Raw genomic sequence first — 72,089 nt, 5'->3', positions numbered from 1 at the left:
CATTTTGTGCACAGAAAAATGATTTACATCACGTAATTTCTACTGTGTATTTTGTGCGTACATTATTTCTGCAGCGTTTATTGCATGTACATTTTATTGTGCTGTTTGCTCTGTTTGCATTTTGTGCTGTGGGTTTACAATGTTTTGTGCAGTTTCTATTGTCTTGAATTATACTCAATGGCCCAAGAAATAACCTAATGACTGCATAGAATTTACAGGCAAAGAGAGCAGAGCGGTGCCAGGTTCAGTCCCCGTGTGGTGTTCTCATTGCTGCAATTAAAGGTGTTGGCATGATCTTCAGAGGAGAAAAAAATCAGAGAAGTTTCCTGTTTCTGGTGAAGTAACATTATATGGAATGTGTTGAACTGAAGCAAAACACAGATAGTTGTGCAAATAGGTTACTGTCACTAGCTTGCAGGTAAGGAAGACTGACCTGAAGTCTGTCAGGGTAAATGGCAAGGGGTAAGCCCCTTTGGAGTTAAAGCTAGCAGCCATCATTTGTGAGGATCTGCAGCGATTTACTTAATTAGAGGTGCAGTACAGTAACAGGTCCCTCCAGCCCAACGAGCCTGTTCTGCCCAATTATATACATGTGACCAATTAACCTGCTAACATGCATGTCTTTGCACTGTGGGAGGAAACCAGAGGACCTGGAGGAAACCCACGCGGTCACAAGTGAACCTACAAACTTCTTACAGACGTGGTGAAATTGAACCAGTCCGTGGCGCTGTGGTAGTGTTATGCTAACTGCTATGCTCCAGTGTCGCCCAAGTTTCTTCTAGCTTCATCCTGCCCTTAAAGACTAACTTTATTTGTTACGTGTTCATCTAAATGTACAGTGAAATGCGTCAGTTGTGTCGAAGATTGTGCTGGACAGCCCACAAGTATCACCACACTTGCAGCACCAATATAGCATGCCCTCAACTTACTAAACCTAACCCTTTGGAATATGGGAGGGAACTGTAGCGCATGGAGAAAACACACATAGTCACGGGGAAAATGTGTAAACTCCTTACAGGCAGCGGCTGGATTTGAACCTCTGGGTCAGTCTCCAGAACACTGCTGTGAGTATCCTGAAGAAAGAGAAAAAGACATGCCTCGGAGAATCTGACTGTTTGATTTGTGGGAGAGTGAGGGAAATATAGCAAGCAGAAAGTTTTAATAGACACTTTTCTCTGCCTTGCTGAGCGAGGCGCAGGGTGAAAGTAGTCAGATCATTGGTGCCAAGGTAAATACAGGGAATTGTGGGACATTTGGGGGAGGAATAAAGAAATGACAGAGTCATCTGGAAATGCCCACAGGCTCCCCATATTATTAAGAACCTTACCCCACCAAAGCTCAAAGTTCAAAGCAAATTTATTATCAAATTGCGTTTGTCACCATATATTCTAGCCAGGGATTCATTTTCTGGCAGGCATTCACAGTAGATAGAAAGAACCACAACACAATCATTGAAGAACTATCCACAAAGACTGACAAAGAACCAATGTGCAAAAGAAGACAAAATATGCAAATACAAATAAATAATAAATGTATTTACATTTAAGACTTGAAAATGAGTCCATAGACTGAAGTCCGTTCAGAATTTAGGCTATTCATCCTGTTTGGGAGCCTGATGGTTGAAGGGGAATGACTGTTCCTAAAACTGCTGGTGTGGAATTCAGGGCTCCTGTACCTCCTTCCTGATGGCAGCAGTGAGAAAGCAGCATGGCGTGGAAGGTTAGTGCTCTTAATGATAGATGTTGCTTTCTACTAGCAGCTTTCAATGGTGAAGAAGGTTTTGCCTGAGAGGGACTGAGATGTATCCAACACTTTTTATAGGCTTTTCTGTTCTTGGGCATTGCTGTTCCCATACCAGGTCGCTCTGCACCCAGTCAGGATACTCTCCACTGTTCATCTATAGAAGTTTGTCAAAGTTTCTACGAGCTGGACCCAGGACCGATCCTCTGATATGACATTGCCCGAGAATTGAAAATTACTGACTCTCCCCACCTCCAAACCCCAAGTGAAGACTGGCTAAAAGACCTCTGGTTTCTTCCTCCAGTAGTCAATAATCAGCTCTTTGGTTTTGTTGATGTTGAGTGAGAGGCTGTTGTTATACCACCATTCAACCAGATTTTCACTTTCCCTCCCATATGCCAATTTGTCACCACCTTTGATTCTGCCATCAAGAGTGGTGTTGTCAGCAAACTTAAGTGTGGCATTGGAGCTGTACTTAGGGTCACAGTTATAGGTATAAAGCGAGGAGAGCAGGGGGCTAAGCTCATGGCCTTGTGGTGCACCTGTGCCGATGGAGATTGTGGAGCAGATGTTGTTGCCAATCCACGTTGGGTGGGGTCTGCCAGTGAGAAAATTGAAGATCCAGTTGCACAGGGAGGCACCAAGGCCAAGGTCTTAGTGATTAGCTTTGAGGGGGTGAAGGTGTTGAATGCTGACCTGCGTCAATGAAGAGCATCCTGATGTACATATCGTCATTGTCCAGACGTTCCAGAGCTGAGTGAAGGGCCAGTGAAATAGCATCTGACCACCTCTTCTCTCCTGCAAACTACAAGCTCTACAACCCTTCCAGAGTGGTGGGTGGGGGGGGAGGGGGATTATGCAAGTTACACTGAACACGTCCCCACACAGTATAATAGAACTCCAACCAACTGACAAGACATGATACCCAATCAGTGTTCTAAAGAGCCCAGTTTACTGGTTCTTATCTGTAAAACATTGTTGCCTGAGTATAGGAACAGAAGCAGCTGACTCACTGGTGGAAGCTTGCCCTTCAGGAGACTGAGAGCAGAGAATTAAATGATGCTTGGTTTAAAGATTTCACACTTGTGGCATTGTACTCAGCCCATAATCTGAAATTTTTAAAACTGTCTTGTGATTGTGGAGATGTCCCTTGTCATCCATACTGGTAACAATCCTGCTAACATTGAGTGTCTGGGCATCCTTGAAGTACCTGGTCCATAGCTTTCTGCCTGACTGCAAGTGCAACTACTACTCCAAAAATAGGCCTATTATTGTAACAATGTGAGTGTTTAAGGTGAGAAACGCTTTGAACTCTTCTTCCATCTCCATCTGTAGGTAGGCCTCAGCTAAATGCACTTTGTTAAAGTGTTTTCCTTCTGAAAGGTTTGAAAAGATATCCTCTATCCTGTGCTGAGGGAATTGATCTACTTTCAGTACTGGGTTAATGGTGACTTTAAAGTCACCACAGATCCTGACAGACCCATCCTTCTTGGGTACTGGGACCACTGCCATTGCCGATGGGCTTCACTCATCTTTGGAAAGACTTCCTTCAGCATCCATGTAATCTAGCTCACTGGCTGCATTATCACGGATGGTATAAGGAACTGGGCGGGCTTTGTGAAACTTGGGTGTGGTACTTTCATTTAACACTGTTTTACACTTGATATGTTTTTAATTTTTCCAATGCCATCCTTGAGTACTGCTGTGGCATCATCCAGACCTTCCTTAGTTTACTTTCAGTTGACTCTATTGCAGGAGATGTGACTTGCAAATTGAAGATGGATCGCCAAACAAATTGCAGTTTTCTCAGCCAATTATGTCCCACAATGTTAGCCTTCCTGTTTTTAACATTTACAAGCCCAATGTGGCTTGTTGGTTTTTGTATTTAACTGTTATAGATCTCATTCCCACAGGAGTTAACTTTTCTCATGTACAAGTTCTTAGTTGGATAGCTACAGATTTCAGTTCAGTATCTTTGAAATGCCTTCCAAACTCATTTTGTGAAATGACTGGAACAACAGAGCCTGTGTCCAATTCCATTTTATTAATTTGCTGTTCACTTCTGGAGTAAGCCATATTGCTTGTTTGTTGTGAGTTTTCACATTGTGAACTACAAGGCTAATCAGTCCTGTGTCACTCTCATCATTATCAGATTCTACGTCAACTGCATGTTGATTAGTGTTCCTTTTGAAACTGCAACTCCACTTTTTAGCATTTTTCTGCCCAGTGCACTCCATTTATTTTGTACACCTCACATACTTTTTGTATGTGTCCTACATTGTTGCATTTTCTCTAAATTTCACCTTTAATCCTTCATTGGTCTGGTGTATGTGAGCCCTGCTACAACAGTAAAACAATGTGTTCAGCCAGGCAGGTTTCTGTTTAGAATTTTTTTCATGCCCACTTTCATTCTTGATTGTAACTCACTGTATGTCTCTGCTTGCTGTTTCTGTTGACACAGCGATTTCAACTGCTTTTTTAAATGTGAGTTGTGTTTCAGTTAGAAGCCATTTTTCAATACTTTCACATAAGGTTCTACAAACTAAACAATCTCTCAGCACACCATTAAGCCCATCACTGAGCTGGCAATGCATGGACCATATCTTCAATTCAGCCACACAAGCTGAAATGGACTCCCCCTCCCCCATTTGATTCCACTTATGAAACCTAAGGTATTCTGCAATCAATGATGGGTTTGGTGCTAAATATTCCTGCATTACTTTCATGATATCAGCAAAGCTCATTTTGGCTGTTTTGATTGGAGTAGTCAAACTCTAAGCAAGCTGTATGCTCTTCCACCTACGACACTCAGTAAAACTGGAACTTGCTTTTCATTGCCATTTTATTTGCTTCAAAATACTGCTCAATTCGTTCAGTATACATCATCCAGTTATCTATTGTGCAATCGAATGTGTCTATCTTTCTGATGTAGCTAGTCATTTCTGCTTTTTTTTAAGTTATTATTATTATTAATCATTACCCACTGCTTATGAACTCATGAACTTCAACTGTTTTCTGCTTTTTTTTTTAACTTGACCATCTGTCATGAGCCCTGTGGGCCTCTGTTACTTACCATAGATCTTTGAGCTCCTGGGTTTCTCAAGCACCTGTATTTACTAATTGTTAGAGCCATCAAACCCAGATGTTTTCTGTTTTGTCTTTTTGGGTTAATCATGCTCCCTGTGTTCTATGATTATTTAAAGGGGACTCTCAATGTGCTCTGTAAACTGAGTCTTACTGTGTCTGTTGGAGAATGGTTTGTCTCATGGTGTCACTCAGTTGAGAATCCTATGCTCCGTTAGTGTTTCTTGTTTCTGCCTCCTCATGGGGTGAGTTGTTGTCAGTGCTTACTGTGACTGAGACAGCTGTCTGCTGCACCTGGGTTGAGCCAGTTCCAGCAACAACCATGACAGAGAGAGTCTCCCATTCCTCCACACTTGGATCCAGTGCTGCTAGTACACATGATGACAATCTCACCGTGCTTCAACAGTAGGTCGTCTTAACAGGTTTATGTTATGGTTTGTACCTTCAGAAACTAACTATAAGAGAAACATGGAAGCTGGGAGTATGTACCTACTTAGTTTTTCTTTAGTGAGGCGCAATTATATGATGTAGTGGCATTATGACATATGACATTTACATGTTTTTTACATATAACTTGGCGCGTGGCCAAGTGGTTAAGGCGTTCGTCTAGTGACTTGAAGGTCACTAGTTCAAGCCTTGGCTGAGGCAGCGTGTGTGTCCCTGAGCAAGGCACTTAACCTCACATTGCTCTGCAATAACACCAGTGCCAAGTTGTATCGGCCCTAGCGCCCTTCCCTTGGACAACATCGGTGGCATGGAGAGGGGAGACCTGCAGCATGGGCAACTGCTGGCCTTCCATACAACCTTGCCCAGGCCTACACCCTGGAAACCTTACAAGGTGCAAATTCATGGTGTCTTGAGACTAACGGATGCCTATATAACATATAATTCATAATAAATTATGTGAAGAAAAAGAATGATTAATCAAACAATATATTTATAATATTACTGAAATATTAAATACACCACACTAACTTCCCATGCTGTCTTCAAAACCATCCCTATGAACCTCACAAGCTAAGACTGAGTGACAAGCTCAATGGACATTGCAGCTTGGTGCTATCTTGTTACATCCCTGCCACATTCTCTCTCTCGCCTGTGTATGAAGATTCTTTGCAACCCTAAAGTACAGTTTACAGGAGCTAGTTAATCCAAAAAAACTGTCTTTGTGGGATGTGGAAGGAAACTGGAGCACCATGGGAAGCCAACAGGGAGAATATGCAAACACACTCATTGAGTGCTGAACCAATTTGCCTTTTCCAATGCACTCAATTGCACAGAGCTCACTGTATCAGTATATGCTTCTACATATGGACAGAGTGATTTAAGAGCAGCCTGGTGCATTGAAAACAAGATGGTTTCAGGCATCAGTTTATCTGTTCTGGTTTTATGGTACGGAGCCAGTTGAAAGTCATTGACTACATTCAGAGCAGAGATGCATGGGTAGGAGAAAGGAACACTGCCTGTTTTGCTGTTGTGTGGTCACACTTGTAGGCCGATCCCTGCACAATTTCAGGAGTGTTGGTTGTTAACACAAATAATGCACTTCGCCATGTTTCAATGTACATGTGATAAGTATACTTGAATCTTGAATCTTGAGGTTGATAAGTTTTTGATTTGTAAGGTCTTCAAAGGTTAATGGGAGAAGACAGGAGAATGGAGAAGGATAATAAATCAGCCATGATTGAATGGTGGAGCAAAGTCAATGGGCCGAATGGCCTACTTCTGCTCCTATGTTTTATGGTCTTGTGCTTCCTGACCTGCTGAATTCCTCCAGCAGCCGGTTATTTTCCAGCCTCCTCAGTCTGGGCCTGTGTCTTATGGTTTTCATTTTAGCGCTAAAACCTTGGCAAGTCCTGCAAGCAACAGGGAGCACATTTCATCCGATCAATTGCTGATCTGGTCCCTCATTTATTTCATAAACGTAAGTGATTCTGCATATGCAGATCTATTTTGTCAAAGTAGCACTGGTCCTTACTAACCATTTTATTTTATTTTGAGATACAGTGTGAAGCAAGGCCTTCTGGCCAAACAAACTGCACCACCAGTAACACATCTATTTAACCTTAGCCTAATCACAGGACTGTTTTCAAAGACCAATTAATCTACTAACTGGTTGTCTTTGGACTGTGGGAGGAAACCAGAGTACCCGGAGGAAACCTGCGCAGTAATGGAGCGAATGTACAAACTCCTTATAGATGCTGCTGGAATTGAACTCCGAATTCCAAGGCACTGAGCTGTAATAGTGTCTATTCCTCAAACATTGAGTGTGTGTGTCTTCAGACTCCTGTATCTCCTCCACGATGGTAGTAATGAGAAAAGAGTGTGTCATTTTTGGTAGGCTACAATCATCACAAACAGTGCTTGTATAACTGAAGCGGCACAATGTTTAAAAAGACCTTAGGGTCTTTTGATACTTTTCAGTGGGCTACAAATCAATACAAAGTCTTAGTACTTAGCAAAGGCTAATGGAAGGAAGAGAGGGGTAAGTGGAACAGCCCGTGTAGGAGATGCCATTGTTGGAGTGTACCCTGTTAGAGTGATCTTGATTTGGTGTAAACAGGCAGAGGCTATAAGTAAGTTTCTAAAGTTTTTTTCTCTCTGTTTTTTGTCTATTAGTACATGCTAGTGCAGTGAGAATGGGTCCAGGGTTAGTGGTATGTTCTTTGTGTGAGATGTGGGATATGTAGGAGACCTTCGGTCTCCCTGATAACTACATCTGTATGAAGTGCATTAAGCAGCAGCTCCTTAGAGACCATGTTAAGGAATTGGTGCTGCAGTTTGTTGACCTTCTGCCCAACGGGAAATTGAGGAGGCAATAGATAGGAGCTATAGGGAGATAGTCACCCCTAAGTTGCAGGAAGCAGGTACAAAAGTGATCGTCAGGAGAGGGAAAGAGAATAGGCAGCCAGTGCAGAGCATGTCTGTGGCCACTCCCCTCAATAATAAGGATACCACCTTGGATACTGCTTGGGGGACAATCTATCAGCGGGAAGTTGCAGCAATCAGATCTCTGGCATTGAGTCTGACTCCGTTGTGCAGAAGGGAAGGGGAGAAGATGAGTGAAGTAGTGACAGAGGATTCTAAAGTTAGAGCAGACAGGAGATTCTGTGGAAGTGAAGTATGTTGTCTCCCAGGAGCCAGGACCAGGAATATCTCAGATTGGGCCCACAGCTTTTTTAAGGGGGAGGGAGAGCATTGTCATTGTCATAGTCATAGTCATACTTTATTGATCCCGGGAAAAATTGGTTTTCATTACAGTTGCACCATAAATAATAAATAGTAATAAAACCACAAATAGTTAAATAGTAATATGTAAATTATGCCAGGACCAGCCTATTGGCTCAGGGTGTCTGACCCTCCAAGGGAGGAGTTGTAAAGTTTGATGGCCACAGGCAGGAATGACTTCCTATGACGCTCTGTGTTGCATCTCGCTGGAATGAGTCTCTGGCTGAATGTACTCCTGTGCCCAACTAGTACATTATGTAGTGGATGGGAGACATTAACCAAGATGGCATGCAACTTAGACAGCATCCTCTTTTCAGGCACCACTGTGGGAGAGTCCAGTTCCATCCCCACAACATCACTGGCCTTACGAATGAGTTTGTTGATTCTGTTGGTGTCTGCTACCCTCAGCCTGCTGCGCCAGCACACAACAGCAAACATGATAGCACTGGCCACCACATTTGTACCAATGATATAGGTAGGAAAAGGGAGAGGGTCCTGAAGAGAGAATATAGGGAATTTGATAGAAAGCTGAAAAGTAGGACCTCCAGGGTAGCAATCTCTGGATTGCTGCTGTGCCATATGCCAGTGAGGGTAAGAATAGGATGATTTGGCAGATGAATGTGTGGCTGTGGAATTGGTGCAGGAGGCAGAGTGTCAGATTTCGGGGACATTGGGGTCTCTTCTGTGGAAGTAATGACCTGCAGAAAAGGATGGGTTGCACCTGAACCAAAGGAAGGCCAATATCCTTGCAGGCAGGTTTGCAGAGCTGTTTGGGAAAGGTTTAAACTAATTTGGCAGGGGAATGGGAACTGGAGTAATAGGGGTGAGGATGGGACAGTTAGTACACAAATAGATGCAGTCTGTTGCGAGATTATAAGGAAGAACAGGCAGATGATAGGGCAAAATTGCTGTCAGGGAGATGAGTTGAAATGTAACATGAGGGCAAAAATTGAAAAGGCTGATGAATACAGTACTAAAGATCTTGTATTTGAATGCATGCAGTATACAGAGTAAGGTACATAACTTGCAGAGCAGTTAGAGATTGGCAGATATGATGCGGGCATCACTGAGTCATGACTGAAAGAAAATGATAGTTGGAAACTTAACATCCAATGGTACATGTTGTATCAAAAGGACAGGAAAAGAAAAGAAAGAAAATCAAATCCGTAGAAAGAGGTGACATAGGATCAGAAGATGGCGAATTCTTGTGGGTAGAGTTAAGAAACTGCAAAGGTAAAAATACCCTGGAGGGAGTTACATACAAGTCTCTAAACAGTACCTAGGATGTGGAATACAAATTACAACAGAAGATAGAAAAAGCATGTAGAAAGGTCAATATCACGAAAGTATGGGGATTTGAATATGCAGGTAGATAGGAAAGTCAGTTTGGTGCTGAATCCCAAGAGAGAAAATTTGTAGAATGGCTAAGAAATTACTTTTTAGAGCAGCTTGTGGTTGATTCCACTAGTGGAAAGGATTGAGTATTGTGTAATAACATTGTGTAATTGTGATTAGGGAGCTTAAGGTAAAAGACCCCTAAGGAGACAGTGATCATAATGTGATGGAATTCAACCTGCAGTTTGAGAGGGAGAAGCTAAAGTCAGTTGTATCAGTGGAATAAAGAGAATTACAATGATGGTTGCTGGCCAAATTTGGAAGGAGATACTAGCAGGGCTGACAGCAGAAGAGCAACAGCTGGAGTTTCTGGGAGCAATTTGGAAGGCTCAGGATTGATACATCACAAAGATGACAAAATATTCTGAAGGGAGGATGAGACAATGTGTCTGACAAGGGAAGTAAAAGACAGCATAAAAGCAAATGATAGGGCAAATTATACAGCAAAAATAGTGGGAAGTTGGAGTTTTGGGAAGCTTTGAAAAATCAACAGAAGACAACCAAAGTAAAACCCTAAAGAGGGAAGAGATGAAATATGAAGTTAAGCTAGCCAATAATAACAAAGAGGATACCAAAAGTTTTTTTTCAGGTATAGAAAGAGTAAAAGACAGATGAGAGTGATATTGGACCACTGGAAAGTGATACTAGAGAAATTGTAGTGGGAGACAAAGGAATGGTGACAAACTTATTGAGTATTTTGTGTCAGTCTGCACTGTAGAATACACCAGCAGTATGCCAGAAATTCAAGAGTGTCGGGGGGCAGAAGTGAGTGTAATTGCTATTACTAAGGAGAATGTGTTTGGGAAGCTGAAAAGTCTGAAGGTAGGTAAGTCTTCCGGACCAGATAGACTACACCCCAGGATTCTGAAAGAAGTAGCTGAGCAGATTATGGTGGCATTAGTAATGATCTTTGAAGAATCACTAGATTCTGGAATGGTTCTGGAAGATGGAAAATTGTAAATGTCTCTCCACTCTAGGAAGGGAGGGAGCCAGAAGAAAGGAAATTATAGGCCAGTTAGCCTGACTTCAGTAATTGGGAAGATGTTGGAGTCCATTATCAAGGATGAGGCTTCAGCGTTCTTGAAGGCACATGACAAAATAAACCAAAGCTAGCATGGTTCCTTTGAGGGGAAATCATGCCTAATAAATCTGTTGGAATTCTTTGAGGAAATAACAGGCAGGACAGACAAAGGGGAGTCAGTAGGTATTGCTTATTTAGATTTTCAGAATGCCTTTGATGAGGTGCCGCATGTGAGGCTGCTTAACAAGATAAGAACTTATGGTATTACGGGAAAAATAGCAGCATGAATGGAAGATTCATTGATTGCCAGGAAGCAAGTGGAGGAATAAAAGGGGACTTTTCTGGTTGGCTGCTGGGACTGCTTCCTTTCACGTTATATGTCAATGATTTGGATGATGGAATTAATGGTTTTGTGGCCAAGTTTGTTGACAATACGAAGAAGACAGATGGAGGGAATGGTAATATTGGGGAAGCAGGAAATTTGCAGAAGTCCTTAGACAGATTGGGAGAATTGGAAAAGAGGTGGATGATGGAATATAATGTAGGGAAGTGTATGGTCATGCACTTTGAGAGAAGGAATATTTTCTAAATGGGGAAGATGTTCAAAAATCAGAGTTGCACAGGAACTTGGGAATCTCATGCAGGCATCCCTAAAGGTTAATTTGTTTCTTAACTTGGTGGTAAGGAAGGCAAAGGCAATGTTAGCATTCATTTTGCGAGGACTAGAGTATAAAAGCAAGGATGTAATGCTGAGACTTTAGAAGGCATTGGTCAGACCACACTTGGAGTATTGTTTTTTCTTTTTCAATATTTTTATTGATTTCTTACATAAAAGAATACAGGGTACAGGAGGATATATGTTATATATCAATTACAAAATATTTAAGTCACACTTATAGTCTCATTACCCCATATTTATGTAAATTAAATTGAATTGTAATATTGAAAAGTAATAATTTTATTTATACAAAAAAAAAGCTAAACCCACTACCAAGAAAAGCTGTTTGGTAAAGAAAGAAAAAAGGAAAAAAATCGTTATCATATAGTAAAACATATTTTTAGCCAACATATGTACATAATAACAAATCAAAGATTTTGAAAATAATTCAAAAATGATCCCCACAATGTTAGAAAGTCTTGTCTAGATTCAAAAATTGAACAACAAATCTTCCCTAAATTTAAACATGACATAACTTCACTTAACCATTGAGAATGAGTAGGCGGAGCAACATGCTTCCACTTAAGGAACAATGCCCTCCTGGCTATAAGAGAAATAAAAGCCAAAATGTGCACATCAGGTGTCTCCAAGATAATATATTTTCCTTCAACGATACTGAATAAGGCAGTCAAATGGTTAGGTTTAAAAATCACTTTGAAAAGTACAGAAAATATTTGGAATACTTCCTTCCAATATTTTTCAAGACTCAGGCATGTCCAGAACATATAAATTAATCAAGCTTCTCCATTGTTACATCTGTCACAATAGGGAGATATATCTGAATAAAAACGAGACAGCTTATTTTTAGTCATGTGGGCCCTATGGACCACTTTAAATTGTAGGAGGGAATGATGGGCACATAACGATGAGGTATTAACCAATTTAAAAATTTCATTTCAAGTTTCCTCAGAAATTGAAGTCTGTAAGTCTCGTTCCCAGAGATTTTAAATTTTGTCTAAAGGAGCGTTTCTCATTCCCAACAACATACCATAAATATTAGATATTGATCCATTATGAAAAGGTTTCAAATTTAAAATTACATCTAATAAATTCTTATCTGGACTTCTAGGAAATGTAAGTAATTGAGATCGCAGGAAGTCACCAATTTGTAAATATCGGAAAAAGTGGGTTTTTGGTAAGCTATATTTAACTGACAACTGCTCAAACGAAAAGAGACTTCCTCCAACAAATAAATCCTGGAAGCATTTAATACCCAGTCTATCCCAATCTTTGAAAACCATATCAGTCATAGAAGGTTAAGAAAAAAGTTAGAAAAAATAGGACTTGAAAGAGAAAATCTCAATAAACCAAAATATTCTCTAAATTGTACCCAAATTCTCAAAGTATGTTTAACTACAAAACTACCAGTTAGTTTGCTTAAAAATAAAGGAATTGAGAATCCAAGAAGAGAGATGATAGAAAATTTATTAACAGAGTTAGCTTCTAAAGAAACCCAAACTGGACAGTCCTCTCGGTTAATATAATATGACCAAAACATGAGGTTCCGTGTATTGACTGCCCAGTAATAAAACCTAAAATTTGGTAAAGCTAAGCCTTCATTATTTTTAGCTTTTTGAAGATGAACTTTACTTAGTCGAGAAAGTTTATTTTTCCATATATATGAAGATATGGTAGAATCAAGAGAATCAAAAAAAGGATTTAGGAATAAAAACGGGTAAGGTCTGAAAAAGATATAAAAATTTAGGTAAGGTATTCATATTAATAGTATTAGTTTGGCCAATCAACGATAACGAAAGGGGCGACCATTTTGATAGTGCCCTTTTTACATAATTCAGTAGGGTAAAAAAAATTTGCTTTAAATAAATATTTATAATTCTTAGTAATTGTTACACCCAAATAAGTAAATTGATTTCTTACAATTTTAACAGGAAGGTTAGTATTAATTGATACAAAATTATTCAAAGGAAAAACTTCACTCTTATGAAAATTTAGCTTATATCCTGAAAACTGACCAAAACAGGAGAGTAAGGAAAGTACGGAAGGTAATAAAGTCTCAACATTAGAAATATAAAGCAATAGGTCATCAGCAAAAAGCAAAACTTTGTGAATAATACCTCTCCTTAAAGTACCAGTGATATCATTAGATTCTCGAAAAACAATAGCTAAGGGTTCTAAGGACAGATCAAAAAGCAAAGGGCTTAAAGGGCAAACTTGTCTAGTTCTACGTTGAAGTTTAAATGGTTTGGAATTCTGAGAGTTAGTAAGAACCCGAGCAGAGGGAGATAAATAAAGTAATTTAATCCATTGAATAAAATCAGGCCCAAAATTAAATTTTTCTAAGGTTTTAAATAAGTAATTCCATTCAACCCGATGGAAAGCTTTCTCAGCATCAAAGGATATCACACATTCCAATATCTCTTTAGAAGGAAAATAAATAACATTTAATAAATGACAAATATTAAAGTGGGAATATCAATTTTTAATAATTCCAGTCTGATCATCAGAAATGATAGATGGTAAAATATTTTCAATCCTACGAGCCAAAACTTTGGATAGGATTTTAGTGTCAACATTAAGTAAGGAGATTCGTCTATATGAAGAGCATTCAGTTGGGTTCTTATTCTTTTTAAGAATAAGTGATATAGAAGCTTCATAAAAAGATTATGGCAACCTACCCAACTTAAAGGAGTCCGAGAGGACTGAATGTAAGTGATATATAAGCAATGAGGAAAAAGCCTTATAAAACTCTTCAGAAAATCCATCAGGACCCGGAGCCTTCCCTAAGTGCAATGAACATACAGCCTTGGCAATTTCCTCATAAGAAGTAGGATGATCCAAATGTTTTCGGTTATCTTCAGTAAGTGTAGGAATGTTTAATTGGTCTAAGAAATTATTCATTACAGTATTATCTTTAAGAGGATCAGAACTATAAAGTTTAGAATAAAATTCTCTAAAGGTATCATTTATTTCTAAATCAACACACATCAAAATTGCTGGTGAATGCAGCAGGCCAAGCAGCATCTGTAGGAAGAGGTGCAGTCGACGTTTCAGGCCGAGACCCTTCGTCAGGACTAACTGAAGGAAGAGTGAGTAAGGGATTTGAAAGTTGGAGGGGGAGGGGGAGATACAAAATGATAGGAGAAGACAGAAGGGGGAGGGATAGAGCCAAGAGCTGGACAGGTGATAGGCAAAAGGGGATACGAGAGGATCATGGGACAGGAGGTCCGGGAAGAAAGACAAAGGGGGGAGGGACCCAGAGGATGGGCAAGAGGTATATTCAGAGGGACAGAGGGAGAAAAAGGAGAGTGAGAGAAAGAATGTGTGCATAAAAATGAGTAACAGATGGGGTACGAGAGGGAGGTGGGGCCTTAGCGGAAGTTAGAGAAGTCGATGTTCATGCCATCAGGTTGGAGGCTACCCAGATGGAATATAAGGTGTTGTTCCTCCAACCTGAGTGTGGCTTCATCTTTACAGTAGAGGAGGCCGTGGATAGACATGTCAGAATGGGAATGGGATGTGGAATTAAAATGTGTGGCCACTGGGAGATCCTGCTTTCTCTGACGGACAGAGCGTAGATGTTCAGCAAAGCGGTCTCCCAGTCTGCGTCGGGTCTCGCCAATATATAAAAGGCCACATCGGGAGCACCAGACACAGTATATCACCCCAGTCGACTCACAGGTGAAGTGTTGCCTCACCTGGAAGGACTGTTTGGGGCCTTGAATGGTGGTAAGGGAGGAAGTGTAAGGGCATGTGTAGCACTTGTTCCGCTTACATGGATAAGTGCCAGGAGGGAGATCAGTGGGGAGGGATGGGGGGGACGAATGGACAAGGGAGTTGTGTAGGGAGCGATCCCTGCTGAATGCAGAGAGAGGCGGGGAGGGAAAGATGTGCTTAGTGGTGGGATCCCGTTGGAGGTGGTGGAAGTTACGAAGAATAATATGTTGGACCCGGAGGCTGGTGGGGTGGTAGGTGAGGACCAGGGGAACCCTATTCCTAGTGGGGTGGCGGGAGGATGGAGTTATTTCTAAATGATCAGTTGTCCTACCACCATTAGCTTTACAAATTTCTTTAATTCGCCATTTAGCTATAAAGGTTTTTAGTTGGTTAACCAATAATTTACCTGTTTTGTGTCCATGAATATAAAATTGACTTTTATCTTTTAGGAGTTGAGTTTCAATTGGATATGTAAAAAGAAGATCATATTTAGTTTTAATTTCAACACGCCTTTTTCATGAAGCAGGTTCTGGAGCCAAGGCATATTTTTGATCTAATTGTATCTACTGATTATCTAATTCAATTCTCTCATTATTAGCTTTTTTCTTAAGTTGCTGTATAAGAAATAATTTGTCCTCTAATATAAGCTTTAAAGGCATCCCATATAATAAGACTAGAAGTCTCTTCCCGCGTATTTGTTTCAAAATAAAGAGTAATTTGTCTCTCCAAAAAGTTTTTTAAATCCTTATCTGATAGCGAAGTTGGATTAAAACACCAAAATCTCTTTATTTCAGGGAGACCAGGGAGATTTAAAGATAAAAACACAAGAGCATGATCTGAGACAGCAATCTCTTTATATTCACAGGATCGAACTAATGGAATCATTTGGCTATCAATAAAAAAAATCAATCCTGGAATACAAATGAGTACTCCTTATCTATTGGATGTAAGAAACACCAGACATCAACAATATCACATTTCATTAGAAAAGATTGAATAAACAAGGCTGATTTACTAAGTGCCGCTGGTTTAGAAGATGATCGATCTAAATCTGGGTCTAACCAGCAGTTAAAATCTCTGCTCAAGACCAGTGAGTAAAGACTTAAATCTGGCAAAAGCGAAAAAAATGCTCAAAAAACTCTGGATCATCTATATTCGGGGCATACAAATTAACAAATACCATTAATTTATTATCTAATTTTCCTGATACTATAACAAAATGCCTATTGGTATCAAACACTACTTTATGTTGAACAAAAGAAACTGTATTATCTATAAAAATCAGAACTCCCCTAGACTTATCCTGAAAGGAGGAAAGAAATTGTGGCCCTTTCCAACAACTAAAGAGGCATAAATTGTCACATTCACGAACATGAGTTTCTTGTAAAAACATAATTGGGACCTTAAAATTTTAATGTAGCTAAATATCTTATTCCGTTTCACGGGGTGATTTAATCCTTTCACGTTAAAACTAAGTAAGTTAATAGTATGATCCATTCTTAATACTACTTAAATGAAAGGTTAGAATAGTAACCACTGAAATGTATATTAAATTCAAACAGTGAACTTTGAGATAGGGTAACCAGGCAACAAGTGTGGCTATGATACCAAAACAGCTTACAAAAAAGAAAACACCCAACCCCCACCCCCCATCCAAAGTCAAAAAGCCAAACAATAGATAGTCGACAGCTAAACCTAATAACATTACCCTCCCAAAAAAAAACTACTGACATAGGTCCAAATAAATTTCCAAGTTTAGCTGCATTCCGAACTAGACAAAACATGAGACAAAGCAAACTAAACCTTATTGAAAGAAAAAAACCTCAAAAAAATAAGTATAATATATAATATTTGAAAAAACATATTGAAGTTCAAAACATATTAACACGCAAGGTATTATCTCATTAAAATCTTATTTTCGAAGTGAAGCATTAAAGAGTTGAAAAAGAGAGTTAGCTGCAAAGGTATACCAAAAGTAAAAGGAGAAATTATTCATGTAGGAAGATATTAAACAGTTAGTCTCCTGATTCTAAAAATTCTTGAGCTTCTTGTATCGAACGGAGCCATTTCTGAGAACCATTCCTCCAAATAATTCTGAGCTGAGCAGGATAACGGAGAGACGGCTTGAAATCTTTGTTATACAGTTCCGACATAACCTTTTTAAACTTGAAGTGCTTATTCATCACCTCAGGTGAAAAATCCCTGACAATTCTTATCTTCTGACCATTGTAATCAATCATACCTCTTCAACGGGATTCACGAATTAAAAGTTCTTTTGTTTGAAAATCATGAAAACAGATTATCACTGATTATCTCTCTCCCATGGCAGGTCTGGGCATGGGCGATCTATGGGCTCGATCAATCTTAGGTGGAGATTTTATAATTTTAGGAAATAATTCTGCCAAGAAGTTTGCAAAGAATTCCGTAGGCTGATTACCTTCCATTAACTCTTCAAGACCCAGAATTCATAGATTATTTCTTCTACTTCTGTTTTCTAAATTGATAATCTTCTGTCTTAAATTTTCATTAGACTTCGACTGTTTTTCACAAAGCTGTTGCAGGTCTTCAATTTTCGCATCTAAAATCGCCAGAGTATCTTCAGTCTCCTGTAATTGTTTATCATGTTCAATTAAGGTTTTCTCAATAGAGCCCAATTTTACATTAATTTGTATAATTTCAGCACTGAGTTGCCAGAACTTCTGCTGGAACTCCTCAGAAAATTCTTTTTTATGTTTCCGAAGCATCTCCATAATAGATTCCAAAGTTGCAGGAGGGTCCTCTTCTTTTTTACCTTTGGCACCCCTCATAATAAAACAATGTTATGTTTAAAAGTGAGATTTCAAAACAGGTTGGAATCAGCAAAGTAATATAGGAGCAGCTACAAAAAGCTGTTAATCCACCAACAACCAGTAGGCATCTCCCGGAGTATTGTGATCAATTTTGGGCTCCATATGTTAGAAAAGATGTGTAACATTGCAAAGGTTCATGAGAATGATCTCTGGAATGAAAAGGTTAATGTATAAGGAGAGCTTGGTGGCTCTGGACAAGTACTTACTAGAACTTAGAAGAATAAGGGAGGGTGGAATCTCATTGAAGCATCAGACATTGAAAGGCCTAGATGGCGTGGACGTGAAGAGGATTTTTCCTTTTGTTGGGGGAGTCTAGGACCAGAGGGCACTGGCTCAGAATACAAGTACACCCATTTAGAAGAGCGACGAGGAGGGATTTCTTTAGCCAGAGGTTAGTGAATCATTGTGGCATTCTTTGCAACATACAGCTGAGAATTGCAAGATATTGGGTATATTTAAAGTGGAAGTTGATAGATTCTTGATTAGCCAGGGTGTCAAAAGTTACTGGAAGAGCAGAAGAATAGCATAGAGAGGGAAATTAATCAGCAATGATGGAATGACAAAGTAGATTCAATGGGCCAAATGGCCTAATTCTGCTCCTGCATCTTACAATCTTTGGGTCTTATTTATTTATTGAGATATAGTGCAGAATAGACCTTCTGGCCCTTCAAGCTATGCTGCCCTGCAGTACCCCCCCCCACCGCCAGCCGATTTAAGTCTAGCCTAATCACAGGGCAATTTACAAAGACCAATTAACATACTGACCAGCATGTCTTTGGACTGTAAGAGGAAACCAAAAGACTCGGGAGAAACCCATGCAGTCATGCAGAGAAGATACAAACTCCTTACAGACAGCAGCATGAATTGAACCCAGGTTGCTGGTACTGTGCTCTACAGTGCCGCCCTGTGCTCTATGCTTTTGATCCTGCATGTTGAAAATTCCTCAATGATTGATGCTGCCTTCTTGAGGCAACACCTATTGAAAGTATCCTTGAGGGTGAGGATGTTTGTACCCATGATGCATCTGGCTGAGTTTACAATCCTCTGATCCTGTACATTGTCTCCTCCATACCAGACAGTGATGCTATCACGTAGAAGCATCTCCACGGTACATCTGTAGATATTTGATCGAGCTCTTGGTGAAATACCAATTCTCCTCAAACTCCTAATGAAACATAGCTGCCAGCGTGCCTCTTTCATAATGACACCAATGTGTGGACCCAGTGTTGACCTTCAGGATGTTAACACCCAGGAACTAAGTTGACGATGAGCAAACTGTCCTCTGGATGTTGCTCCTCTTGATAGAAGCGCGACTCCTTGTTCCCCCTTCACAGTGAAAGCTGCTCTGTACTTCCTCAAGTGGGAACCTTCAGGAAGGTTTTATTTTATTTTATTTAGAGATACAGCATGGAACAGGCCTTTCCGGACAACCGAGCCATGCTGTCCGGCAACCCACCTATTTAACTCTAGCATAATCACAGGGCGCATGGCCAAGTGGTTAAGGCGTTCATCTAGTGATTTGAAGGTCGCTAGCTCGAGCCTTGGCTGAGGCAGCATGTGTGTCCTTGAGCAAGGCACTTAACCACACATTGCTCTGCAACGACACCGGTGCCAAGCTGTATGGGTCCTAATGCCCTTCCCTTGGACAACATCATCAGTAGCGTGGAGAGGGGAGACTTGCAGCATAGGCAACTGCTGGTCTTCCATATAATCTTGCCCAGGCCTGCGCCCTGGAAACTTTCCAAGGCGCAAATCCATGGTCTCATGGGACTAATGGATGCCTATTATTATTAATCACAGGGCAATTCACAATGACTAAATAACCTTCTAACCAGTATGTCTTTGGAATGTCAAAGTAAACTGGAGTACTTGGAGGAACCCCATGTATTCACAGGGAGAATGTACAAACTCCTTCAAGCAGCACTGGAAATGAACTCTGAATTCCAATGCCCGAGCTGTAATAGCATCGTGCTAACCACTCTGCTACTGTGACACTACAGGGATGACCTCCTTCAGAACCTCTGCCAACGTCATGTATGGTCTTTATTTTAGCTTCATATCTGTAAGGCAGAGATAAATAGAAACTTGCCAAGCAGGAGTGTGAAATATTACATTGAGTAGACAAGTTGTGGAATGGAGATTATAGTCAGATTAGCTGTATTAAAAAATGGGCAGGATCGAGGGGCCTAGTGGCCAATTCCTGCTCCTAATCCATATGTTGTCATGTTGAACATTTATTTACACATATACACACACTTACACACACTCACATGAACATAAACATAGATTCTCTCATGCGTACATTCATGCACGCACGCACACACTCATTCCATCGGCAGTGGTATCCAGATGTGGGATGTAAATCTAGGATTACATCAGTCCTCTCAGCTGGATGTAAAAAAAATCAAATGACACTTTTCTGAAGAGAAGCTGAAATGTTCTTTCTGTGGTCTTGTCCAATATTTACCATGTTACTCTTTGTCATATTTGAGCTTAAGTTAACTTTATATTTCTGAAATTACAAGAATAGTTGAGTGTCAGAATGTGAACTAGACTCCAGAGATCATGAAAGGAGATATATAAATGTTTTTTTTGTCTGTTGTAAATATGGTTAAGTAAGATGTAAAGAACCTCTCCTTCAAGCCTCATAAATACACATTGTATGTAGCAATCCACTCTGGGTGAAGGATTTCCTGGGGTTCTCTTTGAAGATTCTGGACAATTTTGTTGATAAAAGTGCTATAATTTGGCTCTCTTGAACCATCTACATTAGTCACGACATTAATCTATGGAACCATTTTTGATCCCAAGCAGAATGCTGAATGTTCCCCTTTCGAAAACTCGACTGCCCACCAAACAAACTCTGCAAGTCTACATCTCTAGATTTGTCAACCCACTTCACTCAAAGTACATGGAGCAGTGAAGCTTAGGATGCCCTGAGTTAACAAATGTGGTTGTGAAGAGAACACATTTCCAAAGCTTAGGCCCACATGTAGACAATTAATTTTGAAGGGAATGGAAAATTGGAGTCTACGCATCTGATTCACTGAACAGGGCTCCCAGAACTTGCTGCTCTGTCATTACTTGCACAAGTATCCAATTAGCATTAACCTCTACCTGCTGGGTGTGGACCAGGTTTGGGACTGCTTTGCATATCACGTTTAGAATATGCTGAAGAGGCCAAGGAGACAGATGAAAGAGTTTATGAGGTCAGAGTTTAAAGTGAGCTGCGAACCAGTTATTTTTCAGACAATGGCTAGTTGCGTAATTGTCATTTTACTTTAGACCTCCAGCTGTGAAGTTGAAAAGCATTGAAATTGGCCCTTCAGTCCAACCAGTCCATGCTGACCAAGATACCCATCGAAGTTAGTCCCATTTGCTCATACTTGGCCCAATTCCCTCTAAATCTTTCCTATCCATGTACTTACCTTTGCCTCTTAAAGGTATTCCTGGGGGCCACTCGTGGGAGTTTCACAGATGGCGACCCTTCTCTATCTGCAATTTATAAGTCTGATATTTTTGGTGTCCCAGTGCCATTATGTACCATCACCCTTTGGTTCGTTCCCAGTCACAGACCACCGCTTGCATTCTCTCCTCTCTTCCTCACGTTTGCTGCATCTTGAACGTGTCCAGATATTCCTCGTTCATTTTCTGCCAGGTCTGCCTGACCTGGTGAGCACTTTCAACTCAGAAATTCTCTCTTACATTTACGTGTCCTTTTCTGACTTCGGCCACAGGAGCCATTATTGAGTGCTGGGTGCCAACCGGAGAGAATAAAATATTGTACTACCTCCACGCAAAACAGGCAAATCAAGAAATTAACGAATACGACAGCCTAGCCTTTCACAGTTTATGTTTCTAAAGCATAAGAGATTCTGCAGATGCCGGAAATCCAGAGTAACACACACAAAATGCTGGAAGAACGCAGCAGGTCAGGCAGCATCTATGGAGAGGAAATAAAAAGTTGATGTTTTCTTGGCACAAAATGGCGACTCTTTATTCTTCTCTATAGATGATGTCTGACCTGCTGAGCTCCTCCAGCATTTTGCATGTTTTATGTTTATTTGTGTTCTCACCCATGAACTTCCCAGATTTCATAGCTTTTGATTCATTTATCCCTCTCGTTATAACAGAAGATCACAAGAAAGTCGGAGCAGGAGTAGGCCATCTGGAGCTCGCTCCACCATTCAATATGATCATGGATGATCTACCTGTTCCCTTTTCACACACCCCTCTATTCCTCCACCTATCAATATTTATCCACCTCCTCTACTTCTACTGGTCCATATTCCAGAGATTCACTACATTCCACAAGAACAGATTTCTCATACATCAAATTTTGAAGTCCAGCCCATTTATTTTGAGGGCATGTCAACTTTTTCATGAATCATCCACCTGAACAACCCCACATGTACCCTGTCAAGCCCCCACACGATCTTGTTATGTTGTTATCTTGAATAAGGACACCCCTCTTTCATCTGAAGTCTAAAGAATGCAAGCGCAAGCTACTTAGCATTTCTCAATAGGAGAACGTTCTCATCCAAGAAAATATTCTGGTTAGTCTCCACCGGACTGCCTTCAGTGCTACCTCATCTTTTCCAAGATAACCCTGCACAGTATTCCAGGTAAGATACGTTATCACCTATATCCTGTACGTGCAATAAAATCTCCCTGTTCCTAAAGCCCAATCCCTTGGCAATATAGGGAAAATTATTCTTTGCCTTCTTAATTATTTGTTGGACTTGTCTGCTAGCTCATTGTGATTCATGCACTAGAACTCCTAGATTCCTTGCACTTCACTCACTTGCAGTCTCCCACTTTGGATAATAATCTGTCTTTTGATTTCTCTTAACGAAGTGAATGACTTCACACTTACCCATGTTGAAGTCAGTGGTAAAGAAAGCATTTGGCATACTTGCCTTTATTAGTTGAGGCACCGAGTATAGGAGTCAGGAAGTTTTGTTGCAGCTTCATAAGACTGCTAGTCTGCAACCAGAGCATTACATTCATTTCTGCTCACCCTATTACAGGAAGGATATGGAGGCTATGCAGAGGGTGAAGAAGATGTCTACCAGAATGCTACAAACAATCTACTGGAAGAATTCAGCAGGTCGAGCAGTATCGGTGAGAACAAAGTACTTGTTAATCCTTCAGGATGAAGCCCTATATCAGGACCTTGTAACAGCACAATTCATTTGTTGCTCCAATTTGTTGCTCATTTGAAGCAATGTGTGTATTCTTACCCCCTCACTGCCTGGATTAGAGGGGAACATTGACTCAGACCATGAGAGGCCTGCTTCGGGCATTTTCATGCCTTACAAGGCGCAGATTGGAAGTCTGTGTGGGGCGCCACTCCTCACACAGACACTGGAGCAATGTGTGGTTAAGTGCCTTGCTCAAGGACACAAACACGCTGCCATAGCTGACCTTCAGATCACTAGACGAATGCCTTAACCACTTGGCCACGTGCCCAACACACGTGGAGGGCATATACTATCAGGAGAGGTTGGACAAACTAGGGTTGTTTTCTCTGGAATGACAGAGGCTGAGAGGTCACTGATAGAGCTTGCAAAACTATGGGAGGCATAGACTAAGTAGAGAGCCGATATCTTTCTCCCTGTGTCGAAATGTGTAATATTAAAAGGCATGCTTTTAAGGTGAGAGGGGGAAGGTTCAAAGGAGATGTACAGAGCAGGATTTTTACACAGAGAATAATGGTTGCCTGGAATACGCTGCCAAGGGTGGTGGTGGAGAGAGATGCGATAAAGGCCTTTAAGAGGCTCCTAGATAGGCACATGGATATGCAGAGAATGGAGGGAGAAAAAAATACCTACAAGCAGAAGTAATTGGGTATAATCAACTTAATTGGTTCTGCGTAAGGAGCTGTTCTTGTGTTGTACTGCTCTGTGTTCTATGTTTAAATTTTCCAATCTTCTGCCAACCCAGCCAATCTATATTCCATATCCTTAGAACAGCATGTCTGTCCACCAAGACTTGTTTCATCGCGCAGTCTGGTCATGAATATAAACCACGAATAAGTCTGAGCGAAGAAATGATACCCATGATGCTCCACTAGCTATCTCCTTCCAATCTGAAAAGGACCCATTTATTCCACCTTTCCATTTTCTATGAAATAGTTTGCAATCCATGCTAACACATTTGCTTTGATATTATGGGCTTTCAATTTGCGCACCAGCTCTTACTATATCACCTTGTTAGACACCGTTTGGGAATCTAAATATACTATCTGCAGGTCCTAAGGATGGCTAATACCAGGCAGCATAATTTTAAAGTGGTTGGAGGAAAGCATAGGCAGGATGTCAGAGTTAAGTTTTTTTTTCTCTATACAGGGTGGTGGGTGCGCTGAATGCCCTGTCAGGTGTGGTGGTAGAGGCAGACACATTAGGGGCATTAAAGGAGCTCTAAGGTAGGTACATGGATGATAGAAAAATGGAGGCCTATAGGGAGGGAAGTGTAGGATTGATCTTAGAATAGGATAAAAGGTCAGCACACATCATGGGCTTAAGGGCCTGTACTGTGCTGTAATGTTCTATATTCTATGTTCTAAGTATGAGTAGAAGCATTTAAAGTGATGGTAGATAAGTATCTGATTGATCAAGGGGTGTGGAAAATGTTGAAGAGGAGCTGAAGACAGCATTGATCAGTTACAATCATATTAAATGGCAGGACAAGCTTGAATGGTTTGATTACTTTCTTTTGTTCTTATTGTCTGCAGCTTCCCCTCTGTCAAGCCTCCCTGTAATCTTTTCATCTTCAAAGAATTCGAGCAAATTTCACCTAATCTTTCTTAAAACCATGTTGAGTAGGTTCAATGATACCTGGACTTCTGAAGTGATTTACTCTTTGATTATCGACTCTATAATCTTGCCATTAATGAGATGGTCTGTAGTTTCCTGTCTTACGTCTTCCCCCTTTTTGTTTGAACAAGGAGGTCACTTTGGTTGTTTGCCAATCTTCTAATTGGAGCTTAGAGAGTTAATGAAAAGTTTCAAATGATGCATCCACTCTCTCTGCAGCTACTGTGCATTCTTTAGAACCCTGTTGCACAGTCCATTGGGCCCTGGAGACTTGTCTGCCTTTAGCATCCTGAATTTCTTCAATACTTTATCCATTGTAGTTGGGTTTTTTTGTAAGTTCTACCGTGCAATTTTTAATTAGCTCACTAGATATTTTAGGGATATCAGATAGACTAATTTAGCAGCAAAGACAATGCAAAAAATCAATTCAATAGTTTCAGTTTCGTTGCTTACTGTTATTAATTCACCAACCTCATTCTCTAGAGCAGAGATTCCCAACCTGGGGTCCACGGACCCTTCAGTTAACGGCAAAAAAAATTTGGGAACCCCTGCTCTGGAGGCCCACCTTACTTCTGGAGAAACGGAAACCTTCTCTATTTGTATTTTTACTGCTTGCAAGTGTTCTCTCAAAATTAATTTTCTCCCTTCTTATGAGCTTCGTAGTCTTCTGATGCTAGATCCTAAATGGGTCGCAGCCCTCTGGTCTCCAGCTAGTTCTTGCCACTATGTACAACTCCAGATGGAATATAAAGTGTTGTGCCTCCAACCTGAGTGCGGCCTCATCGCAACAGCAGACGAGGCGATGGTTGGATATGTTGGAATGGGAATGAGAAGTGGAATTAAAATGGGTGGCCACTGGGAGATCCTGCTTTTTCTGGCAGACAGGGTGTCGGTGAAGTGGTCTCCCAACCTACGTCAGGTTTCACCGATATACAAGAGGCCACACTGGGATCACCAGATACAATAGGTGACCCCCAACAGGCTCACAGGTAAAGTGTGGCCTCACTTGGAAGGATTGTTTGGGGCCCTGAGTGGCCGTGAGGGAGGAGGCCTAGGAGCAGGTGTAGCACTTGTTCCGCTTGCTAGGGTAAGTGCCAGGAGGGAGTATCAGTGAGACCAGACATAGATTGGGAGACTGCATCGCTGAGCACCTATGAACTGAATGTCGGAAAAAGCGGGATCTCCCAGTGGTACCCATTTTAATTCCACTCCTCATTCCAATATTTCCATCCATGGCCTTCTCTACTGTTGCAACGAGGCCACACTCAGGTTGGAGGAGCAACACCTCATATTCCTTTGGGTAGCTTCCAACCTGATGGCATGAGCATCAATTTCTCAAACTTCCAGTCATGCTCCCCACTTCTCTATTCCCCATCCCCTTTTCCTTCTCTTGGCTATCTCCTTGCCTGCCCATCACCTCCCTCTGGTGGTCCTCCCCCTTTTCCTTTCTTCCTTCTGTCCTCTCCTATCAGACTCCCCTCTTCTCCAGCCCTGTATCTTTTTCACCAATCAACTTCCCAACTCTTTACTTCACCCATCTGCTCCTTCCTGGTTTCACCTATCACCCTGTGTTTCGTCCTCCTCTCCCCCTGCCTTCTAACTCTGACTCCTCATCTTTTATCTCCAGCCCTGCTGAATGGTCTCAGCCCAAAAACATTGAGCGTACTCTTTTCTATAGATGCTGCCTAGCCTGCCGAGTTCCTCTAGAATTTTGTATGTGTCACTTAGATTTCCAGCATCAGACTTTCTCTTGTTTCTGGCCTGTCTTATCTTGTTTACCCAGTCTGCCTTACACCACCCCTCCTGCACACCATGAGATGTGCCCTTAGTTAAAAGGAAGGCACTGGTTAGGCACCTATGGCGTTCAGCCCCAAGGAACTCATCAAATGGATGAGCTCTACAACTTAACTCCACAGCTATTCTTGTCTCACCCTACCAGAGATACCCTCTTTCTCCTATTCATCCATTCCCCACTTTTTCTGCAATTTAAAATTAACATGTTTTCTTTTTTTCTCCATTCCAACAAAGGGCCTTGCACCAGAAACGCTAATTCTGTTTTTCTCTGTTCTGCTAACTGTTTTGAACCACCAGATTCAGGATCCGCAACTTCCTTTCAACTGATTGGCTCTTGAAACAACTTACACAATCCTAATCAATACCTCAGTATAGCAACACTATGACCAGTTTGCACTACAATGGACTTTTTTGTTCTTTCTTGCAAATTTGTGTCTAATTTTTGCTTAATTGATGGTTTACTTATGAATATCGTGTATCTGATGCTATGTGCCTGTGATGTTGCTGCAAGCAAGTTTTCCATTTAATCTATGCACACATACATAAGGCAATAAACTCAAATTTGACTCTCAACAGATGCTACTTGATATTGGTTTATTGTTGTCACGTATACCAAGATACAGTGAAAAACATCTTGCGCTCGATTCATACAGGTTGAATCATGATACAGTGATTTGAAGTAGAAAATGGCAAAACAATACCAATATACTGTAAAATGTAAAAGCTACTGAAAAAGTGCAGTACAGGTAAACAATAAAGTGCAAGATCATGATGAGATAGATTGTGAGGTGAAGACTCCATTTTATCATACAAGAGATCCGTTTAAGAGTCTGATAACATGGGAAAGAAGCTGCCCTTCAGTCTGGTGGTACATGCTTTCAGACTTTTGTACCTTCTGTGCAGTGGGAGAGGGGACAAAATAGAGTGCCCAGGGTGTGTGAGATTCTTTGAGTATGCTTTACTAAGGCAGTGAGAAGTACAGACAGAGTCTATAGAGGGGAGGCTTGTCTTTTGATGTGCTGAGATGTATCCATAACAATCTGCAGTTTCTTGCAGTAACGTGCAGAGTTATTGCCGTACCAAGCCATGATGTGCCCAGATAGAACATTTTCTATGATTCATCAGAGACAGCTGAATCTTTCCAATTCTGGTTATTTCTTTATTTCAGAACTCAAGCACCTAGAGTGCTCCTAATTTTCAGGAAATAAGGCAGTGAAAAGCACTGATCAGACATCAGCACATCCATTTTCTTACATCTACCTCTCGTTTGCATCTATATTAACCTCTACAGATGAATGCTTTGCTAATATCTGAGTTAATGGCTGTGTCTATGATACACTATTCCCCTTCTTTCTCTGTCTGGACAGCCTGCTGGGTTATCTGAAGTGGAAAAGTTGAAAACACATGGAGTTTGTTGGGCTGTGATTAGTTGGAGGGGTTTTTGCGTAATGGTAGTGTAGCAGTTAGCTTAATGCTATTACAGCACCAGTGGCCTGGGCTCAACTCCTGCCACTATTGGTTGTCTGCAGCCTGTGTCACACCATATCAAGGAATCCTATCAAGGAATGTCTTTATCTACCACAATCTCTCTGTTCTTTGTTTTCTTTTGGTTCTTACTTACTGAAAAATAAGTTTGTTTTGATTATTTCTTTGTTAACAACACCTAAATAAATGGCTGTAACCATACAGTATGAGTTCTGAACAACATCCTGGGTAATAGTATCCCCAGATCCATAAATTGTCAGATCAGATTTGCTTTTAAAGTCATAGAGTCAGCGAGTCATAGAAAAGTACAGTACAGAAACAGGCCCTTCAGCTCATCTAGTCCATGCTGAGCTATTTACTCCCATTGACCTGCACTAGGACCATAGCTCTCCATCTCCCTACCCTCTGTGCACCTATTCAAACTTCTCTTAGACGTTGTCATCGCGTTCACATGCACGACTTGCATTAGCAGCTCATTCCACACTGTCACAACCGTCTGAGTGAAGGGGTTTCCCCTCATGTTACCCTTTAACTTTTCACTTTTCACCCTTAACCTATGACCTCTCGTTGTAGACCCACCCAACCTCAGTGAAAAAGCCTGCCTGCATTTACCTTATCTATACTCTTTCAAATCTCTCAATCTTCGACATTCCAAGGAATCAAGTCCTAACCTATTCAATCCTTCCATATAACTTATGTCCTCCAGACCCAGCAACAATCTTGTAAATTTTCTCTACACTCTTTCAACATTACTTATATCTTTCCTGTAGGTAACTGACCAAAACTGCACATAATACTCCAAATTAAGCCTCATCAATATCTTATACAACTTCAACATAGCATCCCATCTCCTGTATGCAATCCTTTGCTTTATGAAGGTCAATGTACCAAAAGCTTTCTTTACAACTCTATCAACCTGTAACACAACTTTCAATGAATTATGGACCTGTATTCCCAGATCCCTTTGCTCTACCTCACTCCTCAGTGCCCTGCCATTCACTGCATAAGACCTACCGAAGTGTAACACCTCTCACTTATTTGCATTAAATGCCATCTGCTATATTCTAGCCCAACTCTCCTGCTGGCCCAGATCCTGCTGCAAGCCAGGTAGTCTTCCTGTCTGTCCATTACAACCCCAATCTTGGTGTGATCCACAAATTTTCTGATCCAATTAACCATATTATCATTCAGATCATTGATATAGCTGACAAACAGCAATGGACCAAACACCAATCCCTGTGGCACTCCACTAGTCACAGACCTCCAGTCAAAGACGCAACCATCTACCACCACTCCCTAGCTTCTCCTACAAAGCCAATGTCTAATCCAAATTGCTGTCTCATTTTTGACAACAAGCAACTAAACTTTCTTGACCAACCTCCCATGTGGGAGCAACATCTGTCTTCATAATCTCTTCACTATCTACTCTGGCACTCTGGTTTCCATCCCCCTGAAACTTTAGTTTAAATCTGCCCCCCCCCCATTGCAGCACTAGGAAACCTTCCCACCGGATTATTAGTCCCCTTCAGCTCAGGTGCAAACCATCTCTTCTGTCCTGATCCCACCTTCTCTGGAAGAGAGCCCAATGATCCAAAAATCTGATGCCCTCCCTCCTATACCAACTGCATAGCCACAAGTTAAACTGTATAATCTTCCTTTTTCTGGCCTCACTAGCACGTGCCATGGGTAGCAATCCTGAGATCACAACCCTGGAGGTCTGGCCCTTTAACTTACCACTTAACTCCCTAAACTTACTTTGCAGAGCCTTGTCACTCTTCCTACTTATGGCATTGGTACCTAAATGGACCACGACAGTTGGCTGCTCACCATGCCACTTAAGAATGCCAGGGGCTCAATCTGAGATATCCTGGACCCAGACATCCAGGAGGCAACATACTGTCTGTAAATCTTGTTCTCATCCACAGAACCTCCTTTCTGGTCCCCTAAATAATGAATCCCCTATCACCACAATTCACCTCTTCTCCACCCCACCTTCCCTTCAAAGTCACAGAGTCAGACTCGGTGCCAGAGACCTGACCACTGTGACTTCCCTCTGCTAGGTCATCACCCCCAGCAGTATCCAAAGTAATACTGTATACCTGTTGTTGATGGGGGTGGCCACAGTGGTACTCAGCACTGACTGTTTAACCCCTTTCTCCTTCTTGACTGTCACCTAGTTGCCTGTGACCTGCACCTTGTGTGAAACTACCTCTCTATATGTCCTATCTATCACTCCCATAGCATCCCAAACGATCTGAAGTTCATCGCATTCCAGCTCCAACTCCTTATGCAGAGTGTTAGAAAATGCAGCTGGATGCACTTCTCGCAGGTGTAGTTGTCAGAGACACTGGAGGTCTCCCTGCCTTCTCAAGAGGAGCATTCACTATCCAGCCTGGCATCTCTATTGTTCATAACTGAGCAACTAGAAAGAAGGAAAAACAATAAACTGTGGAAGAGAAGAAGAAATTCTACCTACAGCTCTTTTTTTGCCTTCTCTGACTGAAGCCTCTTCTTGCTGAAACCTCAAAGAGCTAAACCCTCAAAAACCCTGCTCTAATTCTGCCCACTCCGACAATGGCCGTTCCACTTGCCCTTATCTTACTTTAATATGGTCTCATCAATCAATCCCAAGCACTGATTGGCCAGTGCTGAAAGCATTAAACTGCCATGAGTTGCTCATTTCTTACTCAGTCGGCGAACCTGAGTGAGCCAAGTTTTCTGAGGCTCCTGATCTCCAACTGGGTGCTGCTCAAAGCTTCATACTGCTTCAAGCCACTGCCTTTTCTACTTTTAGCCATGTGTTAAGTAGCAATATAACTGTTCTGGACCCTTCCCTGATCTCATCATGGGCGCTGGTTTGATATTGGTTTATTATTATCACACGTACTAAGATACAGTAAAATGTTTGTCTTGCATATAGATCGAATGATTACATAGTGCATTGAGCCAGAATAAGGTAAAACAGTAACAATGCAGATTAAAGTGTGCAAGCTACTGAAAAAATTCAGGTAAATGACAAAATGCAAGGTCATAATGAGGAGGATTGTAAGGCCAAGAGTCTGTCTTACTGTATAAGAGGTCCATTAACGGTGAGATAGAAGCTGTGTTTGAGCATGGTGGTACAGTCTTTCAGGCTTTTGTATCTTCAGCTCAGTAGGACAGAAGATGAGAGAATGTAAAGGGTGGATGATGTTGACGGCTTTATTGGGGCAGTGAGAAGTATAAACAGAGTTCATAGGCGGGAGGCAAATTTCTGTGATGTGCTGAGCTGCGTCCACAATGCTCTGCAGTTTCTTGCAGTCACGTGTAGAGCTGTTGCCATAACAACTGTTATACATCATGAGAGAAGGCTTTTTGTGGTGCATCAATTAAAATTGATAAGAGTCGTCAGGGCATATAGAATTTCTTTAGCCTCCTGAGGAGTAGAGGCATTAGTGAGATTTCTTGACCATGACATCAATGTGGTTGAACCATGACAAGCTAGTGATGATGTTCACAGCAGGGAACTTGAAGCTCTCAAACAGCCTGGCCCTCAATGCCTTTGATGTAGACAGGAGAATGTGCACCCCTGCACACCCCACGCCCGCACTCAGATGTCAATGACCAACTCTTTTGTTTCGTTGACATTGAGGGAAAGGTTGCTATCGTGACACCATGTCACTAAGCTCTCACCTCCTTCCTGTACTCTGACTCATCATTATTTGTGATGCGACCCACTATGGTGGTGTCATCTGCAAACTTGTAGATGGAGTTAGAGAAGAATCTGGCCACTCAGTCATAAGTGTATATGGAGTATCGTATGAGACTGAGACACCAATATTAGAATAATCATGGTGGAGGTGTTGCTGCCAGTCCTTACCGATTGCAGTCTATTGGTCTGAAAGCCAAGGATCCAGCTGCAGATGGAGGTATTGACTCCCAAGGTCCGGAGTTTGATGATGAGTTTGTTTAGAACAATAGCATTGAATACAGAGCTGTAGTTAATGAACTTTAGTCTGATGTGGCTGTCCTTATTATCCAAATAACATAGAACAACAAACAGTACCGACCCATTGACCCATGATGTGCCAACATTTTAACCTACTTCAATATCTATCTAATGGTTCCCTCAAACATAGTCCACCATTTTTCTTCAATCCATGTGCTATCTAAGAGCTTCTTAAATGACCCCAAAGTATCCTTGTGTAAAAAGCCTACCTCTGACGTCCCCCTCCTATACTTTCTTCCAATTGTTTTAATATTACACCCTCTTGTATTTGCCATTTTCACTCTATCAATGCCTCTTATCATATTATGTACCTCTATGAAGTCACATCTCATTCTCCTTCACTACAAGAGAAATAGCCCAGCTCGCTTAATCTTTCCTCAAAAGACATGCACTCTAATCCAGGCAGCATCCTGGTAAATCTCCTCTGCACCCTCTCTAAAGCTGCCATGTTATTCCTATGACCAGAGCTGAGCACAATACTCCAAGAGTTTTATAAAACGGGCTACGACCACTGTAATGCTGGATTATATTTGCTTCACAACACCTAGCATCCTCTTGCAATTGTCTTCTTCTGCTTTGGGTTAATCATACTGAAAGGAGGTGCAGGCTTGAGGGGCTGAGTGGTCTACCTCTGCTCCTATTTTCATGTGTTCATGTGGAAATTGCTTATACCTGGTTTGTGATGGTAGGGGAAACTGAGTGGATCATCCTGCTGTTCCCAGGAAGATGGCACTATCAGCAGCTCACAGATTGAGCAATCTATTGGAACCCTCCACCCTTTCAGACTTGAGTCCACCACCGACCTGGCCTCAGACCAGCTGCAGCTCAGCTCAGGATTTTAATCTGCTAAAACTGTAGCAATTTTAGGAGCCAACGGATATGAAAACAACATGGTGTGCTTCCTCTCCTTTGGGTTAATGATGCATAAAACATTTTATGGGATACCCTGAAGATCGCTACTTAAATCCATGATAGCATTATGATTATTTTTAAATTTATTTGATGTAATTTCATTGAAACATTGACATGGCAAAAAGCAGTAAACATGACTTGGGGCAGAGAGCTCGTTACTGAGTTAGATTTTACCTTTTTGTGTCTTTGGGATCTCGAGACTGTGATTAAGATACTGAGATGAAGGTTGCCCATTACCTATGGGAAAACATGACCATCTTTTCCCCTACTTAGAATCACAGACTCAACACAATAACAGGTGCCTCAGCCCACCCTGTCCATGCTAACCATTTATGCTAATCTATGCTAATCTTCTCAGTGCATGGAGGAACATGGATAGGATAAGTGCACACAGTCTTTTTCCCACATAGGAAAAAGAACTAGAGGGCATAGATTTAAAGTGAGGGGAGAGATTTAAGATAAGATTAGATTTAAGCTTAGCTTTATTTGTCACGTGCATGCCGAGACATTGAATCATACAGTGAAGTGCCTCATCCTTATTAATGACCAAAACTGTCTGAATATGTGCTAAGAATATGGCAGCCCACAAGTGTTGCCAAGCTTCTGGTACTAGCATAGAATGCCTACAATGTACTAACCCTAAGTGGTAGACATCAGATGTGGAGGGAAACCGGATCACCCTGGGGAAATCTACATAGTCAATGAGAGGAGGTACAAACTTCTTACAGACAGCAGTGGAATTGAGCTCTGATTTCTGGTCACTGCTGCTGTAATAGTGTTCCGCTAACTGCAGTGACACCCAGCTCAGACTTAATAGGTCCCTGAGGGACAATGTGCTCATGCAGAGGGTGGTGTGTACGCAGAGTGAGCTGCCAGATGACGTTATTGAGGCAGGTACATCAACAACATTGAAAAGGCAATTGGACAGGGAAGATATAACAAGATACAGACCGAACACTTCAAATGGGACGAGCTCAGGTGAGGATCGTGGTTGGGATGGATCAGCCTGTTTCTTTGCTGTGTGGCTGTGACTCTATTTACCAGCCCTTACTCAATTGGTTTCTGTACCTCAGTGTTCGAAAAGAATGTGGAACAGAGTACCAGGATTCTGGGGATTGTGGTTGAACTTACTGGTTAAAAAATAATGGGCCAGTCAGGACGAAGGGTTCCGGCCCGAAACGTTGACCGATCTTTTCCACTGATGCTGCCCAATCTGCTGAGTTCCTCCAGTGTGTTGTGAGTGTAGGCACTTATTCTGCTGTCTCCAGTGACTCGGGTTTACTGTAGTGTATTCAATATTTCAGAAATACTTTGAGTAATAATGTAAAATATTGTTTGATTAAGAGTTTTTTGTTTGCTTACATAATTCATTCCAGATTATATGCAAGAAGTACATGAATGGCATACGTCAATACACCACTACCTCATATGTAAGCACCTCACTAGAAAAGAAACTAAGTAGACAAGATACTGGCTCCTGGGATTTTCTTCTACTAGTTTCTGGACTTACAAAACAGAACGACCACAGCTGTCCATCTGAAGCTTGCACATTCTCACTGTGACCATCTTGGTTTCCTCTGGATTCTCCAGTACCTACCATATAGTCATAGTCATAGTTATACTTTATTGATCCCTGGGAAAATTGGTTTCCATTACAGTTGCACCATAAATAATAAATAGTAATAGAACCATAAATAGTTAAACAGTAATATGTAAATTATGTCAGTAAATTATGAAATAAGTCCAGAACCAGCCTATTGGCTCAGGGTGTCTGACCCTCCAAGGGAGGATTTGTAAAGTTTGGTGGCCACAGGCAGGAATGGCTTCCTATGATGCTCCGTGCTGCATCTCGGTGGAACGAGTCTCTGGCTGAATGTACTCCTGCGCCCACCCAGTACATTATGTAGTGGATGGGAGACATTGACCAAGATGGCATGCAACTTGGACAGCATCCTCTTTTCAGACACCACCGTCAGAGAGTCCAGTTCCATCCCCACAACATCACTGGTGTATGAATGAGTTTGATGATTCTATTGGTGTCTGCTACCCTCAGCCTGCTGCCCCAGCATGCAACAGCAAACATGATAGCACTGGCCACCACAGACTCGTAGAACATCGTCAGCATCGTCCGGCAGGTGTTAAAGGACCTCAGTCTCCTCAGGAAATAGAGATGGATCTGACCCTTCTTGTAGACAGCCTCAGTGTTCTTTGACCAGTCCAGTTTATTGTCAAATTCGTATCCCCAGGTATTTGTAATCCTCCACCATGTCCACACTGACCCCCTGGATGGAAACAGGGGTCACCGGTACCTTAGATCTCCTCAGGTCTACCACCAGCTCCTTAGACTTTTTCGCATTAAGCTGCAGATAATTCTGCTCACACCATGTGACAAAGTTTCCTACCATAGCCCTGTACTCAGCCTCATCTCCCTTGCTGATGCATCCAACTATGGCAGAGTCATCAGAAAACTTCTGAAGATGACAAGACTCTGTGCAGTAGTTGAAGTTGGAGGCTTAAATGGTGAAGAGAAAGGGAGACAAGACAGTACCCTGTGGAGCCCCAGTGCTGCTGATCACTCTGTCGGACACACAGTGTTGCAAGCACACATACTGTGGTCTGCCAGTCAGGTAATCAAGAACCCATGATACCAGGGAAGCATCCATCTGCATCGCTGTCAGCTTCTTTCTCAGCAGAGCAAGGCGGATGGTGTTGAACGCACTGGAGAAGTCAAAAAACATGACCATCACAGTGCTCGCTGGCTTGTCCAGGCGGGCATAGACACGGTTCAGCAGGTAGTCGATGGCATCCTCAACTCCTAGTCAGGGCTGGTAGGCGAACTGGAGGGGATCTAAGTGTGGCCTGACCATAGGCCGGAGCAGCTCCAGAACAAGTCTCTCCAGGGTCTTCATGATGTGGGAGGTCAATGCCACCGGTCTGTAGTCATTGAGGCCGCTGGGGCGTGGAGTTTTTGGCACAGGCATGAGGCAGGACGTCTTCCACAGTACAGGAACCCTCCAGACCCTCAGGCTCAGGTTGAATACATGGCGAAGTACTCCACATAGCTGAGGGGCACAGGCTTTGAGCACCCTGGTACTGACACCATCCGGTCTTGCAGCCTTGCTTGGGTTGAGACGTTTCAGCTGTCTTCTCACCTGTTCAGCTGTGAAGCCCACCGTGGTGGTTTCGTGTGGGGAAGGGGTATAGTCATAAGAGCAGGGTGGGGATCTGTGAGGAGGGGTAGGAGGGGAGAGTGGAATATGTGTTGGTTGGGGGCCGACAACTGATGGCTCATGTGGGGGATGGGCAGGGGCCACAATGTCAAATCTGTTAAAAAAACAGGTTAAGTTCGTTGGCCCTGTCCACACTGCCTTTACCTCCTCTGTTGCTAGTTTGCCAGAACCCAGTGATGGTCCTCATCCCCCTCCAGACCTCTCTCATGTTGTTCTGCTGGAGTTTCCACTCAAGCTTCCTCCTGTACTTGTCTTCATCCAAGAGTCTTGCAGGTGATAGGTTCATTGGCCAGCATAAGTAGCCTTTTGGGTTTTGGAGAGGGTTAGTACCCAGGGGTAATCAAATACGATTATTGTACTGTAGACGTCAACTTGATAGCTATGGGCTGAGGGGCCTGGTTCCTTGCTAGATAACTCTGTAATGAAGTCATTAGTCCTGTTGCATTCCCACAGACGCTGACTGTTCTGCTGAGCTTTTACAGTATTCGGGGTGACTCTGTGGAATTCATTGCCACAGACGGCTGTGGAGGTCAGGTTGTTTGGGATATTTAAACAACCGCAGAGCAAGGCGGATGGTGTTGAACGCACTGGAGAAGTCAAAAAACATGACCATCACAGTGCTCGCTGGCTTGTCCAGGCGGGCGTAGACACGGTTCAGCAGGTAGTCGATGGCATCCTCAACTCCTAGTCAGGGCTGGTAGGCGAACTGGAGGGGATCTAAGTGTGGCCTGACCATAGGCCGGAGCAGCTCCAGAACAAGTCTCTCCAGGGTCTTCATGATGTGGGAGGTCAGATCAAATGTGTCGAGGATGTTTTCTACATTGGGGTAGTCTAGAACCAGAGAACACGGACTCGGAATAGAAGGCAGTTTGTTTAGAATAGAGATGAAGAGGAATTTCTTTATCTGGCTGAATCTGTGGAATTCATTGCCTCAGATGGATGTGGAAACCATGTCATTGGGAATATTTAAAGTGGAGGTTAATAGTTTCTTGATCAATAAGGGCATTAAAGGTTACAGGGACAATTCAAGAGAATAGGGTTGAGAGAGATAATAAGTGGTGGTCACAGGAGGCAGAGGAGTGCCTACAGGATTGCTTTGAGTCGGTGGACCGTGCTGTGCTCAAGGACTCATCTAGGGATCTGAATTAATACACCGTGGTTGTAACAGACTTTATTAAAACAGCTGTAGACGAGTGTGTCCCCACAAAAATCATTCAGTTTTCCCCAATCAGAAGCCCTGAATGAACTATGAGATCCGAAATCTGCTGAGAGCCAGATCAGAGGCATTTAAGTCCTGTGACCAAGAAAGTTGCAAGAGGTCCAGGTATGATCTCCAGAAAGCCATCTCATGGGTCAGGTGGTAATTCCAGACCAAATTTTAATCAACAAAGGATGCTTAACATTCGTGGCAGGGCTTGAATACCAACTCCTCTTATAAAATCAAGCAACATGGGAGACAGCAGAACTTCACTTCCAGATGAGCTCAATGCCATCTTTGCATCTTTGACCATCAAAACACTGAGGAAGCATCGCAAACTCCTACATTCACCAATGATCCTAGGATTTGTCTCTGAAGTCAATATGTGAGCAGCCTTCAGGAGCGTAGGAGCGTGAAGTCATGAAAAGCATGTGGTCAAGATAGGGTACCTGACTAAGTATTAAAGACCTGTGATGATCAACTGACCAGAGTGTTCACAGAGATCTTTAACCTCTCGCTTCAGCATCATGTGGTACCCATCTGCTTCAAGTAGGGTTCAATTACGCTAGTTCCAAAACAGTGTGGTGACCAGCCTCAATGGCTATTGCCCAGGAGCAATTACGTCCACAGTGATGAAGTGTTTTAAGAGGATGATGACAAAACATATCAACTCCTGCCTGAGAAGCGACTTAGATCTGTTCCAATTTGACTACTGTCACAACAACTCCATAACAGATGCTATTTCATTGGCTCTTCACTCAACCCTGGAACATCTGGACAGCAAAGATGCATACGTTAGGATGCTTTTTATCAGCTACAGCTCCACATTCAATACCATCATCCCCTCAAAACTAAACAATAAGCTACAAGACCTTGGCCTCAATACCTTCTTGTGCAATTGGATCCTGGATTTCCTCACTTGCAAACCCCAGTCAGATCAGATTGACAACAACATCTTCACAATCTCCATCAGCACAGGTGCGCCACAAGGCTGTGTGTTTAACCCCTACTCCGCTCACTTTACACTTATAACCACATGGTTAAGCACAGCTCCAAAGCCATACTTAAGTTTGCTGATGATACCACCGTCGTAGGCTGAGTCAAAGGTGGTGATGAATCAACATATAGAAGGGAGATTGAAAATCTGGCTGAGTGGTACTACAACAACAACCTCCCACTCAACGTCAACTAGATGAAGGAGCTGATTATAGACTTCAGGAGGAGGAAACCAGAGGTCCATGAGCCTGTCTTATCAGATGATCAGAGGTGGAGAAGGTCAGCAACTTTAAATCCAACAGTGTTATTATTTCTGAGGATCTGTCCTGGACCCAGCACATAAGTGCAATTATGAAGAAAGCACAGCAGCACCTCTACTTCCTTAGGAGTTTGTGAAGATTCGGCATGAGATCTAAAACTTTGACAGACTTCTACATATGTGTGGTGCAGAGTATCTTGGCTGGGTGCATCGCAGCCTGGTATGGAAACACCAGTGTCCTTGAATGGAAAATCCTGCAAAAAATAATGAATATGGCCCAGTCCATCATGGGTAAAGCCCTCCCCACCATTGAGCATGTCTACATGAAATGCTGTCTCCAGAAAGCAGCATCCATCGCCAGGGGTCCCCATGACCAAGGACATGCTCTCTTCTCGTTGTTGCTATCAGGAAGAAGGTACAAGAGTCTCAGGACTCACACCACCAGGTTCAAGAAAAGTTACTACCGCTCAGCAAGGGCTCTTGAACCAAAGGGGTAACATCACAGTTTCACTTGCCCCATCATTGAAATGTTCCCACAACTGATGGACTCACTTTCAAGATCTCTTCATCTCATATTCACCAGATTGATTCCTGGAATGGCAAGACTTTCATATGATGAAAGACTGGATGAACTACGCTTATACACATTGGAATTTAGAAGATCGAGGGGGAATCTTATTGAAACGTATAAAATTCTAAAGGGATTGGACAGGCTAGATGCAGGAAGATTGTTCCCGATGTTGGGGAAGTCCAGAACGAGGGGTCACAGTTTGGGGATAAAGGGGAAGCCTTTTAGGACCGAGATTAGGAAAAACTTCTTCACACAGAGAGTAGTGAATCTGTGGAATTCTCTGCCACAGGAAACAGTTGAGGCCAGTTCATTGGCTATATTTAAAAGGGAGTTAGATATGGCCCTTGTGGCTACAGGGATCAGGGGGTATGGAGAGAAGGCTGGTACAGGGTTCTGAGTTGGACGATCAGCCATGATCGTACTGAGTGGCGGTGCAGGCTCGAAGGGCCGAATGGCCTACTCCTGCACCTATTTTCTATGTTTCTATGTTTTTATATTCTCAATATTTATTGTTTATTATTATTATTATTATTATTACTACTTGTGTTTGCACAGTTTGTTTCCTTCTGCATTCTGGTTGAACACCCTACCTGGGTGGTCTTTCATTGATTCTGTTAGGGTTATTATTCTATAGATCTATTACGTATGCTCACAAGTAAATGAATCCCAGGATTGTATAGCATGGCATATATGTACTTGAATTCAGGTTGTTGTGTAGGAGGAGGGATTTGTGGGTCAATATGCCTGATCCGCTTTGTTTGTTTTTTTTGTGTGGGAAGAGGGATGGGGGGAGGAGTTGGGTTGATGTGCCTGCTTCATTTTCTTCATTGGGAGTTGAAGATTGTGTTGTCTTTTCTTTTTCTTTCTTGATTTCATGGCTACCTAGAGAAATGAAGAATTTCAGAGTTGTATACTTTGATAATAAAATGAACCTTGGAACCTTTGGTAATAAAATTTACTTTGGTCATTGAACTTTGAAATCAGCCATGATGGAATGGCAGAGCAAACTTGATGGGACAAATGGCCTAATTCCGCTACTATGGCTTATGTGCTTTTTTATGATCTTCTGTTTTTACTTCCAATTTCCTGCATTGATTTGGTTAAATAAAGTGGCTGCATATTGTCCAGTCAGAATATGAGCTGTTGCTCCTTGGAATGTCATTGAGCAGTATCGGAACACATACAGAAGAAGGTAGGTCTGTTGGGAATGGGAAGGAGATGGATCTCCTGAAGATTGCCCTCAAGAATTCAGTTATCCACTTGGTAACTGGCAGTAGGTTTATTATTGATACATGTACCAAAATACAATGAAAATCTTTTGTTTGCTTGCCATCCAAGCAGATTATTCCATTCTTGCTTTAATGCAGTTAAGGAGAAGGTATCAAATTTTGGAAAGACAGATGAGGATACAGTGAATTGTAAGGCCCTGGGAGTGTTGTAGGGGTACAAGTACATGATTCTCTGAATGTGGCATCACAGATAGAAGGGAAGTGAGGATGGGATTTTGGCCTCCTCAGTGAGAAGTTGGGAGGTGATGTCAATATTACAAGATGTTGGTGGTGCTGCATTGAGAATATTGTGTTCAGTTTTGCTCAGCTGTGTGCAGAGATTTACAAAAACATTGTGGTGTTATAGAGAGAAATAGAACAATTTGGGACTTTTTTCATTGGAGAATGGGAGAATGTGGGGTTATCTTATAAAGTTGTATATTATTATGAGGGACTCAGAGAAGGTGAATGTGAACAGTCTCTTTCTCAGGATTGGGAAGTTAAGAGTTGGGGGTGATAGGTTTAAGGTAAGAGGGAAAAGATTTAATAGGAACCTGAGGGGTAACTATTTTACCCAGAGAGTGGACTATATGGAATGAGCTTCTAGAGGAAGCACCTGAAGCAGGTACATAAAAAACATTTGAAGTGTACTTGGGAGGTACATGGAAGAATGAATAGATAAAGGAATCACAGAGGGTGCAATCTCTGCAGAAAGTGGAGAGTTGAGGGGGAGGGAGGAGGTAAAGGTGTGTTGGAGGTGAGGTTTCATTGAAGATGGCAGAGGTTGCAGAGAAAGACTTGCTGGATGTAAAAGCTCATGGGGTGATCGGTGAGGACAAGAGGAACTCTATTTTTAAGGTGGTGGGAAGTTGGTGTGAGGATGGATGTCTAGGAAATGGAGGAGATGTGGGTGTGGGTAGCATCAGCGGTGGAGGAAGGGAAGCCTTGTTCTTTGAAGAAGGAGGACATCTTTGCTGTTTGGGAAAGGAAAGCTTCATCCTGGGAACCAATGTAATGGAGACAAAGGAATTGAGTGAAGGGAATGGGATTTTTACAGGAGACAGGTTAGGAAGAGGTTTAGTCAAGATAGCCATAGAAATCAGCAGGTTGAATATCTCAGAAACTGCTGACCTCATGTTATTTTCACGCGCAACAGTCTCGAGAGTTTGCAGAGAATGGTACAAAAAAAAACATACAGTTAGTGGCAGTTCTGTAGGTAAAAATATTTTGTAAATGGGTGAGGTAAGAGGAGAATGAATGGCCAGACTGGTTGAAGCTGACGGGAAGGTGACCGAAATTCAAATAATCACGTGTTAAAACAGTGGTGTGCAGAAGAGTATCTCTGAATGCACTTGCCAAACCTTGAAGTGGATGGGCTATAGGAGCAGAAGACCATGAACATGCACTTAATGGCCACTTAATTATGTACAGGAAGTACCTAATAATGTGGCTACTGAGTATACCTGTCTCTACCACTTCCTCTGACAGCGTGTTCCATATACTCACCAAATTCTGTATATTCAACATATGAAAAGGTTTCTCCTCAGGTCCCTTTTAAGTTTTTCCCCTCTCACACTAAACCCTGGTCCTCTGGTTTTGGACTCCTCTACCCTGAGGGAAAAACTGTTCCCATCCACCTTATTTGTGTCTCTTAAATTGTACCAAGAAGTTTTCTGCTACTATATCCAATACCTGCACTTCTGATTTAAATAATGTGAGGACGGTGGTGTATAATTTAAAGTTTTAGAAATAATCAGGAGCATCTAAACTAAACCAACACCTTTTCATTCAACCATTTCATCAAATTCACTGCATTTTGATTCATACATTTACTGCTGGGATATATGTAAAGCTTCCTTACATATAAATTGAACCCATTTGGTGTTGGCCCACTCAATAAATGACTTATCAGATGTACAGAACTCATTAATATGATACACATGCATCAATAATTTTGAGCAAAATGTGGCAGCCTACTTGAGTGCAAGATCTCATAATCAGCAGCTGTGCTGAATTATTAGTTTACTGGTAGCGTCGACTGAAGGAGGAATTTAGGGCAAACAATTGTGTTTTCTGTGTTTGTGCTGTAAAATTTTTTACAACCATCAGACAAAGAATTGCTCAGATTAATGTTTAATCCTTAAGATGACTCTACCAATGGTATAGTGCAAGTTCAAGTTTATTGTCATGGGCATACATACCCAGGGTATAAATGGCATGTAGATTAGCTTGAAGCAGCAATCATGTCAAACATAAATTAACATGAACAAATTAGCATAAATTATACATAACTTACATCATAAAATAAACATAATGATATTAGTGCCAGTTCAGAGAAAGAAATAAAAATTTTGTGTGAGGTAGTGCTAGGGATTTTCAAGGCATTTCAAGAACCTGGTGGCAGTGGGGATGAAGCTGCTGCTAAACCTTGAGGCTCCTGTACTTCTGACCTGATGGCAGCATCGAGAATAGGGCATGGCTCGAATGCTGGGGTCCCTGATAATGGATGTCACCTTCCTGAGACATCGCCTCCTGTAGATATCCCTAATGGTGGGGAGAGCTGTACCCATGATACAACTGCCTGAGTCCCTCCACACCCTGAAGCCTCTTGCATTTTTGTGGATTAGAGTTCCTCTCTCTGTCCGGTATTGATTATGAACTTGAATCAGGCTGTGTTATTTATTTGTTCACATCTTGTGGGTGGCACTCACATTCATCATCCATCCCTACTTGACCCAGATCGGAGGATGGCATTAAGGGTCATTGAGAGATAGAACACCAAAATGAACTTTATGTCCACACTGACTGTAAGTTCAAAGTTCAAAGTAAGTTTATTATCAAAGTACATATAGGCCACCATATACAATCCTGAGATTCATTTTCTTGTGGGCATTCTCAAAAAACCCATAATAGAATAATAATCATAATAGAATCAAGTCACAGGGAGACATGCAAACCCCACACAGAAAGCACCAGAGGTCAGGACTGAACCAGTCACTGGAGCAGCAATGTAGCAGCTCAACTAGCTGTGCTTAAATAAATCACCCACTCTAACCTAAATTAATCTCATTTTTTTCTCTACAGATTTTCAACTTATCCAGTCTATCACTCACCTATGCTGTAGGCTGAGTTTACAGTGGCTATCTATTTGCACACCTTGGGATAAGGCAGGAATATAGAACATAGAGCAGTACAACACAGTACAGACCCTTTGGTCAATGATGTTATGGCAACCCTTTCACATATTCTAAGGTCAATCTAACATTTCCTGCCCACATAGCCCTCTATTCTTCTATCATCCATGTGCCTATCTAAGATTCTCTGAAATGTCCCTCATGTATCTGCCTCCACCACCAGTCCCAGCTGTGTGTACCATGCACTTGCCACTCTCTATGTGAAAAAACCTACTCTGACATCCCTCCCATACTATCCTCTCTCAGCCTTTCCTCATAAGATATGCTGTCTATTCAAAGCAGCTTTCTGGTAAATCTCCTCTGCACTCTCTCTAAAGCTTCCACATCCTTCCTTTCAAAAGGCAACCAGAACTGAATGCAATACTCCAGGTGTGGTCTAATCAGAGTTTTATAGAGCTGTAACATTATCTTGCAGTTCTTAAACTCAATCCCCCACCTAATGAAAAGGCCATCACTCCATACACCTCCTTAACAATCCTATGAACTTGCATGGCAACTTTAAGGGACTTATAGACAGTGACTCTGAGATCCCTTTGCTCCTCCACTCTGCTAAGAATACAGCCACTAGCTTTTTACTCTGACATCAAGTTTGACCTCCAAAATGTTGCACTTCAGAAAAGCTGGAGCATCCAGAGGAAAATGGTCACAATTGTCACGATCACAGGATGAGCATATAAGCTCCACACAGAAAGCACCCGAGGTCAGAATGGAACCAACGTCACTGGAGCAGCGAAGTAGAAGCTCAACTAGCTATGCTTCCCCAAATTAAGAGTGAACCATAATGATGAGTTGAGAGTCACACGTAAGCTTGACCAATTAAGTTTCAAAGTACAAATTGAATTTATTGTCAAAGTACATATACAGTACAGTATATCTCCATATACTACATAGAGATTCATTTTCTTGCAGGCATTTACAGGAAAATTTAAAAATATTATAGAATTTATGAAAAATTATACATAAACAAAGACTGACAAACAACCAAAGTGCAAAAGACAGAACAGACAAATAATACTTTAAAAAAAGTAAATAAATGATTTTAAGATCATGAAGTGTAAAGTCCTTGTAAAGGGAATTGATTGGTTGTGGACTCAGTTCGGCATTGAAGTGAATGAGGTTATCCGCAATGGGTCAATAGCCTGATGGTTGAAGGGTAGTAACTGTTCCTGAACCTGGTGGTGTGGAACCTAAGTCTCTTGTACCTCCTACCTGATGGTAGTAGCGAGAAGAGGGCATGGCCTGGATAATGGGGATCTTTGATGATAGATGCTGCTTTCTCGTAGCAGTGCCTCTTGTAGACGTGCTCCTTGGTGGGGAGTGCTGTGTCTGTGATGGTCTGCGATGTATCTACCACTTTTCATAGACTTTTCCATTCCTGGGCATTGGGGTTTCCATACGAGGCTGCGATGCAACCAGTCAGGATACCCTCCACTGTACATCAAATGAAGTTTATTGAAGTTTTAAATGACACGCTGAATCTATACAAACTTCTAAGAAAGGGAGGTACCATTGTGCCTTCTTAGTGATGGCATTTACATGCTGGTCCCAGGACAAATTTTCTGATGGGGTCACGCCAAGGAATTTAAATCACTGACCCTCTCCACCTCCAATCCCCAGGATGGCAAATTTCCCTCCTGATGGATATTATTAAGCCCAGTGAGTTTCATGTCAGCTGTCATTGTGAGACTATCTCTTCAGAAATTCCAGATCTATTTAATTACTTGAATTTAAGCCCAATTACCTTGATTGAATTCAAATTCTGGTCTCTGGATCGATAGATTAAAATCTGACTGTTCATCCAGTCACTTATCTGTTACTCCACTGTATAACTAGAGCTGTCAAGCAATTAGAATAAAATAATTATGATTAACATCTGAGTTAATCTTGGTTATAATTGCAATTTTTTTATTGGATATATTATTGCACTGTACAGCAAAAACTCATTCACTAACTTGTTTATCAAGAAGAGTATTTCTGTGATACTGAATCTCTTTGAAAATGCAGCTGTCTGCCTTTCAGTCTTCAGGATCAGAATCAGATTCATATTTCTTATCACTGACAAACTGTATGTTGTGAAATTTGATGTTTTGCAGCAGCAGTACGATACAGTATTGTATTATATGCATTGTTGCCGCAAACAGTCAATTCCTTGGTCTTACTAACTTTGAGTAAAAGATTACTGACAAGATTTAAAAGAATAGAATTCATCATTCATAATTTTTCTATGCTTTTCTCTATAAGCCTTTGCCTTAGTGTTTTTTTTTGCTTTGTTGGTCTTGTAGCTTAGAATTATAACACTCTTATTGCACAGAAGGAATACATTGGCCTATAATCTTTACGGTCTTGGAGCACTACAACACAGAAGTAGCTCAGAAACAGGCCCTTTGGCCCAACTACTCTATGCTGTACTATTATTCTACCAGGTCCCATCAACCTGTGCCCAGTCCATACACCTCCTTATCCCTCCCATCCGTGTACCAAATTTCTCTTGTCAATCTGTTGTCTTCATTTGAATATGATGTTTGTTGAGCATGACTTTCCATTTGCTTCACAGGTCTGTACCTTTATCTCTTTCTTTTGAAAGGATTTCTGCTCCTAACTCTGAAGTTTAATGTCCATCTCTCTCCACTGTTTGGTGCTAGTTTACTGGTACCATTAGTCCATCAGAGAGAGTGGCAGGAGTAGTCTATTCACCCCCTCCTACCCGCTCTGCCTGTCAGTCAGATTATGGCTGATTACCTCTTTCGTGAATAAACTTCATGTTCCTTGATTCCAGTAGCATTCTGACGACTATAACATTTCTGCCCTGAATCTGCTCAGTGATAGTGCCTGCAAAGTTTCACCACTGTCTAAGGAGAAAAAAATCTTCTCATCTGTAGATGGAAAAATTCACACCTAGTCTGGGGTTTACCTACATAATAAACTTCTTTTTATTTCAAAAATAAATGTCATTTGGTATGAATGAAAAACTTGTTACATTCTTAGCATTATTTCCTCAATAAATACAGTGGAATTCAATAGTTCATAGGGTTATACAACATGGAGACAGGCCTTTAAGTTCAACTGGTCCACGCCAACCAAGATACCTCATCCAATCTAGTCCTCTTTCCAAGATTTTGGTCCTTAGCATGCTAAACTTTCCCTATCCTTGTGCTTATCTAACTGCCTTTTAAAATTATTATTGTCACTGCTTCCATCACTTCCTCTGGCAACTCACTCCACATTCAGTACTTACCACTCTTTGTGTAAAAGAGTTGCCCCTTGAGTTTATATTAAATCATTCCCTTTTCACCTTAAACCTACCCCCCGTGATTCTTGATTCCTCAATCTGGGAAAAAGAATGAGTACATTCACCCTATCTCTGCCTCTCTTGACTTTATACACCTAATAGTGTCAATACAAGTGTTTTTAGAAGGTTAAGGAGGTTCAGCACATCACCAAACACTTCAAATAACTTCCACAGATTTTGAAAGTATCCTAACTGGATGCATCATGGTCTGGCATAGCAATTCAAATGTGCAGGGATACAAGAAGCTGCAGGCAGTAGTGAGCTCACCCCAATTCATCATGGGTGCATCCCTCCTCGGAATCAGTCTTATCTACAGAAAGTTCAGACTTAAGGCAACATCCCTCATTAAAGATCCCCACCATCTGGGCCATGGGCCAACTTTACGTAGCTATCACTGAGCAGGAGATACAGAAGTTTGAAACCCACACGCCAGGGTCAAGACCAGCTACTTCCCTTCAACTCTTTGGTTCTTGAACCAATCTGCAAAACCACAATCATTCCCTCAGTGTAACAACAGAAAGACCACTTAGAACACTGTGCACTGCAATAGAGACACAAAGGACTACAGACAAGGGAATCAGAAGGAATAATCTGCTAAAGGAACTCAGCAGCTCGAGCAGCATCTGTAGGAGGAAGAGAGCTGTCGGTATATCAGGACAGGCCTCACCCCCAGAAGCATTGATTTCACAATGTTCATTGGTAAATGGTTTATTATTATCACACGTACCAAGACACAATGAGAGATTTTGTCTGCATGCCATCTAAAGTCAAAGACCAGTTTAATGTTGTACATATACGCACAGGGGTAATGAGAAACTTGCAGCAACATCAGAAGTAAAACATAAACATAAATTATACATAATTTGTACAAGAAGGAATACAATTAGAACCAAGAGCAAGTCCATTGAGGGCAAAGTAATCAATTGTTCCTTTGTGTTTCAAAGTCATTCAATAGGAAAATCAAACCAGAATGCAGCAAGTTATGTAACATTTACAGAGAAACTGTAGTGTAGGTTGGCGTCCACAGACCAAGATAAGGTAGATTGTGAGGTCAGGATTTCATCTTTATTGCATACACTTAGCTACAAAAGACATCATAGCCTAAAGACTTTATTATGACTTAGGGTATGTCATAAATAGATCTTGTTCTCCCTATTTGTTCGCTTTTGTGCAATGGTAATTTTGATCAGAGATTATTGTTGATTAGTAGATTAGTAACAATAATGATGAACTTTCTATGAACAAAGGATGGGTCATTTTGCTTGTTTTCATGTATTCACTATTTTACTATTATGAAAGTGCAGAGACAGATTGAAAGAATCGAGGGGCAGCACTGTATGCTTCGTGTCAACAAAACACTTGCATTGACATTTTGAGCACACGTGTCATAGATTCATCACCCCTGCAAGAGGTTTGTTTAAGTGCTTTCGACAGTGGGATGGAAGTTTTCTAGGCACACAGGAACAGATCCTTTGGCCATAATGTTAGACCATAATATCATGCAGCAGAATTAGGCCATTTGGCCCATCGAATATGCTCCACTATTCCATCATGGCTGATTTATTATCACTTTCAACCCCAGTCTCCTGTCTTCTCCCCACAGCCTCTGATGCTATTACTAATCAGCAACCTATCAAACTCCATTTTAAATATACCCAATAACTTGGCCTCCGCATCTATATGTGGCAATGAATTCCACAGATTCACCACCCTCTGGCTAAAGAAATTCCTCCACATTTCTGTTGCAAATAGACACCTCTCCGTTCTGAGGCTGTCCTCTCTGGTCCTAGACTCCTCCCACTATAGGAAGCAAGCTCTCAACATCCGCTCTATTTAGGCCTTTCAATAATTCAACAGGTTTCAATGAAATCCTTCACTTCATTCTTCTAAACTCCAGCAATAACAGGCCCAGAGCTATCAAACACTCCTCATATATTAACCCTTTCGTTCCCAGATCATTCTTGTGAACCTCCTCTGGACCCTCTTCATTGGTAGCACATCTTAGATACGGGGCCCAAAACAGTTCACAATATTCCAAGTACGGTCTGGCCAGTGCATTATACTGTCTCAGTATTACATTAACACACACAAAACGCTGGAGGGATTCAGCAGGCCAGGCTGAGTAAACAGTCACCGTTTTGGGCCGAGACCCTTCATCAAGGTCATCCAAGTCATTGATATAGCATGGCATGGGCACCGCAGTAGAGTAGCAGTTACTGCAAAGCTATTACAGCTTGGGACATGTTTGAGTTCAATTCCAGCACCGTCTATCAGGAGTCTATATGTACATGGGTTTCCCCCGAGTGCACCAGTTTCTGGGTAGGTTAATCGGTCTTTGTAAATTGTCCCATGATTAGGTTAGGGTTAATCAAGTTTGTCGGGTGCTGCTTGGGCGACGTGGCTGGAATAGCCACCTCTGCACTGTATCACTAAATAAAAAAAAGGAAGAACCTAACCTGTCTAGAACTTTGCTTCTTTCAATAAGATGTCTAAAATATTAATGATAGTCCTGTAATCTAAAAGCTGAAACTATAAGGAATGGAGAGGGGCATCTTGAATCGCATAGGGGTATTTCTTCAGAAAGACCATCATTAGGATAATGTGCCTCGATCAGGGTCCAATTAAGACTAACAATGGAAGTTATTTTCTTATCATCTGTTACCACATGTCTCACCACCAGGGATCAAACAGTTTGGAAGGATTTATGGCTTCATCACCAGGCCATTAGCAATCAATTTACATGTTTTGATTGCAAAAGGTAAGGTGAAAGTTGGCCGTGTTTTAAAGCAAATATTCAGCCTTGTGAAATAATTTTGAAGACGCATGTCATGACCGGAGCTTGCTGAAAGCATTACAATGACCGGAGGGACTGAGTGGTGCCGCAACAACCTCTCACTCAACATCAGCTCAACCTAAGGACGAACTCCAGGAAGAAGAAAGCCAGAGGTCCATGAGCCTTAGGAGAATGGAGGTGGAGAGCTTTAAATTCCTAGGCATTGACATATCAGAGGATCTATTTTAGGACCAGCACATAACTGTCATCACAAAGAAGACAGTTTCGTAGATTCTTGCGCTGATTCAGCATGTCACCACAAACTCTGACCAACATCTATAGATGCTCATTGGAGACTATCTGACTGGTTGCATCACGTCAGGGTATGGAATCACCAATACCCAGGAAAAGAAAAGGCTGCAGAAAGTGATGGATAAAACCCTGTCCATCACAGGACAAACTCTCCCCACCATGGACTCCTTTTTCATGGCACGTTGCCACAGGAAAGCAGCATCCATCATCAAAGACCCTCACCATGACCTCGTCTCACTACAACAACCATCAGGGTCCTGAACCTGCATGAATAACTTCATTCACTGTTACGCTGAACTGAATCTATGACCTACAGACTCACTGCTAGTGACTCTTTACAACTCATGTTCTCAGTATTAATTTTATTGCAGTTTATCTACTTTTGTATATTTTCTGTTTGTCAGACTTTGCTTATCAACAGTTTTTATAAAAGTTTATTGTATTTCTACTCTTTTCTGTGAATGCCTGCAAGAAAATAAATCTCATTTCAGTAGATGGCAACATATATCTACTTTGATAATAGATCACCTTTATTAACAGGTACTATCAGAGCAGAAGGTGATATATCTTTGAGACTTCTTTTTTTTAACCGTGCCTGTGGTCTGCTCTTTATCAAATTACGGTATTGCTTTGCATTGTTGTAACTATATGTTATAATTACGTGTTTTTTGTCAGTTTTTTAGTCTTGTTTTGTCTTGGGTTTCTGTGATATCATTCTGGAGGAACATTGTACCATTTCTTAATGCATGCATTACTAAATGACAATAAAAGAGATAATCTAATCTAATCTAATCTCACCATTGCCTGTATCACACCTCCGTTTTGCTGCTGTGACAGTCAGCAGTAAGGGCAGTAAGGATATACTGCGTCCGGTGGTCCCGATGTGGCCTTTTATATATTGGCGAGACCCGACGCAGACTGGGAGACCGCTTTCCTGAACATCTATGCTCTGTCCGCCAGAGAAAGCAGGATCTCCCAGTGGCCACACATTTTAATTCCACATCCCATTCCTATTCTGACATGTCTATCCACGGCCTCCTCTACTGTAAAGATGAAGCCACACTCAGGTTGAAGGAACAACACCTTATATTCCGTCTGGGTAGCCTCCAACCTGATGGCATGAACATCGACTTCTCTAACTTCCGCTAAGGCCGCACCTCCCCCTTGTACCCCATCTGTTACTCATTTTTATGCACACATTCTTTCTCTCACTCTCCTTTTTCTCCCTCTGTCCCTCTGAATATACCCCTTGCCCATCCTCTGGGTCCCCCCCCCCCCGTCTTTCTTCCCGGACCTCCTGTCCCATGATCCTCTCGTATCCCTTTTGCCTATCACCTGTCCAGCTCTTGGCTCTATCCCTCCCCTTCCTGTCTTCTCCTATCATTTTGGATCTCCCCCTCCCCCTCCAACTTTCAAATCCCTTACTCACTCTTCCTTCAGTTAGTCCTGACGAAGGGTCTCGGCCTGAAACATCGACTGCACCTCTTCCTACAGATGCTGCTTGGCCTGCTGCATTCACCAGCAACTTTGATGTGTGTAGCAGTAAGGGCCATCTGCCTCATGCCGTGCTTGGGTTTCAGCTGGGCCATGTGCTCTTCAGTCACCTGCTGCAGATCAGTGGCGAGTGCCTCGTTCCACACCCAGTTCAGCCACAGAGTCAGCAGGGCTGTGCTGTCACATCCATTCAGGAAGAAGCGGGTGCTGGACTGCCAGAGGAACTGCAAACTTTCAGATGATTAGTAGTGGAGCACAAGGTCTTCTGATCTTAATTATAGAATTATACAGTCATAAATCACTACGGCATGGAAATTGGCCCTTTGGCCGATAGAATCCATTCCGACCTGTTCTCCTGCTTAGTACCATCCATCTGCTTCTTGATTGTATCCCTCCATTCCTCTCCCATCCACATACCCCTCAAAACATTTCTTAAATTTACAATTGAACCCGCATCCACCACTTCTGCTGGCAGTTCATCTACTCTCACACCACTCTGAGTGAAGAAATCCCCCTCAGGTTCCCCTTAAATCATTCAGCCATAACCTATCATTTCTAGTTCTAGTCTTACTCAACCTAAGGGGGAAAAGGCTGCTTGCATGAACCCTATCTACACCCCTCATAATCTTGTACACCTCTATAAGATCTCCTCTCATTCTCCAGCAACCCAGGGCATAAAGTTCTAATTTATTCAACATATCCCTGTACCTCAAATCCTCAAGTCTTGGCAACATATCTATAGATTTTCTCTGCCCCCTCTCAAGCTTATTGGTATCTTTCATGTCAGTAAGTGACCAGAACTACACACGATACTCGGCCTCACCATCTTTTACAACTTCAACATAACATCGCAACTCCTGTATTGGTTCTCTGATTTATGAAGGTCAATGTGCCAAAAGCTCTCTTTACGACCCAGTCTACCTGTGATGTTATTTTTAAGAAATTATAGATCTGTATTCTAAGATCCTTTATTTCACTGGGTCGCCCTCATCCCCTGGTCAGCAATATCACTCCACTCCCATTATTACCCAGTCCATATCTCACAGCCATCTGCAGGACTAGAGAAGACCATACCACCATTCTGCTCCATTTCCCTGCTTTAATACTCTGTTGATGATGCCTGCCTTATTAAACCATCTTCTTAACCCTGCCGCTTTCAGTGCACCCAGAACCACCGGTTCCTCAGCATGAATTGGGTGTCACATTTACAAAGAACCTGAAACATAGAACAGTACAAACCAGGAATGGTCCCTTCATCCTGTGATGTCTGTGCCAAATTATTAACTTATCTGTCTGCACATGATCCACGTCCCTCCATTCCCTGCCTATTCACGTCTCTGTCTAAATACCACTGCTATACCTGCTCCACCACCACATTCCAGGTGCCCATCCCTCTTTGTGTAAAATAAATTAACATGTACATCTCCTTTAAACCTTCCCTCTCTCTGATCTTAAAAAGGCATGTCCTCCAATATTTGATATTTCTACCCTAGGAAAAAAGATTGACTATCTACGCCTGGCTATGCCCCTTATCATATTATAAACCTCTGTCAGGTCTCCTCTCAGCTTCCAATACTCCAGAGAAAGCAATGTCGGTTTTTCCAACCTCTCCTTATTGCTAATACCCTCTCATCCAGGTGGCACCCTGATGAACCTCTTCTACCCTCCCTATTGCCTCCACACCCTTTCTGCAATGAGGCACCCAGAACTCAACACGAGCAGCCTAACTAAAGTTTTACACAACAGCAATAAGGCTTCCTAACTCCTTTGCTCCATGCCGTGACCAGACACCTCCTTCAGCCACGTTACACCTCAGAAAGATTTCACTGGCTAAAAGACAGAAGTTACAAATACACCTACTGCGTCAATCACTGTATCCCGGGATCCCAGTGTGGCCTCCTCTACTTTGATAAAAACTGACGTAGATTGGGGGGCTGCTTTGACGAGCTCCTTTGCTCTATACGCTACAACAGGCAGGAATTTCCCATGGTCACCTATTTTAATTCTACTTCCGGTTCCTATTCCGACATGTTGGTCCATGGTCTCCTCTACTGCCACGATGAGGCTACTCTCAAGTTGGAGGAGCAACACCTCATATTCCATCTAGGTAACCTCCAACCTGATGGCATGAACATCAAGTATCAAACTTCCAGTAATTTCTCCCCCAACCTTCCCCCTCTTCACTTCTCCTCTCTTTTTCCATTCCCCATTCTGGCTCCCTTCTCACAACTTCCCTTCTCCTCAGCAGCACATCAACTCCCTCTGGTGCTCCTGCTCCTTCCCTTTCTGCCATGGTCCACTTGCCTCCCCTATCAGATTATTACTTCTTCAGCCTTTTCACTTTTCCAACTACTACCTCCCAGTTTCTCACTTCATCCCCCCTCCCCCACACAACCACCTCCCCACATGCCTGGCTTCACCTATCACCTGCCAGCATGTACTCCTTCCCCTCCCTGCACATTCTTAATCTGGTCTCTACCCACTTCCTTTCCAGTCCTGATGAAGGGTTTCGGCACAAAGCGCTGACTGTTTATTCTTCTCCATAGGTGTTGCCTGACCTGCTGATTTCCTCCATCATTTTGTGTGTTGCTCATAACTATGCCTTTTCTTTTTCTTTCTTCCCTTTCACTCTTGTGTTCTTTACCCTGCAAGAAATTACGACAGAGGGGCAGCGTGCCGCTTGACATTCCTGTTCATTCAGCTATTTCACCACAAGGGTGTCAGTTCAGTTCACTCATTCTACCAACATACAAGTTAAAGGCTAGATGTCATTTATATATATTTTTTTTTTGCAGTGTAGATTTGAATAATGGAACTCCCAGGCCGATCTCTGATATTTTGAGCTATATTCCTGACCTCAGAATTTCAGGTTTATGAGGCAAACTCATTCTCTCTGTGCTCAGCTTTTGACTGAGCTGATGTAATTATTCCATCAGTTCAGAACTGGAAGTCATGTCAGCTGTTTACTTCTAAATAACTTCTGTATCAGTGAATTAATAACTAGTTTCTGTTGTGTCAAATAAAGAAGGTCTTATGATTAACATTGCAGGTAATTATGTGCATGTAGTGAGAAATGTTGGAGCGTGGGAACTATAGAAGTAATGAGATTGGGCATTTCTTGGGCTTCAGAATAGGTTAAGTGAAGCACAAGGCATTACTATGCTATCCTATCACACAGGAATCTGTGGCAATATGACTGATCCCTTGCCTTAAGTGGGCCTTTTGTGTTGGAGCTGTAGTCCATGTGGTGAAGCTGCTAACTTACGGGTTGAGTCAGTGTTAAGTAAGGCAAATGCAATGCACACATTCATTTCAAGAGGACCAGAATATAAAAGCAAGGATATAATGCTGAGGCTTTATAAGCCTTTGGTCGAACCACATTTTGGAGTGCTGTGTACATTTTTGGACCCCATATGGATGTGCTAGCATTGGAGAGGGCCCAGATAAGGTTTACGAGAACAATTCTGGGAATGACAGAGTTAACACATGAGGCTTTGGGCCTGTACTCACTGGAGTTTAGAAGGATGAGGGAGCATCTCAGTGAAATCTGCCAAATATTGAAAGGCCTAGACAGACATAGTGGAAATGGAGAGGACGTTTCCAATAGTTCAGAATATAAGAACCCAGATAGCTGTGGAGGCCAGATCATTGTGTATACTTAAAGTAGAGGTTGAGAAGTATTTAATTAGTAAGGACATCAAATGTTATGTGTTAAAGGTAGAAGAATGGGATTGAGATAAAACAAAAATCAGCCATGATGGAATGGCAGAACAGAGTCAATGGGCCAAATGGCCTAATTCTACTCCTCTGTCTCTCTAAGTGGTGTTTTGCTGGGAGTTGCAGGAAATTGATTTCCACAATAACAGGCTTCTGGTTCTAAGTCAATGTCAAGGGGGTTTACCACTCAAGAAGTAGCTGAAGGCAATGATGCCCTCTCTGCCCTCCGTTCAGAGGTAGTCCCAGTGGAGCGTGTGTGGTCAGCCGAACCAAGGTGGCTTGCCGCAGCCTATTCACATTGTAATGAAAGGCAGTGGGGAAGTGACAAGGGAGTGAGTCAGTAAGTTTTCATTGATTAAGTCTATAAGAGGTATAAAAAGACATACTAAAGAAGTAGTATCCAAGGCTTATTCAAGTAGTGGAGCCTCAGAAAGTGGACATCCATTATTAAGGACCCTCATAGCTCAGGACATGCCCTCTTTTCATTGGTACCTTCAGGAAGGAGGTACAGAAGCCTGAAGGCACACACTCAATGATTCAGGAACAGCTTCTTCCCCTCTGCCGTACGATATCTAAATGGACATTGAACCTATGAATGCTCTTCGTTTTTAAAAAGTATATATTATTACTGTTTTTGCACTGTTTTTAATCTATTCAATATATACATAGAGTGCCAATAAAAAGTATTCACCCCCTTGGAAGTTTTCTTGTTCTATTGTTTTACAACATTGAATCACAGAGGATTTAATTTGACTTTTTTTTTGACACCAATCAACAGAAAAATACTTTTTCATGTCAAAGTGAAAACAAATCTTTACAAAGTGATCTAAATTAATTACAAATATAAAATACAAAATAATTGATTGCATAAGCGTTCTCCCGATTCAAGTCAGTATTTAGTAGCTGCACCTTTGGCTGCAGTTACGGCATTGAGTCCAGGTGGATAGGTCTCTATCAGCTTTGCTCATCCGGGCACTGCAGTTTTTTCCCAATTTTCTTTATAAAACTGCTCAAGCTCTGTAAGAATGCATAGAGATCATGAGTGAACAGCCCTTTTCAAGTCCAGCCACAAATTCTCAATTGGATTGATGTCTGGACTCTGACTTGGCCACTCCAGGACATTAACTTTGTTGTTTTTAAGCCATTCCTGTGTAGCTTGCTTTATGATTGGGGTCACTGTCTTGCCGGAAAACAAATCATCTCCCAAGTCACAGTTCTCTTGCACACAGCATCAGGTTTTCTTCCAGGATTCCACTATATTTTGGTGCATTCATTTTACCCTCTACTTTCACAAGCCTTCCAGGGCCTGCTGCAGTGAAGCATCCCCACAGCGTGATGCAACCACCACCATGCTTCACGGTAGGGAGGGTATGTTTATGATGATGTGCGGTGTTTGGCATACACCAAACATAGCGTTTAGTCTGATGGCCAAAAAGCTCAATTTTGTTTTCACCAGACCATAGAAACTTCTTCCAACTGACTTCAGAGTCCCTTGCATAGTGTCTGGTAAACTCTAGCCAAGACTTCATGTGAGTTTTTTTTTTAATGGTGGCTTCCTCCTTGCCACTCTCCCATAAAGCTGCAATTGCTGAAGCATCCGGACAACAATTGTTGTAAGTGCAGTCTCTCCCATCTCATCTACTGAAGCTTGTAACTCCTCCAGATTTGTTATAGGTATCTTGATGGCCTCCCCCACTAGTCCCTTCTCGTACGGTCATTCAGTTTTTGAGGACAGCCTGCTCTAGGCAGACTTAGAGCTGTGCCATATTATTTAAATTTCTGGTGATTGACTTAACTGTACTTCAAGGGATATTCGTGACTCAGAAATTTCCTTGTATCTATCTCCTGATTTGAGCTTTTCAATAGCCTTTCGCGGAGTTGCATGGAGTGTTCTTTTGACTTCATGTTGTAGTTTTGGCCACGATACTGACTCACCAGCAGTTGGAGCTTCCCGATACAGACAGGTGTATTTTTACTACAATCAATTAAAACACCTTGACTGGCAACGGTGATCCCCATTTATCTAATTATATGACTTCTAACATCAATTGGCTGCACCAGTGATGATTTGGTGTGTCATATTAAAGGGGAGAGAATACTAATCCAATTAATTATTTTGTGTTTTATATTTGTCATTAATTTAGATTACTTCGTAGAAATCTGTTTTCACTTTGACATGAAAGAGTCTTCTTCTGTTGATCAGTGTCAAAAAAGCCAATTAAATCCATTGTGGTTCAATGTTGTAAAACAATAAAACATGAAAATTTCCAAGCAAGGGTGAATACTTTAATAGGAACTGTACATATACTTACTGCATTTGAAATACTTATTTTTTTCTCTCTATATTATCATGTATTGCTGCTGCTAAGTTAACAAATTTCACAACGCGTGCCAGTGATAATAAACCTTATTCTGATTCTGATTCTGAAAGGGGAACATGCATTTCTGTCCACTATTGCTTGGAGAAGTGTTCTTGGTCCTGCAAAAATTACTGCTATTTGACTCAGTCCCAAAGGTTCTCATGTAGAACAGCTGAGAATTGAATTGTTCCCAGCAACCTTTGTTACTTTTGGTGACAAGTCCTTTATTTATTTATTCACGGGATATGGATATCCTTGGCAACACTGTAAATTATTGTCTGTCTGTAATTGGTCTGACTGGCTACAAGCTCATGGGGCTGTTACCACATAGAAGCGGGATGTAGAAGGGATCATGAGTATACTGTATATGTATATGCATACTCATGGACCATTCAGAAATCTGGTGGAAGAAGGGAAGAGACTGTTCCTGAAACATTGAGTGTGTGTGTTCAGGCTCCTGTACCTCCTTATTGGTAGTAGAAATGAGAAGAGGGCATACCCTGACTAGTGGGGCTCCTTCATGATGGATGCTGCCTTCTTGAGGCATCGTCTTTTGAAGTTGTCCACAATGTAGCGAGGACATCTATCAGGGGGGACAGCTTAAACTATCATGTCTCTACCAACTCTTTACCAATGCATTTCTTCAGTTCCATCTCTCAGCCCCTTCTCTACAGACTTGCAAATTTTTTTCTTTGCTGTTTACGTAACTACTTTCTTCTTGAAGGTGACAGCAGATCCTGCCTCCACCTTCTCTGCAGGCAATGTGCTCCAGAATCCAACTGCACCTGCAAAAAGAAGTTTGTCCTCATGTTACTCTTAATTTCCTTTCACATTGTTTTATACCTGGTACCTATAATCCTTGACTCTTGCACTAAAGGGAACAGCCCACCAATGTCTATTTTGTCCAGTTCTTCATCGCATTACACCCTTCCATCAGATTTGCTCTCAACTTTCCCCTTCCCTTTCCCTCAATAGTTGCAACTTGCCTAATTTTTCTTTGTGATTGTAGTCCCTCCTCCTGAGAAATACACTTTTCAGTTTCCGTCTTCATCTCCTTTCTCCAACATGGTGACCGGAGTTAAATTCAATGCTTCAAAGTTTTATAAAGCTTTGGCATAACTTTTCTAATTTATTCTCGACTCTTCTTTTGATAAATCTCAGATAACGTAAGGTGATGAGAAAGGTGTGTGCCTTATCAACGGCTTTCTCATCGCAAGTATCCATGTGCATACTGGGACAATGCCAGAAATGTGTGTTAGACCTGGGTAAGTTAGCTCGAGATATATTCCTGTAGTCCTGTCCCAACACCTTTCAGATTCTGCGCCTTCCCCTATAGAGCATAGAAGAGTACAGTGCAGGAACAGGCCCTTCAGCCCTCAAGGTCTCTGCTGACCATGAATCCGAATGGAACTAATCGCATCTGCCTTCACATGATTCATATCATTTCATTCCCCCTTAATTTCATAGGTCTGTCTAAATGTCCTTTAAACATCTCTGCCGTGTTTGCTTCCACCACTTGCCCTGTTCCAGGCACCTATCTTCTCCATGCATTTCTCACTTAAACTTTTCCCTCTCACTTAAATGTTGTACTTGAGGATTTGATTTTCTATCCTAGAAAAGAGGGACTGACTGTAACCCAATCTACAGCTCTCATAATTTTATAGGCTTTTATCAGGTCTCCTTTCTCTTTCTAATACTCCAAAGAAAACAATCCAAGTCCTATACAATCTGTCCTTGTACCAAGTACCTTCCAATCCAGGCAATGTCCCACTAAATCTTCCCTTTACACACTCCAAAATTCCATATCCTTCCTGTAACAGGCTAGCCAGAACCACACACAATACTCCAAATGCAGCCTAACCAACGGGTTACACAGCTGGAGATTGAATACCTGATTTTAAAATCCATTGGCCATTCTTTAGCACCTGTCTACTCACATTACCTCTTTCAGAAAGTTATAGACTTAGACTGGGACAATTTTTATCCAGCCCCAGTCTTTCCTGTATTGACCTGTTTCTGATATCCTAACCACAGATTTATCAGCTGCCAACAAGTTGACAATCCATGGTCTCAATGCTGTGTGTGTTTGGTTTAAAACACTGCTTCATATGATTGAATATACAGTCCTCTGACTCATTACCAACCAGTGTCCTTGGATAACAGGAGGGAGAAGGTGACCATGAAGGCAGAAAAAGAGAGGAAAGATTGCAGCACAGTTATGCAGGCAGGAGAATTGTTGCCTCAGGTTCAACCCTGAGCTTTGTTGCTGTCTGTCCAGAGTTTGCACGTTCCCCCTGTGACAGGTGAGCTTCTCCCAGCTGTTCCCACATTGAGTGTTGGTGGGTGAATTGGCCCATGTAAAGTGACCCAGGTGAATAGGTGAATGGCAGAATCCAAAGGAACTACTGGGAGCATGAGGAGAGTAGAACTAGATTAGTGCAGGATTGATAAAATTGTGTGCTTGATGGGTGTCACAGACCCAAGGCCAATAACTGTACAATTTGCTTAGCTTAATAAAAAGAAGATAGATTTTGACTTTCCGAAATATTGATTGTCAAAACTTTACTTTTCAAGTTATCTTGTTGATTAATTGCTGAAAATCATTGGAAGTTGAAGGGACCTGTTTTAGAACACAGAACAGTGCAGCATAGAACAGGCCTTACAGCCCACAATGTTGGACTGAATTCTTAACCTACTCCAAGTTCAACCTAACCATTCCCTCCTACACAGTCCATAGTCTTCTATTTTTATTTCATCCCTGTGCCTATCGAAGAATCTCTTAAATGTCCCTAATGTAACTACGTCTACCACTACCTTTTACAGACCTTCCACGCACCTACCACGCTCTGTGTAAAAGTTCTAACTCTGATATCACCTAATTTACCTCCAAACACCTTAAAATTATCTCCTCTCGTATTTGCCATTTCTACCCTGAGAAAAATGTGCTGGATGTTTGTTATATTTCTACCTTTTATGTGCACCTCTATCAAGTCACTTCTCATCCTCCTTCACTCCAAAGGGAATAGCCCCAACTCACTCAGCCTATCCTCATAAGACATGTTCTCTAAGTCAGGCAGTATTATGGTAAATCTCCTCTGCACCTTCTTTAAAACTTCTACATCCTTCCTATAATGAGGTGACCAGAACTGAACACAATATTCCAAGGGTATTCTAACCAGGGTTTTACAGAGATGCAACATTACCTCGAGGCTATTGAACTCAATCCCCCGATTAATGAAGGCCAACTTACCGTATACCTTCTTGCCTACCCTATCAACTTGTGTGGCAACTTTGAGGAATTTATGTATGTGAAATCCAAGATACTTCTGTTCTTCCACACTGCTAAGAATTCTGCCATTAGCTTTGTAGTCTGCCTTCAAACTTGACCTTCCAAAGTGTATCACTTCACACTTTTCCAATTGAACTCCATCTGCCACTTCTCAGCCCGGCACTGCATCGTACCAATGTCCCATTGTAACCCATGACAACCTTCTACATTCTCCACATCACCACCAACCTTTTTGTCAGTGGCAGGCTTACAAACCCATCCATCCACTTCATCATCCAAGTCATTTACAAAAATCACAAAGAGTAGGGGTCCCGGAACAGATCCCTGCAGATCATCACTAGCCACAGAAATGTAAAGTGGAAATGTAGAGGTAGTTTAGGGAGCACTTGCATGGAGTTCCTGATAGGTTTTTGCCATTGAGGCAGGGAAAGGATGATAGGTTGAGGGAACTTTGCCAGATGAGGGAGGTGGACCATCTAGTCAAAAGGAAGAAGGGAGCGTACTTAAAGTTCAGGAAGTAAACTTCAGAAAGGGCTGTTGAGAGTTTTAAGATATCCAGAAAAGCGCGCTGGCTTTTCCTTTATTTGCCCAGTAACAAGTTCAGATGCATTTGTCCATGGCTGTGAAATGCTTTGAATCTACTGTGGACTCTTTAACTCAGAGGAGTTATGTGTTCATTCAAAATGCTTCAGTGGTGATGGGACAGCAATCTGCAGCAACAAAATAGATCAGTCTGTCATTTTGTCTTGCAATTAACCACCTTCTGGTGAAACTAGGGCAAGCTGAGGTCCAAATCGTGTATCTGCTAATCACCACACTCCAAAGGTAATTCACTGCAAAGAGCACTCAATGCAATTTCAACGATGTAAAGAGGTGCTACTTAAAAGTAAGCACTTGCTTCTATTAATTACCTTGAAAATACATAGTTCCTTTTCTTTATTTATTGCAAAGAAATCCACCCCCAACCAATTAAAATTTATTATGTTTTCAAATTAGCTTTACTGGCCACAAAGCAAACCAACAAATTCTACCCATGGCATGTCTTCTTGCTATGCCTGAAGTACAAAACATTTCTAAGCAACTGTTCATTTTCATTTTCTGTTCAATTTTGATAAAACTCAGACGCGTTTCTTCCAGTTAGTATTTTCATGTCATTAGTGATAACACATTTAAAGAAATATGCTTAGGATCCAAGCCAGCATAAAAAGCAAGCATGCAATTCTTAAAGACCAAACTCAAGATGCCTGGATGTGCTTTTCAACCAATGAGGTATTACTGATGTGCAGTCAATATATAAGACTTACAGCCAGTTAATTCACAGCAAAAGATGTACATACTGATTGGGAAAATCTTGGCACTCCACTCCAGTCCCATCCTGTCCCACTTTGAAAATTATTCCTCACATGCCAAGTTGGTGTTCATCAATTTCAGCTGGACATTTAATATGATTATCCCTTTTCACTGGGTCTCAACATCCTTCTCTGTAACCGGATCTTGGAATTCTTGATGGAAAGATCCCAGTCGGTGTTGGTAGCTCCACCATGTTAAGCATTGGTGCCCCTCAGGGCTGTGTGCTTATCCCTCAGCTAAAACCACATCAGCAATAATGATGGGTCAACATACAGAGTTGAGGTAGAGAGCTTTGTCAAATGGTGTGAGAACAATAACCTCAGTCTCAACATGGATAACACAAACAAGATGATTGTGGTCTGCAGGAAGGCACAGGTCAACCGCTCTCCATTGCACATCAACGGCTTTGTCATGGAGAGTGTGAAGAGCCCAAAGGTCCTTCGTATGCACTTAACAGATGATCGAGCCCCGCTGGCCAGCAATCCCTCAAACTAATCCTAGCCTAATTACAAGACAATTTACAATGACCAATTAACCTACCAACCTGTATGTCTTTGGAATGTGAGGAAACTAGAGCACCTGGAGGAAACTCACGTGGTCACGGGGAAAACATAAAAAAACTCCATACAGACAGTGGCAGGAATTAAACTCCATTCACTGCTACCGAAAAACATTATGCTAACCACTTTGTTACTGTGATATCTTATGGATATTCCTCCAGACCCAGGATTATCTTGATAAATTTACAAATGATTGAAAAATTGAAAATATTGCATCCATACTCATCAATATTGAGAAGAATAAATGGTGATTTTACTGAAACACCTTTTAAGAGGTGAATGGGTAAATGTGATGTTTCCCCTCATGGGGAAGTCTAAGACTAGAGGCTTCTCTCTTCTTTACTCTATCTGGGTAGCTTCTGTCTGTCTACCCACTCTGAAACAGTCATTAAATAGACCTCCTTTCAATCACCAATCCACTTCCTTTGTTTCATGGGTATCTGTTACAGTTTCTCTTCTCTGCTGTAGTAGCTGGAATTCATCATCCCAAGAAGCATTTTAAGGACTATCATATCCCTCCTAAAGTGATGTAACTAAAATTGGATGCATCATGCCAACTAATCTAAATGGGTTCAGCATCACTTTTGTACTCTCTCTATCATGAAGCTAAAGACCTATTTTCTTTACAAATCATCTTCTGCACACACCCTGCCACTTTCAAAGATAGGCACATATGTATATACAGGTTCCTCCTTCACTCCCCATCTCTGCAACCATGTCCCTTTATTTTCTTTTCTCTCTATAAAAGTGCATCTCTTCACATTTTTCAGTATTAAATTTCATCTGCCACTTGACTACCCACTCAACCAACCTAACTGTGTCCTCTTGTAATCTATTATTATCACTGTTTACAGCACTTGTAAAAATTGAATTTTTTACCATGTTGACTCCTGACCAAATCATTAATGAGTTTGAAAACAAAACACTGCAGTTCCAGTACTGAATCCTGGACTATCATGGCTCACTGTATTCCAATCTTATAAACAATAATTTTTCTATTCACTGCGTTTTGGCTTTTGGACACATTTCTCTCTGTTGCTGTTGGTCTTTAAATCTGCTGGCTTCAGATTTTTCCAAACCTTTTGAAAATTCATGTCGATCAAATCTATTTCCTTCAACTCCATTCCCTTATCAAAGACCTCAATCAACTTAGTCAAACACAAATTGTGTTCATCAAAGTTGACCTGGCTCATCTTTATTTGTTTAAATGTCTCCAAGTGACTGCTTTTCTTTTCTCCTGGCTATTGTTTCTAAACCTATCCCTGTATCCAAGGTTAAACTCACTAGCCTATGGTTGCTGGTAACACCCATTTTCAACATCAGTGTTACATTTGCCAATCTCCAGTCTTCTGGAACCTCCCATAGATTTCTGGAGATCAATTGATTATGGCAAACTACATCTCAAAGTACAAAGTTCAAAGTAAAATTTATTATTAGAGTGTATACATGTCAGCACATACAACCCTGAGATTCTTTTTCCTGCAGACATACCTAGCAAATCTATAGAACAGTAACTGTAAACAGGATCAATGAACAACAAACTGTGCAAAGGCAAATATAAATAAATTGCAATAAATAACGAGAATGAAATAAAGAGTCCTTAAAGTGAGATGGATAGTAACAGAAAACATAAGGTAGTTCATGACTTCCTCTACTGCCGTGATGAGGCCACGCTCAGGTTGGAGGAGCAACAGCTTATTTTCTGTATGGGTAGCCTCCAACCTGATGGCATGAACATCGATTTCTCAAACTTCCAGTAAAATGCCCCCCCCATTCACAATTTCCCATTCCCATTTCTCTCTCTCACCTTATCTCCCTACCTCCCTATCACTTCCCTCTGGTGCTCCTCCACCTTCCTTTTCTTTCATGATCTTCTGTCCTCTCCTATCAGATTCCTCCTTCTCTAGCCCTTTATCTCTTTTACCAATCGGCTTCCAGGCTCTTTGCTTCAACCATCCTCCCTCCTGGTTTCACCTATCACCTACTAACTTGTGTTTCTTCCTCCCCTCCCCCCATCTCATTACTCTGACTCCCGATCTCTTTTTTCCAGTTCTGATGAAGGGTCTCGGCTGAAAACATCAACTGTTGACTCTTTTCTACAGCTGCTGCCTGGTCTACTGAGTTCCCCTAGTATTGTGTGTGTATTACTTTGATCTCCAGCATCTGCAGATTTTGTCTTGTTTGTGATTTGCCAAGAAGAAAATGGCATTTAATGCAGAGAAGTGTGAAATTTTATAGAAAGAATGAAGATATCAGTATAGATTTTGTGGCATGGTTTAAGAAGGATGTAAATTTTTGAGGGAAAAGGATGCAGAAAAATGTATTGCAATAATCCCTAGATGATAAATTTCTGCTGGATGGCTTGGCCAAAGAAATTCCTGTTGTTTTTCTCAGAAAGGATTAGATTGTGAGGAGATTTGATAAATGTGCGTTGTTTATATCCAGTAAAAAGAGAGAGCATGTACAATTAATGTTACTTCAAGGACCAAGAGCACAGATTTAAACTGATGGCAAAATACAAAAGGATGGGAGGAAGAGAAACTTCTCTCACTGGGAATAGTGACTTTCTTGATCACACTGCCTGGAGAAGATGCCTTCAAAATGGAATTGGATATAGACCAGAAAGAAAATGATTCGGAGAACCTTGGGGACAAAAGGGAATAGAACTGACTGGATTACTCTACAAGGAACTAACATAAACTTGAATATTCCCTTTTGTTCTGTACTGTACCAATACTATGACATTACCTCATGAAGCAGAACTGGTCAAGAGGATGCAATACTGGTGTTTCAGGGCTGTAGAGATGAGCATGGGCAGCATAAATTTAATTTGTCATTTGTTCCATGAAAACATAATTAGCACAATGCTTGTTACCAGTTTCAGCTCTGGAGTCCAACATAAAGGCAAGCAGAGAAAGAGGCTGAAGGATCCAATCTACATTTGATCCAATGGTAAACGTTGGGACAATGTTTGATGACTCTAAACAGCACTTGGCTCCATACATGACATCCAAGCTCTGGTCCTGAAATTGCAGCCGTCTAGATAACTCAGAACTCTTTATGGTTTTCCATCCTGATGTTTACATTTATCAGCATTCAAAATGAATGATGTTGTACCTACAGAGAAGGGTGGTTAGGCCATCAGTGGAGAATGAATTCAGAACTGGACGTGCATCTCAGGAAGGATATATCTGTCTTGGCAAAGATGAAGTAGAGCCAGGGCAGAACAAGTTGAATTGCGAGCAGAGCTTTTGCTGACCCTCTGTGTTTCCTTCGGTGTAGAAGTTTGATCTAGCTGGCCTTTAAAAAAGGTTGAAGGTTTGATAGGTGAGACACATAAAAAGCTTCAGTGGGTGGGTGGATGATCCAAAAAGAGGACAAATTTCAGATCAATAACTGGGTGCATTGAGGAATAGTTTCAATTATTAAAGCTCCAGACTGTTGCAAAATGTTTCTTGGAGCCTATTTTGAGTGATAATTCAAAGCATGATCATATATTAATATAATGTAATACATGTCTAGAAAGAGCATGATAGTGGTCCATAATACTTTCTTTGATTTAAACCCACCTTGGCCTGAATTGGGTGTCAACTATGTAAAATAGGAGCATGATCTACCAAACAGACAAAGTACAGATTACGGTATAGACAATTTTAGAAATCTAGTTCTCAACAGCATTTACTTCTCACGGCACGGTTCCCAGTCTGTTAGCTCTCCATCACTTTTTGATGCGCTATTTATGACTAGCAGCACTTTAGCTTAATGCTGCCTTTTCCACTTACTCTTTCTCCACAAAAAGGTCAGTGCTTTTTCTGAACATGCCTGGATAAATTCTTGACCGAAAAGCTCGTATTCTTTCTGTTTGTCAAACCACACTTATAAATGATTGCTCACATTCTGGGATGACATCTGTCCTTTCTCTTTTTAGATGGTGCATCTTCTCAGTATTTGCTGCTTACGTTAAGTAACAGCAATGGCTCTAGTCTGTAGATCATGGAAGCTCTGTATATGAATTTCATTTCTCTGCCATGGTTTCAAACGCCTTGGTATTGTTGCCCATAAATAAAACAAGTTACATACAATATAGCACAGGAACAGGCCCTTTGGTCCATGAAATGCCAAATTCTTGAGCTAATGATCCTGATTAAACTCATCCTTTCTGCCTGTACATGGTCCATATCCTGCATTTCTTGCATATTCATCTCCTTCAAATTCACATGCCTATCTAAGGGCATCTATTGCATTTGTCTCCAATCCTGGAAACACATTCCAGGAACCCACCACACTTCGTGCAAAAAAAAACTTGCCCAACACATCTCCTTTAACTTTTCAACTTCTCTTCTTAAATGCATGACTTCTGGTATTAGACATTTTGACCCTGGGAAATAGACACCAAATCTGTGCATCTCTTAACTTTCTAAACCTCTATCAGGTCTCCCTTCAGGCTCTGCCACTCCAGAGGAGACAACCCAAGTTCGGTGAGGTTGGAGTGTGGGGAGGGAAGAGAGATGTCTATCATCCTTTGTGTGGAAGAGTGTATGGAAACTCATACCCAATCACCTTGGCTTTAATTTGAGTGCCGTTATTTCTGAAGGCATGCAGAGAATCATAGTGCACAGAAACAATCCCTACAACCCACCATCTGCATGTTACTCTCTGCACTGTTCACATTTACACACATACTTTCCACCCACCCTGCTGGCTGTATTCCTTGTGAATTATTTCCAGTCTCCCTGCTCGCTCTGCTTCACCGTCCAGCTAATTCCCAGGCTCATTGTCTGTCCCTGGTTCTGGTTCATCTCAGGCAGCCCAATGAACCATCAACACTTCAGGTCAACCTGAGCTCCACCATTCCGCTCACTTTCAGGTCTCAGAGCTCCATTCTAAGTTCAGGCTTTTATGTCTACATGAACTCCACCCTACGTTCAACCATACAGCACTAAAGGCTAGTGAAAGAAATTGAAAAGACACGACTCACCTCAACAGAGCTGACAATATAACTAAAACAAAACTTTGGATATACTCAGAAGATGAGGCAGCATCTGTGGAGAAACAAAGAAAAGAGTTAACATTCGAGGCTCCTGAAACATCACCTCTGCTTCTTCCACTTCAGACTACCTGGATCTGCCAAATATCTTCAGTAATTTTTTTCTTTTATAACAGGATCTTCGGAAACTGCCCTATTTTGCTTCACAGTATCAGAGATTTTTTTTTTTTCGTTCCTGCTCAATTGTTCTTCATTTCAGATATAACAGCCGAGAATAGTAAGGGAGCATTAAAATGTGTTCACAAGTAATTGTCATAATGAGAGCTGCAGGGAGGTTTGAAAATGACATTCTTCTTGAGTATTATGTGTAATCGAGGCACAAGTAGTCACTTAGACCTATAAGCCTACACTCTCTTTTGATTAGATAATCATTTCTCTGTATATTAATTCAATCTACCTCAGCGGTTCCAGATCTTTGCCTAACAAAACTCTAGCCTTAGCTTAAACTTTCCAATTGAAAGCTCTGGCATTGACAGGTTTTTGGGGAGAGAAAGAATCCCATATATCCACAAAGTGACAAAGCTAGTGTCTCTGCCGAAATACCCAGCTCTGGTACCAAGGTTACAACCCTTTGTAACCCAGATGTAGTACTGGCCAGAGGACCTAGGGTAACGGAGGAACTGAAGGAGATTCACATTAGACAGAAAATAGTGTTGGATAGACTGATGGGACTGAAGGCTGATAAATCCTCAGGGCCTGATGGTCTGCACCCCAGGGTACTTCAGGAGGTGGCTCTAGAAATCGTGGACGCATTGGTAATTATTTTCCAATGTTCTATAAATTCAGGATCAGTTCCTGCGGACTGGAGGGTAGCTAATGTTATCCCACTTTTTAAGAAAGGAGGGAGAGAGAAAACAGGGAATTATAGACCAGTTAGCCTGGCATCAGTGGTGGGGAAGATGTTGGAGTCAATTATAAAGGATGAAATAGCAGCACATTTGTATAGCAGTAACAGGATCGGTCTGAGTCAGCATGGAGTTACAAAGGGGGAAATCATGCTTGACTAATCTGGAATTTTTTGAGGATGTAACTATGAAAATGGACAAAGGAGAGCCAGTGGTTGTAGTGTACCTGGACTTTCAGAAAGCCTTTGATAAGGTCCCACAAAGGAGATTTGTGGGCAAAATTAGAGCACATGGTATTGGGGGTAGGGTACTGACATGGATCGTAAATTGGTTGGCAGACAGGAAACTGAGAGTAGGGTTTAACAGAATGGCAGGCAGTGACTAGTGGGGTGCTGCAAGGCTCTGTGCTGGGACCGCAGTTATTTACAATATACATTAATGATTTAGATGAAGGGATTAAGAGTAACATTAGCAAATTTGCAGATGATACAAAACTGGGTGGCAGTGTGAAATGTGTGGAGGATGTTGAGATAATGCGGGATGACTTGGACACGTTGGGTGAGTGGGCAGATGCATGGCAGATGCAGTTTAATGTGGATAAATGTGAGGTTATCCACTTTGGTGGCAAGAACAGGAAGGCAGATTACCATTTGAATGGTGTCAAGTTAGGAAAAGGGGAAGTACAATGAGATCTTGGTGTCCTTGTTCATCAGTCACTGAAAGTAAGCATGCAGGTACAGCAGGCAGTAAGAAAGCTAATGGCATGTTGGCCTTCATAACAAGGGGAGTTGAGTATAGGAGCAAAGAGGTCCTTCTGCAGTTGTACAGGGCCCTGGTGAGACCACACCTGGAGTATTGTGTACAGTTTTGGTCTCCAAATTTGAAGAAGGACATTCTTGCTATTGAGGGAGTGCAGCAGAGGTTCAAGAGGTTAATTCCTGGGATGGCGGGACTGTCATATGTTGAAAGATTGGGGCGACTGGGCTTGTATACACTGGAATTTAGAAGGATGAGAGGGGAACTGATTGAAACATATAAGATTATTAAGGAATTGGACAGGCTAGAGGCAGGAAACATGTTCCTGATGTTGGGGGAGTCCAGAACCAAAGGCCACAATTTGAGAATGAGGGGTAGGCCATTTAGAACATAGTTGTGGAAAAACTTTTTCACCCAGAGAGTTGTGGATCTGTGGAATGCTCTGCCTCAGAAGGCAGTGGAGGCCAATTCTCTGGATGCTTTCAAGAAAGAGTTAGATAGAGCTCTTAATGATAGCGGAGTCAAGGGATATGGGGAGAAGGCAGGAACGGGGTACTGATTGTGGATGATCAGCCATGATCATGGTGAATGGCGGTTCTGGCTCGAAGGGCTGAATGGCCTACTCCTGCACCTATTGTCTATTGTCTATTGTCTTTCTGTGAACCCGGCCCTTTGCACTTCAACCTATCCTATCATACAGTCATTTGAAACGCCCTTCAGCTTCTGGACAAGACAATACAAGCTTGCCTCTACCACATTGACCCTCTTCACTTGAATAAGTAACATAATTTTTTTTCTTCTACTGAATGTAGTGCAGTGAAATTTCTGGCTTATTTGGCTCCTAGCAGCAAAAGCTGGAAGAACAAGGTCCTGGTGTGGATGGCTCTGCTGGCAAATGGAATTCTCTACAGCAAAACTCTGAGAATCTGTAACCCTTGGGACTTTGGTGGTTCTAGATTTTACGGTCTAATATACTGTACTCACGTCAGCAGCCCAATACTTACTGTGCATGATTTGCTTTTAAAGCTGTTATACAGTACAGGTTGAATCTCTTTAGACCAGCATGCTTGGGACCCTGTTGTTGCCGTCCCACAGAAAATCTAGAAAACTGAAATTGGCCTCTGGTGATCTTTCTCTAATCAGATGATCTATCCTTTTTAAGAACAGACAACTCCTCAGGTCATTTAAGGTTTCCAAGAACTGTCCATATCCCAAAGTTTTTGCAAGACTGAAAATATTGTCTACTGGAGACAGCAAAAGTTGTAGGTTAATCCAGTGCACTGGTATGTACAGATCTTAGGGAAGTAGAGTAATTAAAGAAGTATTTTATCTGTCTTTATAGAAGGTGTATATCTCGAAATGGTGAACTTCTACTGCTTATAATGAATGGGGGGATGAAATGAAGTTCCATTTGGAAAATAATTCTCTATTAGGATAGGCTTTAGCTAACTTTAAGGCTCAGATAGATTGTAGGACATAAAACATTACATCATAGAACATTCAGCCCACAATGTTGTATTGACCATTTAACCAAGATCAATTTAATTCTCCTCTCCTACATAGCCTTCATGTTGTTTTCATCCATATGCCTATCTAAGTGTTTCTTAAATGCCATTATTGTATCTGACTCTACCACTTGCCCTGGCAATGCATGCTCCACCTTAGACACCCCCCTCATTCCAAGTTATTTTGTGGTGGGAGATTACCAGTTAAGTAGAATAAACCCTGGGAAACTCTGGCAAGTGACTACTCAGGTTGGAGAAAGATCATTCAGGACGGCATTGTGAAGCTTGAGGCCACACATCAGGAGCACACAAAGGATCTGAGTAAGGAAGGATTGGACTACCCACACAGCACCAACATCACCCATCACCTGTCGCATCTACTGATAAGTCTGTGGTTCCCACTTTAGTATCATCAGCCACCCCAGAACCCGCAAAACTGGAGTGGATCTAAGTCATTCTCAACCTTGAAAGATCGTCTGAGCTGAAGAGTCCTCAAATTAGAATCAGAACAGTGAAAAATAGAGCAGACGTAAACCTGGAGGCTTTTTTGTCTGAATGCACATACAGTCAAAGATTGATAGGTGAATTAATGGCATAAGTAAAAATAAATGGACAAGATCTTATAGCCATAATATGAACAGGATTGCAAAACAGCAAAAGAGAGGAAATTAAACTTTCCAGACACTTAACTTTTAAAAGAGATGAGAAAAATGGAAAAGGAAGCGAGGCAACCATGATTTTAATAAATAGGAGAAAGGCTATGGAGAGGAAGATCTTGGCTCAGAAAGTAAAGCAGTCTGGGTGGATGTGAGAATCTGAAAGGAACAGAAAACTGCTGGGAGTTGTGCAGAATCAGAATCAAAATCAGGTTTATCCTCTCTGATATATACTCAGTGGCCACTTTATTTTGTACCCCCTGTACCTCATTAAGTGGCCCACTGAGTATATGTTCATGGTCTTCTGCTGCTATAGCCCAGCCACTTCAAGGTTTGAAATGTGTGTTCAGGGATGCTCTTCTGCACTCCAATGCCGTCACACATGGTTATTTGAGTTACTGTTGCCTTCCTGTCAGTCTGGCCAATCTTCTCTGACCTCTCTCTTTAACAAGGTGTTTTCACCCACATAACTGCGGCTCACTGGACGTTTTTTCTGTTTTTCACACTAGAGACTGCTTTTCATAAAAATCCCAGAAGATTAGCAGTTTCTGAGATACCTCAAGCCACGTAGTCAGGCACCAACAATCATTCCATGGTCAAATCTCTTCTCCATTCTGATGTGTGGTCTGACCAGCGACTGAACCTCTCGACCATGTCTACATGCTTTTATGGATTGATTTTCTGCCACACAATTGCCTGATTAGATATTTGCA

This window comes from Mobula birostris, chromosome 9 (genome assembly GCF_030028105.1).
Source record: "Mobula birostris isolate sMobBir1 chromosome 9, sMobBir1.hap1, whole genome shotgun sequence".
NCBI classification, from domain to species: Eukaryota; Metazoa; Chordata; class Chondrichthyes; order Myliobatiformes; family Myliobatidae; genus Mobula; species Mobula birostris.
Note: the sequence above shows the minus strand (reverse complement) of the source record.